The 70,755-nt window shown below is 44.7% G+C and overlaps 3 protein-coding genes and 1 pseudogene across 7 annotated transcripts in view; 2 read left to right on the top strand and 2 right to left on the bottom strand.

The window, feature by feature from the left end:
* Window positions 1-273, top strand: part of LOC118019623 — a 1,602-nt pseudogene extending 1,329 nt beyond the window's left edge.
* Window positions 274-760: 487 nt separating this feature from the next.
* LOC118019621 (serglycin-like) lies at window positions 761-9,594 on the top strand. Its single transcript, XM_035019003.1, has 2 exons — window positions 761-1,238; window positions 9,519-9,594. Exons 1-2 carry the CDS (start codon window positions 874-876, stop codon window positions 9,592-9,594), a joined length of 441 nt encoding a protein of 146 aa, XP_034874894.1. The 5' UTR covers window positions 761-873.
* A 6,904-nt stretch (window positions 9,595-16,498) lies between these two features.
* On the bottom strand, window positions 16,499-43,729 carry SRSF4 (serine and arginine rich splicing factor 4). Its single transcript, XM_035019295.1, has 6 exons — window positions 43,449-43,729; window positions 26,264-26,406; window positions 25,260-25,372; window positions 21,522-21,736; window positions 18,183-18,272; window positions 16,499-17,972 (listed from the first exon to the last, which is right to left on the bottom strand). The coding sequence occupies exons 1-6, from the start codon at window positions 43,553-43,555 to the stop codon at window positions 17,165-17,167; spliced, it is 1,476 nt and encodes a 491-aa protein (XP_034875186.1). The 5' UTR covers window positions 43,556-43,729; the 3' UTR covers window positions 16,499-17,164.
* Window positions 43,730-50,543: 6,814 nt separating this feature from the next.
* MECR (mitochondrial trans-2-enoyl-CoA reductase) overlaps window positions 50,544-70,755 on the bottom strand; it is a 29,417-nt gene continuing 9,205 nt past the window's right edge. For 3 of the 5 annotated variants that reach the window (XM_035019272.1, XM_035019276.1, XM_035019275.1), the window contains 9 exons: window positions 67,364-67,461; window positions 66,776-66,907; window positions 60,008-60,151; window positions 57,278-57,380; window positions 56,096-56,198; window positions 55,038-55,111; window positions 52,460-52,520; window positions 52,233-52,305; window positions 50,544-50,903 (listed from right to left, as the gene is read on the bottom strand). In XM_035019272.1, the coding sequence (XP_034875163.1) occupies window positions 50,743-50,903; window positions 52,233-52,305; window positions 52,460-52,520; window positions 55,038-55,111; window positions 56,096-56,198; window positions 57,278-57,380; window positions 60,008-60,151; window positions 66,776-66,907; window positions 67,364-67,461 (949 nt within the window). In that variant the 3' untranslated portion in view covers window positions 50,544-50,742. The remainder of the gene's footprint in view (window positions 50,904-52,232; window positions 52,306-52,459; window positions 52,521-55,037; window positions 55,112-56,095; window positions 56,199-57,277; window positions 57,381-60,007; window positions 60,152-66,775; window positions 66,908-67,363; window positions 67,462-70,755) is intronic. The other 2 variants (XM_035019273.1, XM_035019274.1) reach the window with 2 other exon arrangements.

Genomic DNA, 70,755 nt, shown 5'->3' with positions numbered 1-70,755 from the left:
GCTGCTCAAATTCCTCAAGATTTTTACCTGGAGCTCTGGAAACAGAGCCAATGGTTAAATGGCCCACCAGGCAGCTGGGATCTCTTATTTATCTAACAGAGGCCCAAGCAAGGTCAGAAGGGAGAGAGGAAGCAACCAAAAAAGATGCTGAGGATTTCAATTTCATTAGCTTCCAGATTGCCAAAGAGCAATAAACATTTCAGGATGCTGATTTTGAAAATTTTCTTGGATCATTAAATGACCAAGGTTACTTCTTGCAAAAAGGCCCAAAGGTTTACCACCTTCAAACTGGTAAATTTTGCTGAAGGACTACCTGGGACCTCCTGGGATTATTAAAGAATATGGAAAACACAGCCCCCAAACTTCTGGAAGACGATATCCCAAAGTAGTAATAGGAAAGGTGTTGATTATATATTATTTTAGTGATTCTTGTTTGAAACATTTCTGGTTCTCTGATGTTTGTTCTTCCAGATTTAAGAACATTTTTTCTAAGCTATCTATGACTTTCAGAAATTTGGTAAAATATTCCTTTGTAAACACATATAAAGCATTTATCTTTCATCCCTACTCCATCCCTCCAAGATTCAGAAACTCTCAGTGAGTATTCTTATGTTGGGGGCCGGGACACAGACAAGGACAGGAGTGGGGAGAGGAAATTGACATGTATTCTGGGCAGGGTTTGAGGTTTTTGAACTTTTTCTACAAGGAACAGAGTGCATGCTGCTACATTTCCTAATCGTGAACTGAAGTGAACTGCGGCTGCTCCTGGCTCTTGCTGTCCTGCTTTTGGATTCTTCAGTTCACGGTTGTCCTGTGCGGAGAGCCAGGTACCAGTGGGTTTGCTGCAGTCCTGACGGTAATTCTGCAAACCGCATGGATGAGAAGGGGCCAACATTCAACCTACTTCTCGGTGAATCCAACAGAATCCTTCCTCCAAGGACTGACCCTGCTTCAATGACAAGATCCCAGAACTTGAATGATGTTTTCCCTCTTTCTGAGGACTATTTTGGATCTGGCTCTGGCTCTGGCTTCGGATCAGGATCTGGAAGTGGCTTCTTAACTGAAACTGAACAGGAATACCAAGCAGTAGATGAAAACAATGTTTTTTATTACAACTTTAGGCCTCTCAAGAGAAATCTGCCATCAGACAACCAGGACTGGGGCCAAGATGGTCTGTCAGAGAGAGAGGGAACACAAGCACAGTGGGGGGGCGGCAGGCAGAGGGAGAAGCAGGCTTCCCGCTGAGCAAGGAGCCCGACATGGGACTTGATCCCAGGACCTTGGGATCATGACCTGAACCAAAGGCAGACACTCAACCAACTGAGCCACCCAGGCGCCCCTATACTGTTTTTTTTTTTTTTTTAAATTCAGTTCAAGAAGCAAGTTGACAGGAATACTTCATATCTAAGTCTTCAGAACTGACTCTGTGAATTACAGATATGCCTCTTTTCTTATGAAAAACCCGGATGAAAGAGTGAATTTATGGAGTGGGTATTTGACAAGACCAGTGTAATGGTATTGCTCTAATGTTACCATCAGATGTGTTTGCAGAACTGGTGGACATTGTTGAGAAGTGTGATTGCTGTTACAATTAGAAACTGAAGACCCAAATTAAAGCAAAATTGTGCTCTCAGTACTTCCTACTGCTTTGCTTCTTCCCCCAATATCTGTGTATTTTAAAATCTTACTGTATTAAAGCAGAACTATAATAATAAGAAAAAGACACAATTGGAAACATCATACAACCAAGCCACTGGAATGTCGTATTTGAGAGACAAGCACAGACTCAGATACGACCAGACAGTTTTTAGGAACTAAGGTTGACTTGGGGCGCCTGAGTGGCTCAGTCGGTTAAGCGGCTGCCTTCAGCTCAGGTCATGATCCTAGGGTCCTGGGATCGAGTCCCATGTCGGGCTCCCTGTTCGGCGGGGTACCTGCTTCTCCTTCTCCCTCTGTCTCCCGGCTTGTGCTCTCACTCTCTCTCTGTCAAATAAATAAATTTAAAAAAAGGAATTAGGGTTGACTTTATGGTACCAATGAGCCCCTTGGGAAAACTGGTGGGTAGATTTTACCATGGTGCCAAAACCAACTGGTCATTTTTGATATTTGCTAGTTGCTGTAGATTCCTGTATAAGTTGGGTTGAAGCTTTTCCATGCATTCCAAGAAGGCGTCAGAAGTTGTCAAAACACTTTAAAATAATTCCTACATTTGGATTGCCGCTAACAATTCAGAGTGACAAGGGAGTGGTGTTTGTGCTTAAAGTCATAGTAAGTGTGCAGTGCCTTGGGCATTCACTGGAAATTACATGCTTCCTGGATAAATGAAACAGCTACTTAAAAGAACTCTGGCAAAAATTTTGCCATGAAACCAACTTGGGAAAGTCGGTTTGCTTTGCTGGTTGCCCTGCTTTGGGTAAGAGTGGCCTCTAGAAGTAGGCATGGTTTCAGCCCCCCGAACCATTATATATATATATGTATATATATAAAATATTCTCTCTCTATATATATTCTATACTCTTTTCATGACTTAGGCATTCCAATGGGGCTCATGTTAGGGAACTGGATACTCTCAGTCTTTGGGAAATACTCTATGTTTGCTTCTGGCAGGTTGATGAACGCCACAGATGTGTCCTTAACACTTGTCTGAATGCTGGAGACGTGGTGTCCCAAAGACCATAAGAGCAGGCACCTGGAGGACCAACTCTGACCTCATGAACAGGACCTCTTATGAGGTGCTGTTGACCAGCCATTCTCCAGTGAAACGGAAGAGAATTCAGTGGTGGATTCAGCACCACATTGAGCTGGTACCACAAGAATCCTCAGGTCCCTAGCACCCTGTCCAGGAGAACATCAAAAGGAATCCTGCTTGGACTGTCGAGCCACTGAAGGACCTGAAACTCTATTTTCGAGAGCTGGTTCCAAGAAATCAAAGAATCATTCTAAATACATAAAGTTTCCATTTGTCAACCCCGATCTAACCCCATTTCAGCAGGAAGGAACTAGAGTGGTCGTTGTCCCAATTCCCTCATGAGTGAGGAATGATCAAAAGGCAGTGGAGATTGAAACCGGTGACCAACAGGACTAAGAAGTGCAGCTGCAACTTTTTACCCAGGCCTTTTCTGTTGGCCTTAAGTACCCCTCACTCTTCTGCTCCAGGAAGGCGAATTTGAGCCTTGCCTCCTGTCTCCTTGTTGGGCTACCTCTTGAATAAACCCTTTTCTTGCTGCACACTCGATGTCCCCGTGATTAGCTTTGCTGTGTATTGGGCAAATGAACTTGAGTTCAGTTACACTAGGGACATGATTGTCCTGTAGCTTGATGATAGGTGGCCTGCAAAGCCTTCTTTTAAAGCATCGGCTTCACGGAGGTATTATTTATGTCATTAAAATTCACCCATGAAGGAGGGAAGAATAAGGTCAGCCAAGGTCTTCTGACTGGTTACAATAAAATAGGACCATACCTGTATTTACTTTTTAGATACAGCACATATCCACATATATCCATTCATATATATATATATATATATATATACATACACACATATACATATATACATACACATACACTTCCCAGCCCTTCTCCTTTTGCACCTGGATGGGGGTCGTCTGACTAAGCTTTGGGCAATATGGCTGGTCCATAAGACCTCTGGCATAATCCTCCCAACTGCCTACCTCCCACCTGCTGGATAGATGCCAAGGCCCAGCACACCCTTGGAAATCACATGTTGAAGATGGCAGAGCCTTGGTCAGCCCCAGTCTCTTCATGATTGTGTGGAGCAGTGACATCCCCCGCCACCATTCCCATCGCTAACTGAACTTCATATGAATGAGAAGTAATCTTAACATTATGTTCAGCTCTGAGATTTCAGGGTTTATCTGTTAGAGTAGCTAGAATTTCCTTAACACATACAAAAGGTGAAACATCTTGAACAGTATCCAGAATTATAAATTCTTAAATTTTATTTTATTATAAAATCTATAAATTATTAAAAATACGTAATGTCATCTTTACCACCATCATCATCATCACCTTCTTAACTCACCTACTCTGTGCTCAGACAGACAAATATTTATTTGAAGGGGGAGGGGCAGAGGGAGAGAGAACCCTCGAGCAGACTCCCTGCTAAGCAGGGAGTCCAACACATGACTCGATCCCAGGACCCTGAGATCATGACCTGAGCTGAAATCAAGAGCTGGCCGCCTAACTGACTGGGCCACCCAGGTACCCCTCCATTTATATATTTTTAATAGTTTTCTTTCCCTTTTTCCTCACTATCATACGTAGGCTTTGGTTAAATTTACCATTTTGTATGGGAGTCAGAAAACTTTCTGTAAGGAGACACACAAAAGTATAAATATTCTGCCTCCCCCCCACACACACCAAAACGAGCCACTCAGTAAATATTTTAGAATTTGAGAGCTACTCAGTGTTTCACAAATGAACACCGCTGGGCACTGAGGGTGGGCAGTGCAGCTTATATTTGTATAACTTCCATGTATCATGAAATGTTTTGTTTTTTCAACCACTTGAAAATGTAGGGTTTATTCTTAGCTCATGGGCCATATGAACATAGGCAGTAGGCTGGAGTTAGACACAGGTTTTCGCTGACCTTACTTTAGTCCATAGGCTGGGGAATATGAAGGGCCAACTAAAAGGCCACATGTGCGTGTGTTCTGGCTGCGGACCTGGTCCTGACGCAGTACTGTTTACTGACGCCTGTGCTCCGTAGGAGGGTTTGCTGTGTTGTGCGGCCGACGGGCTTTGACAAATGCATGCTGTCATATATGCACCAGCGCAGTCTCCTACATGATAGTTTCACTGCCCTAAAAATCCCCGTATGCCCCACGGAGTCCCTCCCTCCCTTTTCCCAAACCCCTGGCAACCACTGATCTTTTCATTGTCTCCACAGTTTTGCCTTTTCCAGAATGTCCTAGAGTTGGGATCTCACCGCATGTGGACTTTCAATCAGCTTCTTTGACTTAGTGATAACATTTGAGGCTGCTCCCTGTCCTGTAGTGGCTTGAGAAGTCATTTCTTTTTTTTTTTTTTTTAAAGATTTTATTTATTTGAGAGAGAATGAGGCAGAGAGCATGAGGGGGGGGAGGATCAGAGGAAGAAGCAGACTCCCTGCTGAGCAGGGAGTCTGACGCGGGACTCGATCCCGGGACTCCAGGACCATGACCCGAGCCGAAGGCAGTTGCTCAACCAACTGAGCCACCCAGGCGCCCCGAGAGCTCACTTCTTATCACTAACATTCTATTATATGGTTGCACCACAATTTATCTGTTCTTTCACCTATGGAAGGATATCTTGATTGCTTCCAGGTTTTTTTTTTTTTTTTTTTTTTTTTAAGTAGGCTCCACACCCAACATGAGGCTTGAACTCACAACCCTGAGATCAAGCGTTGCACACTCTACCGACTGAGCCAGCCAGCCACCCCTGATTGCTTCTAGTTTTGACAGTTATGAACAAAGCTGCTATAAACATTCATGTGCAGGTTTTTCTGGGGACATACGTTTTCAACTCATTTGGGTAAATACCAAGGAGCATGACTGCTGGCTGGTAAGGGTACATTTAGCTTTGTGAGAAACTGCCCGAGTGGCTGTACCATTTTGCATTCCTTCCAGCAATGAGTTCCTGTTGTTCCACACCAGTATTTGGTGTTGTCAGCGTTTTGGATCATGGCCATTCTAATAGGCGTGTAGTGGTATCTCATTACTGTTTTACTTTGCATTCCCCTGGTGACATAAGAGGTGGAGCATCCTTTCATTTGCTTCTTTGCCATCTGTAGGTCTTCTTTGGTGAGGTATCTGTTCAGATCTTTTGCTAATTTTTTAATTGGGTGTTTGCTTTCTTACTGTTTTAAGAGTTGTGTGTTTTGGATACAAGTCCTGGGTCGGATCTGTGTGTATTTTGCAAATATTTAATTCCAGTTTGTCACTTGTCTTTTCACTCTTTCAGCAGTGCCTTTCACAGAGCAGAAGTTTTTAATTTTAATAAAGTCCAGCTTGCCAATTTTTTTCATGGATTGTGCAATTAGTGTCCTATCTAAAAAGTCATTGCCAAGGGGCACCTGGCTGGCTCAGTCAGAAGAGCATGCACCTCTTGATCTTGGGGTGGTGAGTTTGAGCCCCATGTTGGGTATAGAGATTACTTAAATAAGAATAAAACAAAAGTCATTGCCAAATGCAAGGTCACCTAGATTTTCTCCTAGCTTGTAGCAGCTTTGTGTTTTATGTTTAGGTCTGTAATCTATTTTGAGCTAGTTTTTTTTGTGAAAGGTGTAAAGATCTATGTCTAGATTCCATTTTTGTCCATGTAGATGCCCATTTGTTCCAACACCATCTGTTGAAAAGGCTGTCCTTTCTGTATTGAATTGCCTTTGCTCCTTCGCCAAATATCAGTTGACTCTATTTGTGTGGGTCTGTTTCTAGGCTCTCTATTCTTTTCCATTGATCAATTTTATCTGTTTTTTGTTTGTTTGTTTTTGTTTTGTGTTTTTTAGCCAGTACAACTCTGTAGTGATTACGGAAGCTTATAGTCAGACTTGAAATTAGGTTCAGTCCTCTGTCTTTGTTCTTCTCCCTCAATACTGTGTTGGCCTTTCTTGCTTCCCCCACCACCCACTTCCGCCTTCCATATAATCAGTTTGTTGATATCCACAAAATAACTTGCTGGGATTTTGATTGGGTTTGCACTGAATCTGGCTCACTTGAAAAGAGCTGACATTTTTACAATATTGAGTCTTTCTATCCATGAACATGGAATATCTCTCCATTTATTTAGATCTTTGATTTCTTCCACCAGAGATCTTGTACATATTCTATTTATACATAAGTATTCCATTTTGGGGGTGTGTGTGTGCTAATGTAAATGGCATTATTTTTTATTTCAAATTGTTCATTGCAATTGACATTTTTTTTTTAAAAAGATGTATTTATTTATTTGAGACGGGGTGGGGAGAGGCAGAGGGGGAGGGAGAGTCCTAAGTAGATTCTGCTGAGGGTGGAGCCCATCACAGGGCTGGATCTCACAACCCCAAGATCAGGGCCTGAGTGAAACCAAGAGTTGGTTGCTTTAAATGACTTTGCCACCTAGGCACCCCTGCAATTTACTTTTTGTTGTTTTTGTTTTTTTTAACTTTTTTAAAAAAAGATTTTATTTATTTATTTGATGGAGACATGGAGAGAGGGAACACAACCAGGGGGAGTGAGAGAGGCAGAAGCGGGCTTCCCGACGAGCAGGTACCCCGATGCGGGGTTCCATCCCAGGACCCCGGGATCATGACCTGAGCCGAAGGCAGACGCTTAATGACTGAGCCACCGAGGTGCCCCTGTTTATTTGATTTTTTAAAAAAAGATTTTGAGAGAGAGAGTGCATGAGCAGGATGAGGGACAGAGGAAGCGGGAGAAGCAGATTCCCTGGTGATCAGGGAGCCTGATGTGGGGCTCAATCCCAGGACCCTGAGATCATGACCTGAGCCAAAGGCAGACACTTAACCAACTAGCCACTTGGGCACCCCTGCAATTGACTTTTGTATATTAATCTTGTACCCTGAAAACAACTTGCTTTAGTAGCAGGAGTTTTTCTGTCAATTCTTTAGGATTTTCTACAAAGATGATCATATCTTTTGTGGAAAAAAAGAGACAGTTTTATTTCTTCCTTCTCATCTGTATCTTTTATTTCCTTTTCTTGTCTTAATGCATTCCTTAGGACTTTCAGTATGATGTTAACTAGGAGTGATGAGAGGGGGTATCCTTGCCTTATTGCTGATCCTAGGGGGAAAGCATCTAGCTTCTCACCATTATGCATGATGTCAACTGGAGGTCTTTTGTAGATTTATCAAGTTGAGGAGGTTCTCTTCTATTCCTAGTTTGCTGTGAGTTTTTTGTCATGAATATTAGATTTCTTAAGTGCTTTTTCTGCACCTATTGGTATGCTCATGTCATTTTTCTTCTGTAGCCTGTCATGTGATGAATTATTTTAATTGAATTTTGAATTAGTCTTGCATACATGGAATAGCTGGTTGTGGTATATCATTCTTCTAATACAACATTGGATTCTATTTGCTACTATTTTGTTGAGGATTTTTGTGTCTATTTTCATGAATATTGGTCTGTAGTTTTCCTTTCTTGTAATGTTTTTGTCTGGTTTTGGTATTGAGATAATGCTGGCCTCATAAAATGAGTTAGGAAGCATTTCCTCAGCATCTATTTTCTAGAAGAGATTAAGAATTGGTATTATTTCTTTCTTAAATGTTTGATAGAATCCCCCAGTGAACCATCTGGGCCTGGTGCTCTCTGCTTTGGAAGGTTATTAATTATTGATTCAATTTCTTAAATAGATATAGGTCTATTCAGATTATTTCTATGTCAGTTTTGGTAGATTGTGTTTTTCTAGATTATCAGATTTGTGGGGAGAGAGTTCATAATATTCTTTTATTATCCTTTTAATATCCACAGGATTAGTAGTGATGGCCTCTTTCATTTCTGATATTAATAATTTGTGTCTTTTTTAATTGGTTAGCCTGGCTAGAAGTTTGTTAATTTAAAAAAGTCATTCTGGGGTGCCTGGGTGGCTCAGTCAATTAAGCATCTGCCTTTGGCTCAGGTCATGATCCTAGGGTCCTGGGATCGAGCCCCGCGTTGGGCTCCCCACTCAGTAGGGAGCCTGCTTCTCCCTCTCCCACTCCCCCTGCTTGTGCTTGCACTCTCTCTGTCCAATAAATAAAATCTTTAAAAAAAAATCATTCTTTGATTTCACTGATTTTTTTCCCTACTGATTTCCCGTTTTCAAATTCATTGATTTCTGCTCTAATTTTCATTATTTCTTGTCTTCTGCTTACTTTGGATTACTTTGCTCTTTTTCTAGTTTCCTAAGGCAGAAGCTTAGATTACTGATTTTAGATTTTTTTCTTTTTTCCAGTAGGTTCACGCCCAATGTGGGTCTTGAACCTATAACACTGACATCAAGAGTTGTACACTCCACCAACTGAGCCAGCTAGGCACCCCTTTCTTTTCTAATAGGTGCATTTAATGCTATAAATGTTCCTATAAGGACTGCTTTTGGTGCATCTTATAAATTTTAAATTGCATTTTCATTTACTTCAAAATATTTCTCGAGACTTCTTTGACTCATGTTATTTAGAAGCGTGTTGTTTAATCTCCAAGTATTTGGTGGGATTTTCCAGCTATCTTTCTGTTGTTGATTTCTAGTTTAGTTTCATTGTGGTCTGGGAGCATACTTAACATGATTTCCTTCTTTTAAATTTGTTTAAGGTTTGTTTTATGGCCCAGAGTGTGATCTATTTTGGTGAATGTTCCATGTAGGCTTGAGAAGAATGTGTATTCTATTGTTAGATGAAATATTTTATAAATGTCAATTAGATTTAGTTCATTGATGACACTGTTCAGTTCAACTGTGTCCCTACTGATTTGCTGCCTGCTGATCTGTCACCTACTGAGAGGGATGTTGAAGTCTTCAACTGTGATGGTGGATTTGTCTTTTTCTCCTTGCAGTTCTAGGAGTTTTTACCCCATGTATTTTGATACTTTTACATCTTCTCAGAGAAGTGACCTCTTTGTCATTATGTAATGTCCCTCTTTACCTGATAATTTTCCTTGCTCTGAAGTCTGCTTTGTCTGAAATTAATATAGCTACTCAAGCTTTCTTTTGATTTATGTTACTGTGACGTATCTTTCTCTATTCTTACTTTTTTTTTTTTAAGGTTTATTTTAGGGAGAGAGCAAGCACGTGAGCAGGGGGAGGGGCAAAGGGAGAGAAAGAGAAGGAGACTCCCCACCAAGCACAGAGTCCAATGAAGGTTTTGATCTCAGGACCCCAAGACCATGACCTGAGCTGAAATCAAGAATCAGCTGTTTAACTAACTGAGCCACCCAGGTACGCTTATCCTTTTAATGTTTCTCTATATTTAAAATGGGTTTCTTGTGTACAACAATATAGTTGGGTCTTGTTTTTTAATACACTGGAACAGTCCATGTTTTTTATTTAATCACTGATATTTGAAGTGATTATTTTTTCATTGTGGGGAGGTTGTTTTTTTAAAAATCATTTTATTTTTCATCATGATAAGTGTACTCTTTAATCCCTTCCAGTATTTCCCCCATTCTAACCCCTCTGGTAAACATCAGTTCTTTATAGTTAAGACTCTGTTTCTTCATTTATCTTTGTTTTTTTCCTTTGTTTCTTAAATTCCACCTATGAGTGAGATCATATATTTCTCTGATTTATTTTGCTTAGCATTATACTCTCTAGCTCTATCCATGTTGTTGCAAATGGCAAGATTTCACTCTTTTATGGCTGAATAATATTCCTGTGCGCACGCGCACGCATGTGTGTGTATACACACACCACATCTTTATCCATTCATCTATAGATGGATATTTGGGCTGCTGCCATAATTTGGCTATTGTAAATAATGCTGCAATAAACATAGGGGTGCATGTATCCCTTTGAATTAAGTGTTTTTGTATTTTTTAGATAAATATCCAGTAGTGCAATTACTGGATCATAGGGTAGGTCTATTTTTATTTTTTTGAGGAACCTCCATACTGTTTTCCAGAGAGGCCGCATCAGTTTGCATCCCCATCAACAGTGCACAAGGGTTCCTTTTTCTCCATATCCTCGCCAACACTTGTTTCTTGTGTTTTTGATTTTAGCTCTTCTGACAGGTGCAAGATGATATCTCATGTAGTTTTGATTTGCATTTCCCTGATGATGAGCATCTTTTCATGTCTTCTACCCACTTTTAAATTGGATTATTTGGGGTTTGGGGGGTACTGAGTTGGAGCAGTTCTTATATATTTGAATACTAACCCTTTATGTCATCTGCAAATATCTTCTTGAATTCAGTAGGTTGCCTTTTGTTGATCATTTCCTTCGCTGTACAGAAACTTTTTATTTTCTATGTAGTCCCAGTAGTTTATTTTGCTTGCCTCAGGAGACATCTAGAAAATATGGCTGATGTCAGAGAAATTACTGCCTGTGCTCTCTTTTAGAATTTTTATGGTTTCAGGTCTCACATTTAGGTCTTTAATCCATTTTGAGTGTATTTTCGTGTACAGTGAAATAGTGGTTCAGTTTCACTCTTTTACATGTGGCTGTCCAGTTCTCCCAACATCATTTGTTGAAAAGACTGTCTTTTTCCCATTGTAATAATTTCTCTTTTGTTGAAAATTAATTGACCATACAATTGTGGGTTTCTTTCTGGGCTTTCCATTCATTTTCAGTGATCAATGGGTTTCTTTTTAGGCCAGCACCATACTGTTTTACTCACTACTGCTTTGTTATATAACTCGAAATCTGGAATTGTGATACCTCCAGTTTTGTTTTTCATTTTCAAGATTGCTTTGACTATTAAGGTCTTTTGTGGTTCCATACAAATTTTAAGATGGTTTGGTCTAGTTCTGTGAAAAATGCTGTTGGTTATTCTGAAAGGAATTGCATTAAATCTATAGATTGCCTCAGGTATAGTAGGCACCTTAACATTATTTGTTCTTCTGACCCATGTGCATGGAAGGTTTTTCCATTTCTTTGCCATTATCTTCAGTTTCTTTCATCAGTGTTTTATAGTTTTCAGAGTACAAGTCTTTCGCCTCTTTGGTTTATTCCTAGATATTTTGTTTTTGGTGCAACTGTAAATGGGATTGTTTTCTTAATTTCACTTTGTTGCTTATTAGTGTCTAAGAATGTGACAGATTTCTGTACATCTATTTTTTATCCTGTGACTTTACTAAATTCATTTATCAGTTCTTGAAGTTTTTTGGTGGTCTTTAGGGTCTTCTGTATATAGTATCATGTCATCTATAAGTAGTGAGTTTTGCTATTTCCTTACCAATTTGGATGCCTTTTATTTCTTTGTTGTCTAATTGCTGTGGCTAGGACTTCCAATAATACTATGTTGAATAAAAGTAATGAGAGTGGACATTCTTGTCTTGTTCCTTACCTTGGGGAAAAAGCCCTGCTTTTCTACATTTGAGTATGTTGTTGGTCAAGGGGTATTTTTTTGTTTTGGTTGTGGGTTTTTCATATAAGGCCTTTATTACGTAGAGGTGTTTCCTCTAGACCTACTTTGCAGAGGGTTTATTTTATTTTATTTTATTTTTTAAAGATTTTATTTTTTTGACAGAGAGAGACACGAGAGAGGGAACACAAGCAGGGGAGTGGGAGAGGGAGAAGCAGGCTCCCTGCAGAGCAGGGAGCCCGATGTGGGACTCGATCCCAGGACCCTGGGATCATTACCTGAGCCGAAGGCAGTCGCTCAACCGACTGAGCCACCCAGGCGCCCAAGCAGAGGGTTTTTTAAAACCGTGAATGGATGTTGTACTTTGTCAGATGTTTTTTCTGCATCTATCGAAGTCATCGTATGGTTTTTATCCTTTCTCTTACTGATAAACAATCACAAATGATTTGCAAATATCAAACCAGTTGCATCCTGGGAATAAATCCCACTCGATGGTGGTATGATTTTTTTTCTTAATGTATTGTTGGGTTCTGTTCGCTAGTATTTTGTTGAGGACTTTTGCATCAATATTCATGAGATACTGGTCTGTAGTTCCTTTTGGTGTTTATCTGGTTTTGGTATCAGGGTGATACTGGCCTTGAAAAAATGAATTTGGAAGCTTTCTTTCCTCTTGCGGTTTTTGGAATATCCAGGTTGAGAAAAATAGGTATTAACTCTTCTTTAAATGTTTGGTAGGATCCGGGGTGCCTAGGTTGCTCAAGTCAAAGTGTCTGCCTTCAGCTCAGGTCATGATCCCATTGTCCTGGGATCAAGCCCCACATTGGGCTCCCTGCTCAGTGGGGAGCCTGCTTCTCCTTCTGCTGCCCCCCTGCCACGTGTACTTTCTGGCTCCCTTTCTCAAATAAAATCTTAAAAAAAAAAAGGGGGGGGGCGCGCCTGGGTGGCTCAGATGGTTAAGCGTCTGCCTTCAGCTCAGGTCATGATCCCAGGATCCTGGGATCGAGTCCCGCATCGGGCTCTCTGCTCCTTGGGAGCCTGCTTCTCCCTCTGCCTCTCTCTCTCTCATGAATAAATAAAATCTTAAAAAAAAAAAAAAAGTTTGCTAGAATTCGCCTGTGATGAATTATTGATAGTTTATTATCTACCGCATTTATTACTGCTTTCTATTCCTCACCCTTTTTCTCCTCATTTTTGTCTTCCACTCTTTTCTTGGGTGGGGACGGGCAACAGGAGGTAAAGTATGGAAAAGGGAATGTGTGGATTTTGAGCATCCAAAGAGGTGACAGAGGAGTTTGATTTCTTTGGCTGCCTCCTACTTTGGGGAAATTCCCTATTGAGTGCATTTTTTTGTGGACATCAATGCGCATTTCCCACTGTAGAAGCTAAAATGTGCGACCCTCCTTCTCTTCACTCCTTGGCATGTAGAATGTGGGATGACGACCTGGTCTTGGACAAATGGGCACCCCCAGGCAAGACTTTGAGTCTTGATCAAATGATGGAGCAATTACAATGTATTCACAGCAGTGGGTCAGTGGCATTGTCCTGCAGCAATTTAGAAACGGTTCTAGGAAAACAGATTGTCTTGTAGAAACCGTGTGTGACTTGAACAGGGGTTCAAATCCTAGCTGTTGTGACTTTAAGTATCTTCCTGTAATTATATCAAGTCATTAATTTTTCAATTTCTCTTTCTACTGCCTTGTAAAATTTTATCTAGCTTTGTCACTAGTTGTGTTACATTAAGAAAATCACTTCACCTCTCCCAGCTTTTGTTTTTGCCTTTTAAAAAGGGACCAGGTACTGATGTACATAAAAGCACCTAGCTCATAGTAGACACAGGTAAGCAAATGAATCAAGCCTTCCTCTTCAGCTTCCCAAGGTCTTTCTTCCCTTGGGCCATGGGGGGCAGGGAGGTGCAGGCAGTACCCAACTTTACCTTCAAGCGTTATTGCGGTCTTCTGGCCCAGTTATCTGGAAGAAACAGTACAGCCTAGAACAAGCACTGCATTTCACCTTTTCTAAGGGCTGCCAAGAGAGTGCCTTGCAGTGGTTCTCTGGCCCACAGTGGGCACTCAGTACTGATACCATCATGACAAGCCCTCTGATCCCAGTGTCCATAAGCAACAGATATTGCTCCATGAGAAGAGGGGCCGCCTCCATCTTCTCATACACTATTCCCAGCGCCTCAGACCAGTGCTCGGCATACAAAAGGCATACACTCAAACAGGTACCTAACATTATTGGGGATGGGTGAACAGCGTGCCGCAGTCTCTTCACCTGCAACTGAACCTAACAATACTGATCCCAGGGTGGTGTGAGAACAGGATGGAGAATGGATGGGACAGTACTGGTCTCTGGTGCGTGCTTGGAACTCCAACAGATGAGTTTCCATCTTTCTCTTGATCTTTAACTTTTTGATCAGAATCTAACATAAGTGAATTTAAAACTGCTGGGGAAAAATGACTGCCAGTCCCTTCTATGTACAAATGGAATTTCTGTCCTTTATACTCTTTGCATGTGCTAATAAATTCATTTGGTTAGAGCTTACGTGCCTTCAGCATTTCAGTGAGAACTTCCTAATGCTCATGTAGTTAAATGACAAAAGTTAAATTATACAAACATGACGGAACTATGTTTAGAATATGGATGAACAGGAAAAAGCTTGGAAGGGAATTTGGAAAGAGCTGCTGTTAGTAAAATGAAGTTGAATTTTTAAAAATTTTAAACTTGTGAAAGGAAAAAAAAATATGCCCAAAGAAATGTCCCCATCCTTGTAAAATTCGGGAATGTTGGATTCCCATCACCTCCTGGAGACCAACATGAGATCTGAGGCAGTGGGAATTCTACTGGTTGGAGCCATCACCTTGTCACGATGGGGGGGGGGGGGGGGGAGAAGGCTCCAGGGAGTCTAAGCGAGGTTCCAGTCCCTGAAATTCCACGTTTCCAAAACTGAACTCACCTTCGTCTTCGCCATTCCTCAGGCTTCAGGAATACCTTGGATCCCTCTGACGGCTCCTTTCCCCAGGCCACCTACTGAACCCGCTTCTGTTCCCTCCTGTCACTGCCTTTGCTCAGGCCCCACATCCCCTGCAATTCCAGGTGCCTCTTAACACAGGGATTAGGGGCGCTGTCCCCCTTCCGGTCAAAAATCTGCATGTAACCTGACCCCCTCCAAACTTAACTATTAATAGCCTACTGTTGACTGGAAGTCACTGAACACATACCGTGTATGCTCTCTACATAGAGACTATATACTGTGTTCTTACGATACAGCAGCCTAGAGAAAAAAATGTCAAGAAAACCGTAAGGAAAAAAACTTACAGTACTATATCAGAAAACAGGAATCCACGGACCTGCACAGTTCAAACCCGTATTGTTAAGAGGGTCAAGTGTACTACATTCCCCGGACTGCTGCCTTTGGTGCATCCGGTCTGCCGTCAGATCAACCTGGTGGCACCTAGCTCTACAACCCTTAGCCTCCTGTTTAAATATTTCCCATGTTCCCAGTGCTTACAGGACCAATGCCAGATTCCTCCTCCTGGCATTCAAAGCACTGTGACCCAATCCATCTGCTAAACTTGCTTCTCACTCCCTGTTATCACACTCTACGCCCCCTGGGCATCTTCCCCCACGCTTTCCCAACTCCATGGCTCTGTACACAGATTTTTTTTTTTTTTTTTTTTTTTTAAGGAATGCCTTCCACATCCACATCTCTGGAGGTTCAGCCTAAGTACGGTCTCCTCAGGAGGTCCCTGAACCCAGAGGAAGTTACAACTCCCTCCTCTGAATGCCCACTTTTTACCCTAGTGATGTTTATCATTTGCAACCAGACCACGAACCCCAGGAGGGGCAAGAAATACTGATTTTTGTCTTCCCATACGAGGTATGGTCTACAGAAGGTGAGAGAACATTATTTTAAACCAAGGAACAGCCCCCAGCACATTCCTAGGCAGCAGTCCGTGAAGTGACTTTCTCTCCTCCCAAGCTTGCCACAGCATGTGACGAAGGCCCTCCAGCTTCCCCCCTGCTCTTGATGCTTCTCAACCCTCCCTCAGGGGTGGACACCAGACTGGAACCACCGTACCTCTGGTCCTTTCTTTAGAGCCAGGCCAGGAGTGAACAGAGGTAATCCAACATCGTTTTTCTTCCTGGCTTTTGGTTAGTCCAAATCCTAAGGTGATGAGGTTTGCTACTTCGGCTTCATGGCAAGAAATGCAACAGCCCAGAGGAAAAAGTTCTCTGTTCAAGAAGAACTCATCTGGTGATGCTCTGAGTTCCCGAACTGATCCATTTCTCTCTCCTCAGCTTGGCCGGTAAGCTTCTTGAGAGGAAGGACTGTAAATTCCTAAGAAATCTGCCTTTATTCTGTTGGGTGAGAAAAATCCTTTAGGAATAAAGGCTGGCACCCTACCCACTCACCGGTGACATCCAGGAACATGACACTCTGAGCTTTTTATGCTAAGAAAAGGAATACCAAGATAGGTCAGGAGATGCAACTTGGATTCAAACACCGTGAAATTTTGTCAAGCAAAAATAGTCTTTATTCAAATTTAATGGAAACAGGGGTCACTATACTTTGCAAGACGGGGAAAAATAAAATTAAAAAAAATTCTTTTCTTTTCTTTTTTAATATAAAACAATATAATCACAATACCAGAATATGGAACTCTACAGTTTATTTCCTATGGGTTACTGCAGGTATCAATTTTCCTCGACTGTGCTATTCACAACTTTGTTAAGTCCAAAAGTATGAAACCAAAGTGGTAGGAAACTTAAGACTTCGCACTTTCACTAAATGGCAAACATCAAAGGGCATCAATTCGAGGGCAAAAATGGCTGAACTCACCGTACCTACCTATGTCAGCATTCCAGCCTGAAAGCCGTCCAGGTACTGAGCTCCCTGCAGGAAAGGCCAGGCTGAGGGCCGCGGCAGTTTGGATATTCTACTGTGGGCCATGAGTAAAGGGGGTTTTCAAAGAGAAGATTGTTTTCAGTCGAGCAGGAAGGCCTGGAGCCAGGAGGCTTTACGGAGAGGAAGCACTTAGATTGAACAATTGTAGACACACCATTAGGGGAGTTAAAAATGTACAGCAGTGACATATGTTCTACTTGGATCACTTGTGCTACGGCTACCAAACATGTACAAAAGACGTCTCGGGGAGTTCCAGCTGTGCTCGTAGCCAGTTAGGACCGCGAGTGGGACCTGGATCTAGACCGAGACGGCGATCTGGATGCAGACCTGGATCTGGACTTGGACCGAGAGCGGGTTTTTGAAGCGGACTTTGATCTGGAGCGCGACTCTGACGGAGGGTTGGGTTTGGACTTGGAATTGGACCTCGACCTGGACCGGGTCTCCTGATGGGTGCCGGCATCCGCACTCTCCCCTCGGCCCTCCCTCTGGCCGGCCTCGGCCTTGGCGTGCTCCCGCTCCTTGGACGCTGAGCGGGACCGCGACCGGGACTGCGAGCGCTCGGCGTCCTCCTTCTTCTTCTTCTTGCTGCCGCCGCTGGACTTGCTGTCACGCTTGCCGCTGCGCTTTCTGCTCCTCTCGCTCTTGCTGCGGCTGCGGCTGCGGCTGCGGCTGCGGCTGCCCTCCCGGCTCCTCTTCCTTCCCTTCCGCTTGTCCTGACTGCGGCTGCGGCTGCGGCTGCGGCTGCGGCGCGGCCCCTCCTCCTGGCTGCGGCTCTTCTCCTCGCTCCTGCTCCTGCTCCCGCTCGCCCGCTTCTCCTCCGCGCGCCTCTCCTGACTCCGGCTCCGGCTCCGGCTCTGGCTCTTGTGCCGACTGGGGCTCCGGCTCTTGGGCTTCCCGGCGCTGTCGCTGTTCTGGATCTTGTCCCCGGCCTGGTCGTCACTCTTGCTGCGGCGCTTGTCGGCGCTGCGGCTGCGGCTGCGGCTCTTGTCACCCTTGCTGGGGCTCCGGCTCTTCTCCTTCCGGCTGCGCCCGCGGCTCTGGCTGCGGCTGCGGCTCTGGCTGCGGGAACGGGAGCCTGACCTGAGGAGACACAGGTGTCGGGGTGTCGCACGGGGTCGCCCGCCAGGACAGCCGACGCGAGGGAAGGGGGGCAGGGGGGCGGCCCCGGCACAGGACCGCCCTCCGCAGCCTGACTGCGGCCCCGGCCGGCGGGCCTGGGGGAGGGAAGACGGGGACACGCGCGCGGCCCAGAGCCCTGGGCCGCCCCTGCTCACACCCGGGAAGGCCCACCTGGACCGCGATCTGCTCTTCGAGTGGCTGCTCTTGCTGCTGCCGCTCCGGCTCCTGCTCTTACGAGAATGTCTGCTTCGAGAACGAGACCTGGGGGGGAGAGAGCATTCTCTAACGCCTGCGGACAAAAGGCTGGCTGAACGGTAAGGCATTTTTTATCGAAAAATAGGTCTGGCACGGGCTGTGTCCAGGCTCGAGGGTGAAAGAGAACCCTTCCCACTGTTCCAGATCCAAGGGTCCAGTACCCACAAACGTCCCACCTGCATGGCTTCCCTGAAACTCAGCACCTCCAATCCTGAACCGCTTTCCCTGGCACCCACTCTTCTGGCTGGGCTCCTTCCTTCTTTCCGCCGATGCCACTGTTATTTACCTGGTTCCTCATCCCAGAAACCAGAGCCAGCCCGGACTCTCTCCTCTCCCCCTCGTCCTCTTCTATACTAATGATTCTGCCCTGCCCCTGCCCAAGCCACCAGCATCTGTCTGGGCCCCTCAACAGCCTCCTTACTAGCCTAGCCTTCTTCTGGACACTTCTGCCCTTTGCCTACCGACTGACTCACTGTGACCAGACAGCCGTTTAAAAAAAAAAAACACACCCAAACTCTTAAAAAAAAAAAAATCTTTAAAAGGCCAAGACTGTGAACTCTGCTTACTTCCTACCACAGTAACCAGGACTCCTGGGGAAACAACGGATTCCAAGATCAGGGCAGGGAATGCACAAGATGGGCCTAGAACATCTCATCAGGGCAGAAAGAGGGAAACGTTCAAAGACTGCCGAGTACCACCATCTACGAAAGGACTTTTGCCAAATACATTTAACCTGTATCTCCATCACACCTCTCTAAACCTAACTTCCAGTTTAGGGGAAGCAGGGGATAAAGTACAAGTTCACTGATGCCAAGAGGAAACAGAAAATTCAGAATGTGGGATACTACTAAAAAAAAAAAAAAAAAAAAAAAAAAGAAAGAAAAAGAAAAGTCAATGTCGTTGGGGGGTGGGAGGAGGAAGAGGGGACTGCTTCAGACCAAAGAGACCTAACACCACCTCTTACAGTGCAAGACTAGACTGGGTTCGGTCAGGAAAAAAATGAAGACCTCTGTGGAACCACTGGAGAAATCTGAAAATGGCCTGGAGAGAAGAGGACTTTATGGAATCGCTGTTGAGGTTCTTAGGTAAGAAAATGTAAATGTGGTCATCCTCATTCATGGAGACACATGCTGAAGTATTTAGGGGTGAAGCATCAGGTCTTCAACTTCCCTTAAAATGCTACAGCAAAGTAAATGTATAGGGTACATGCACAAATATACACACATACAAAGAAAGAGGAAGACAGAAGATGGCAAAATCCTAACAACTGAAGCCAGAAGGAGGGGACACGGGTGTTCATGAACTATTCTTTCAACTCCGATGTTTGAAAATGATCGCAATAAAAAGCTTGAGAAAATACATAGTGAAGCATATTCATCTGAAAACCAAACAAAACCAAGATACTGAAGACACAGGAGCCAACTTTAAGGGCTCCCAATGACCAAAGACAACAATCTGAGCATAAAAAATTTGCTGCAGTGGATGAAACATTAAATACACATCAACGTCTGAGAATTCATTCAAAATATTACTCTTAAACCACCACCCTCATCCTTACCTTTGGGGAACCCTAGGTCACATTTAAAATTCTAAAATTTGGTAAATAAAGGTGTCAAACTTTTATTTTACACTTCCTATAAAAATTGTATTTGAGAGCAACAAAAGAGTGGAAATCATCATTGATAGAATTACAGCCTTTAAACGCAAAAAGAATGAGGAAGTTAGAAAGTCATCACCTGGCAACAGTGACCGAATGGCTCCAGGGAGGGAGGATCAACAGACGCTAAGACTGCCAGGCGGACTACTGCGGAACTCCAGGAGGCACGGCTCAGGCTCACAGCCCCAGACACGCTGATGCGCTCTCCCCCATCATTCGCAGTGGGACATCCAGACACCACACGAGTGATGCAACAGGAAGTATAAAGTACTACTTATGAAGTACACCTGCTAAAATACTGGCCTTACTCTAAACGCCTCAAGATCTAACTATGAGTTTACAGGAAATACGGGAGGTAGGATAAAGAAACATGATAAATATCACAAGATGCAATCCGAAAAACCTCCACTAGGAGAAAATCTTCAAAGCAGGCAACTGTGAAGATTAAATGCATGGAGAATAAAAAAAGGACAAAGGAGGACATACCAGTGACTAAAAAAAGAATTAAGAGACATGCCATCTAATGGCAATGTGCAGACCTAGTTGGGATCCTAATATGAACAAACCAACTGCAAAAATACATATTTGAGACAACTGGGGAAATCCGAATACAAATTTGCTAGCTGTAATACGGCATCATGATTTTAGATTTTAGATGTACACACTGAAAGAGTTACAGACAGAATGACAGGATGCCCAGACTTGCCTTAAAATGAGGCAGTGGGAGTGGTGGGGAGGCAAGACTGGCAAAATAACAAGTGATACAGCTGGATGGGGGGCAGGCCTAAGGGAATTCAGGGCTCACGAAACTATTTTCTCTAATGCTTTATGTATTTGAAATTTTTTCTTAAGAAAAAAATTAAAAAACAACGCCAAACCTGGAAAGCTTAGAAGTCTCTAGTGACTTCCCACTGCTCTTAAATCCTTACCCTGGCCCGTGGCTCGCAGGATCTGGCCCTTCTCTGCATCATCTCAAGCCGCTCTCGTCCTGCTGCCCTCTGCGAGAAGGAGAAGGGCACTAATCCTCTCTCCGCCCGCCATCTCCAGCTTCTCCTTTAGAGCTCAGCGTCTATGACACGTCCTTAGAGAAGCCCCTGTCAGTTCTCCGAACTAGTGCTGTGTACATGTCCTTTGCCACACACCTATTACAATGGTCATTATTTGCTCAATGCCTGTTTTCTCCACTAGGCTGAGTGTCATGAGGGCACGGACCGTATTTGTCTTGTTCACAAGTGCCTGGCCTAGTGCAGAGCAGTTGCTGAATAAGAAAGTCTCCACTCTTGAGTAGGTGGTGTTTGGGAAAGTAAACCAAGGGACTACTCGCCATGTTTGTCCCCAATAAGGGTATGATCTGGGGTACCAAAGAAAAAATATGAAAACAGGTCACTGGTATCTGCCTCAGAGAAAGAAGTTCGATTTGTACTCATGATGTAAGAGTTCAAGAGTTTTACAAATAAATGTTCAGTTCAAAGTTCGGAGTTACCGAACCAGACAGAACCATGTACTAAGAATTCAAGAGAAGAATGGAAATGGATTACCCATCTATGTACTCATTAACGGACCGACAGCAAGCACTGACATGCAGACATCAGCGGTACCTTGAGTGGCTCCGGCTCCTGGAATAGGACCGGCGTCGTCGAGAACCCGGCTTGTCTTCAACTAATCTGATTTTTCTGCCATTGACTTCAGTTCCATCTAACTTTTCCAAAGCTCTTTTCATATCAGAATAAGACACAAATTCAATCACCCCTTCATTTTTGCGTCCCTTGTGAGCATCTGCATAGGTCACTTCTCCTGCCTGACGCATGTAATCCTTAAAAAAAAAAGAGAGAGAAAAGAAAAAGAGAAAAGAAAAATCACTCAATAGGTTATGATACATTTTGCTAAAATGTCTAATGCAATTATCATAACGGAAGTTTTCCCTTTCCTTTGGGAAGAAAAACTGGTTTTCTTCAGAATGAAGTTCACTCTTTAAAATATTTCCATCTACATACCAACCATTTACTAAAGTTCTTTAAAGCATCAGGTGAGTGGTAGAGACAACAAATATTTATTCCTTTAAATAGTTATGTGTGAATATGAACATTTTTAACTCTCATTTTCTAAATTTTATAGTGGGAAGTTTTTTGTTTATAAGCAGCATTAGATGTTCATATTACCATATGAGTAAATGTAAAAGTTAGGTCTTTTACATTTCATTATAAATCCTTGTTTAAAAACATGTATAAATATTAACAACTATCTAGGGTCGTATAAAAAAATCCATAAAGGGATTACGAGATCAGCACCTCAGTTTTACTTAAAATTGCTGGTAGGGGCGCCTGGCTGGCTCAGGCTGAAGAACATGTGACTCTTGATCTCAGGGTCATGAGTTTGAGCCCCACGCTGGGTGTAGAGATTACTTAAATAAATAAAACTTAAACAAAAAAAAAGAAATTACTGTTATATCATTTCTTCAAAACAAAGACAGAAAAGCAACAAAACAGTACTGTCAAGTTCTGGCTTCAGAGGTTCAATGACAACCCACATCCCTTCACTACTCATTCTCTTTGGGGAGTTAATATAATCAAGTGGGAGAATACAACTAATGTGCTGGATAATACTAAAGTGATGTACAAGGGGCGCCTGGCTGGCTCCGTTGGAAGAGCACTGGCTCTTGACCTTGGTTGGGGTCGTGAGTTTGAGCCCCACGTGGGGTGTAGAGATTAATAATAAAGAAACAAAAACTTAAAAAAATAAAGGGGTGCCTGGGTACCTCAGTCAGTTAAGCATCTGACTCTTGATTTTGGCTCAGGTCATGATGTCAGGGTCATGAGATCAAGCCTCATGTCAGGCTCCACACTCAGTGGGGAGGCTGCTTGAGATTCTCTCTCCCCCCTTCCCTGTGCCCCTCCCCCTGCTCTCTCTAAAATAAATCCTAAAAAAAAAAAAAAGTGATGTACAGATGAGAGATCAGTTTAGTATTTGAAAAGACCATGACATTTAGATAAATTTAAAACTTAAGGCTTTATAGCTAATTTCCCCATATTTCTTTGTATGTAGTATATACTTAATAAACATTTGTGGAATGCATAAACTCAACAGCAGTTTATTTTTGTTACTACTTTCCTCCGAACACATGCCATTCAACACCTTCTTTGCTCATTACATCATAAAATGTTTACATGTCTTAACATACAATCTTCACAATTAGTGTGCCCAGTACTATTTCTGGGGATTTCCCAATTGTTGGGAATTTCAGGTTATATAAAGTCTCTCGCTATTATTCATAATCCAGCAAGGGAACATCTTTGCCGAAAATTCCTTCAACTGAATTATCTGCGGGAGTGGGAGTTCTGGGTAAAAAACAGCGCGTCCATATAATTTATCACCCAAATTTGGACACCTCTGAGACTGAATGAAGATGCTATTAAGTTATGCCAAGACTGGGACTGTCTTGGATAGGTTGAGATGTATGATAACTCTAGTAAAAGGGCTTGAAGAATGTCACTACTTTTGTTTTATACTTACACACTTCCAAATTACAAATTACAGCAGCTAACTATTAAAGGTTTATTGTATGGACAGGCATGATTTAATTAAAGTCCTAACATGAGATAGATACAATTATTTCCCCCATTTTGCAGAACAGGAAAGTAGAATATACAGACTTCAGAATCTGAATTAATATTACCTACTCCACCTGATGGGGTCAAACTACCAATTCTCAATGCCCCTGGAGGTGTAGACTACTATATAAATTTCATCTCAACACCAACATCATTGGGTGTTACATATTTATACATTTTAAAAATAAACAATAGCCTTTAAATTTACTTCTGCATTTCCTCGATTAACAGCTAGCATTTATTGTGCCAGGAACTGTTCCTGGGCTTTTTACACTGAATTGCATTCAATTCTCACAATAACTCTGAGTACAAATGAGTATTAATCCCATTTTTATAGTTGAAAAATATGAGGCACAAGAGGAAAGTAACTAGGTAAAGTAAAATAACTGATAGGTGGCAGAGCTGGGATTCACGGAGAGACGTGGGCTCCAGAACCCTGTTCTTAAGTCTGCTTTGACTTACAAGGAAATCTGCTCTATTACTCTCCTTTCCAGAGAGTGAAACTACCAAAGGTACAGAAGTATAAAATCAACTGAAGACATTGGCTAAACTTCATTTTAACAAAAAGTCTGAAAGCCTTTCCCAGTTTCTACCCAAAACATTTAACCCTTAACTCTCAGAACGCTGGAGCCATTGCTGCAGTGAGCACAGGCCTGCTGGCAGACACTCCAGGAGGGCCTCCTCTACTGCTGACAGCAGCACTGAATGCTGGAAGAATCGCCAGCTCAGGTCCTACTCCTGCCTCTTGTGCTAAGACAAATGTGTGAACCTTTTCTGGATCTCATATTTGTTATTTGAAGACTGTTGGGAGCAAATTTAAAAAGGGGGGAAAAGGATGTAAAATTGCTTTTCATCGATGAGTTAAAACCACATGAATATAAGATCCCTAACTACTTTTTGCTGAACCTAAATATATTCACTCGTTATGCTAGAGAGGACTTGTTTAATGATGGACTGGAGAAGTGAGAGTGGAAAGTGTGACTATCCTTTTCTTCTATCCTTCTACCATCCAGGTTAAGACACTGCTCAAGCCTTTCTTCCCTACTGAGCTTAAAAACAGTTGTCAAAGAATAAGCTGGGATCAGTGCACTGGATGGTCAACACAGCAACTGGACCTTAATCTTTGACCTTAAAACTCTTTCAGGATGAATATTCCATGGAACAACAACAACAACAACAACAATAACAAAACCTTATGAAAGAACATGAGTCAGACAGTCATTTTCAACGATGAGGAGCTACAATGGAAACGGACACAAACGTACATATTACAGCTAATGTCAGCAGGAAACACTGGGGGTTACAACTTTTCCTTTTGTTGGTGAGAAACTACAAGGGCATCTCTCTCTACAACACCCTCTACACAGTGGAAAATTTAACATAGGTTGTCTTTAGAGTGATGGGCCCCAAATGTACAGTAATAGTGAGATTCTGATGTCTTTTGTACTCCTATGGAAGCTTTTAAAATTTTTATTTTTACTTTTCAAGAAGATTTTATTTTTAAGCAATCTCTACACCCAACATGGGGCTTGAACCTACAACCTCGAGATCAAGAGTCACATGTTCTGACTGAGCCCGCCAGGAGCCCCTAGAACCTTTACAGAATTTCCAAGCCTCAAACATGTAATACCATTACCTTCTGTGTTCGCGTGGGCTGGCATAAAATTATCTCTTTCCCAAGCGTAACTCCTCCCCAACCTTATCCCAGAAGGTTAATGAGGCCCAAACCTTTAGGTCTTGCCAGCTGCACCGACTTGACAAATTCTCCACAATAAGTCTGTATTCTGTACGGGTGGGAGGGCCATATTTATCGCGGCCACTTCTTCTATAACCATATCCACCTTTGGAAGGTTCAAACAGATAACATTACTTCAGTGGAGGAAAAGGAAAAAGTGACACAGCACATATTCCCCTTAAGTGTACCACTTACCCCACCCCCACAGCACAGATATTTTAGTTCAATCCCCACCCCTTAATTCTAAACTAGATTTTTAAAAAAAAAGCAATCAACTAAACATGAAATTTAATTTAATTTACAAAATGGTAAGTATATATATTCATTAATATTATATTTAAAATTAACATGCATAAATTAAAACTATTAACAATTTAACAATTTAGAAATAAGTAACCAAATTACTACATCAGTTACTGGTGTTACTCACAGTGATTAAAGTTTTTGTGAATATTTTATACGAAAAAAAGATTTTCAGGCACCTATTTCAGTTTAATCTCATCTGTGTCTAACCCTTGGGATCCTCACCACCCAGGTCTAATGGGGAAAGGTTGCGGTCGTCACATGGCTTCCTGTTTTGGTCAGCCAAGGGCCACAATGGTTCAAAGAGCCACGCATGGAAAGGTAACCCAAGGTCAGCAAATGGAACAGGCAGTCATCTTAGCCTCAAAGGATTCTTTTAATTAAAACATTGAGGTCTTTGTTAAATCTATGTTAAACAATTGCATTACAGAGAAAAAAAAACAACACAAACACACATCATTAAACATATTTATAAAGTATTAAAACAAGAACTTTATGTCATTAATTAAAATTAAACAGTATCAAAGATGTTTATTTGCAATTTTACATTTAAAAAGATACATAATTTATAAAACAAATAGCTTAAATAGCAATACATTTCAGTGTAACATTAATTAATTAATTACTTAAAAAATTAACATTTAACAACAAAGGCATGTATGGCATTGATACAAATGCCCTTTTAAATGCTTACTGCGTCCAGAACCGTAACTGCCATCTCGACGTGGGCCGCGGGCATGCTCAACAATTACTCGCTCACCACAAAGGTCTTTGCCATTTAGTTCATAAACAGCATCATCTGCATCACGCAGATCATCAAACTCCACAAACCCATATCTAGAAGAGAGCAAACAAAATCCTGGTTGGCACCATTTTGACATCCAGCTTCACTACCATTAAAGAGAAAGCAATGAGGGTCATGCTTAGCAAAGGTTAGGTGGGTTTTGCAAACTAAGGATCGCCTTTCTCTTCCCTTTGGCTGAAACCACTTGCTTTGTGCCAACAGGCACCGCAAGAGGATAGGGAGACTTCTCAAGGTAGACTCCTGTCTTTCTAGTAGGAGGCTGGCTAAATACACAGAGATCATTTCTTTTGTTCCCCAAGTAGTTGGTGGCAGCTGCAGAGACCTCCAGAGGGATGCTTGGTATGAAGGATCAAAATATGTGACTCTATAACATTGAGTATTTGCCCTTTTAAGTCACATAAAAACTCTTTTTTTTTTTTTTAGCTTTAGCCCCAAATGAAAGCTTCAAGAACAACTAGACCTACATCCAGGCACTGCATCTTAACTGTTAAGTCATGTTTGGAATAACATACCAAGTAAAAAACTCACAGTACCTCAAATCTCAGTGAAAGGAAAAAAAATTTTTTAAAGTTCCTGTTCTTCTACCTAAATAATCACAAATGAATTAACTGTTCTAGAGTTATCAGTGAGAAAAAAAAAATCAGATCTATTCAGTTCCTCATGATTTTGCAAATTCATTTCCAGGAGGTTTTAGGTAAGCTGGAATTTTCTAAAACCTATATATGACTGTGCAAACTTCTTTATACAGCACTGCTAGGACTTTCCCAACAAAGAGGTTTGCTGGTTTTTCACATATCTGAAAGAAAGCTCCCTCCCCCCTGAATCCTATTCATGCCTGTTAAAGAACACAACAAAACTGAACAGCAAAATGTGTAAGGTATTCATAAGTAAGGTTAAACAAACACCCTATAAACTATGTTATCAATAAACTTTCAGTTTGGTCTAACAACACAGCTGTGAAGTCTAGCTTTGTGACCACTGCCTATATTTAAAAACCAAAACCATCTTAATGATCATACCTAATCACAAAGGAAAGTCACAAGCAATGTCTTTAACAAAGCTGCGTACACAGGCAAACACTGACCAGTGTTCTGCTGCGTCTAAACGGACTGGAACTAAAAACAGGTTACGAGGCTTGCCAGGAGTTCATCCAGCCTGACCGACATTATTCCAGTTTCCTTAGCATGTAATGCTGCATTCAGCAACATGTTAAGTGAGAGAAACTCGGAATTGCGGGATTTTCCCTTTACTGAAGAGTTCCTTTCCAACCAGCCTCTCCAGAGGTGACAGTGAATGGCTGACAACTTTGGAGGGTTCTTTACACACTGAAATGTCTATGAGTGGCATTCAAACTTCAAGTCACCGAATCTCAACTCCATTAAAAAAAATGGAACACAGACACATTCAGTTGTTCAATGGGAAACGTTTTGCAGTAACACAATTCAGAAGTCACCCGGCTCAATTTGGGGGCTATGAAGCCTAAAACATGGTTTGATACTTCCAGAAGGCTGGAATTGCTGTGCAGTAAGCAGAGTGATTCTGAACATGTCATATTTGACAAAGCAAGTAAAGCCTCTCCCAATATTGACTTACTATGTTAAAAAGTGCTTTACAGTCACTGAGAATCTATCATTGATAATATATTGCAGCTGCCTTTTCCTTTCCTAAGTAGAGTGGGATAGCAGGAAAGCTGTACTATCATTTTGAGAGACAAAACTAAATAAAAAAGCAAATTAAAAAAAAATCACATCTTTCTACTTAGGTTTATTTCTTGATCATAAAATACTCCCCTGCCCCAAAAGTACTTCCTTAATTTAGTTGTCAAGACTGGTCACAGGTCTGCTTTGCCCACAGCATCACTGCTCTTGGCCTCCTATGCCTGATGCCAAGAGCGAGCTATGGGAGAAAACATTCACCCCGGGCGTGATGAAATGCCCCGGTGCCCCTCTAAGAGTGGCATGCTGGCTCAGCATCATTCGCTGCCCCGAACTCATCTAATATGATGTCCGAAGGGCAACACTGACTCCCAAAGACTGAACAAATCAGACATACCCAAACGGTTTTCTTCAAAATAATCAGGGTTTACAACTATTCGAGGGTCAGAGAATACAAGACCCTAAGCTCTGCCAATCGTCTGAACTAAAAAGCCCAACTTCTGTTACTAACAGGTGATGTTTGTCAGACCCATGTGGTAATGCATCCTCCCAGACTCAAAGATCCCCCTGTGCATGCTCACTGTGTTCCAAGGCTTTCATGCAGAACCTATTCTGACCTTGGAAGGAAAGTAATGACAATCTGTTAAATGGAGACATATTTAAAAAACAGAAACAAAACAACTAATGCTCAGACTAATCTTTCTCTGCAGCTGAGGGTGAAGCAAGGCATACCTTGCCAATAAAATTCTTCCCTGAGTTGTAGGGACCAATCTGTGTTATTAGAGGAAAATAGTCCTTACAGTCAGTCCTTAGTATTTACTTCTAAAATTTCTAGTAAGTAAATTCTAATACTGACTTCTAAGTGGGTCACTTAGTAGACACATGTCTGGGATATCCAAGTCACTTATTAAAATAGCTACCCTGAGATCAAATTTATTTTACAGAAAAAATCTGGCTACTCTGTGAAAGGCCACAAACTCTATTTAGGAAATTTCATTTTAATTATTATTATTATTTTTTAAAAAACTCTATGCCCATCCTGGAGCTCGAACTCGTGACCCTGAGATCAAGAGTGGTGTGCTCTACTGACCGAGCCAGCCAGGCCCCCCTCTTTGGGAAGTTTTTATGTCAAAGTCCAGTCCAAGGATTAAATCAGGCATCTTGACTGTCACTTCTCTTGGCACGGACATGCTGGGTGGGTTTGGAAGATTAAACCAAATATCCTCTTGCATCACAAACCACACCTGATAGGGACTCCTGTTCTGAGAGCTAAGTAAAGACCAGATCAGTGTGGTTGCTTCCACCACCTTACTGTTTATTCTGATCGGCTTCACTTAAAGAATGACTTTGTTTCATTCACTAAGCAGTGAGTGGGTTCCCCAAATAAGGCAGGAAGACTACATAGTAACAATAAAGTGTTACTTAGCATTTATGAAGTAATCTCCATACACTAGACAATGTTATCTTATATTCACAATACCCAAGAGCCAGGTACTACTATTGCCATTTTACAGATGAGGAAACAGAGACACAGAGCTTTAAGTAACCTGCCTGATAAAACAGCAGAGCTGGCCTTCAGAACCCATGGTAGGACTCCAGAAGGCAAACTCGTAACTATTCAGCCTGGAGCAGCAAGAACTGGCCTGGGTTCTAGTCCTGGTTGTGCTATCAATCAACTCTGACAAGCAGATTTAAATCATTTTATTTTCCTAGGTCTTAGTTTATCCGTGAAATAAAGAAGCTATACTACATATCCTTAAGGTTTCTCCTAATGTCAAAAGTATGATAGGTAATGTTAAAATGGGAGAATTTCAACTAATCTGGTAGCATCAGAGGAATACCACAGTGACAGATGGACAGGGATAAATTTAATTTTTATCATCTCAAGTTCCTTTTAAAACTATTGTATGGGTCCCAATTTTAATTTTAAATTTTAAAACTGTCTCAATTAAATTTAGTGCCTTTAAGAAAATAAAACTCTCCCTGGTAACTAATATCAGAGGATCTTTCTACACTGATTTTAACATCCCTTTGTGTTTTGCAGCAAATGACATGAAACTAATCTCCCAAAGAGTACTCTCCTTCTGAACTTGTTGTCAAAATAAGGAGGGATATAAAATACACACATGCACGCATACACATTGTATGCTACTGACATGTGTATATTGATGCATACAAATCTCTGGCGTAACTGTAAGCCTCACAAACACAACCTAACAGATTTCTTTCCAGCTGCAGACACCCCTCCTCTTCTACTGTGAAAACCCACCATCTTTCAGTAATTCCAGTATGAGACGAAAGAAGATGAAGGAATTCAGGAGAATGAATCTAAGACAAATTTAAAAATCCCTCCATGGCAGGGCTTAGTAAAAATAAAACAAAAACCTTCCCATGTGCTTTTTCCTGCTTTCTTCCCAGATGTCACGTCTTTCACCCCCCACCCATGCCTATGTGGAAGAACAAAAAGCATGGCCTATTAAATGCACACCATTTTTTAATTAAAAGAAAAACTTATTTCTTCACCATTCCTCTGCTATGGCCTTTTCCCTAACTCTTTTCCTCTGGGTCACATTTTATCCTGACAGATTTAGCAAAAAAAACCCCAAACAAACCAAAACAGGGAGTGCCTGTCATTTTCTCCCTAAAAAAGGGGGACTGTGATTCTTAGCAGGTACGGACAGGTTTGTGGACAGCATGAACGAAGCCACACTGAGTTGTGTGCGCTGCTCTACACTTTAGTGCAGGCTCCCAGCACGGCCAGCTCTGGTGGCCCTCGTTCAACAGGTGCCCTACTGCTCAGGCTATCAGTCAGAACTCGGAAATGCTGGAAATGGAATGACATGCTTTTAAAACTACTCTAAGACTTCCATTTTTAGAAATGTTAATCATACATTTTCACCCAAGAATTATCATCTGAACCTGTGTTGTTGCTGAAGGGGCTTTCCCTGATCCTAATAATCTCTCGATGGTCCCAAATACCACTCTGCATGGCCCGCTGAAGAGGATGTGCCGCCTACCCCGCCTCTTTCAGAACGACTTAGGGTCATCTCTGTCTTCCAGACATCTTCACTGATAGGGAGATTGGAGAAAAGTCCCTTCTGAAAAATGAGCAGCAGGACTTGCTCTGGAGGTATGCTGACCAAGCTAACCGGGCAGGGCAGGACTAAGGGGGTGCTCAGCGCTGGCTAACTGAGGGGGAGTGGACATGAGGAGCAAGGGAAAGCAAGCCTCCATGCGTGTGCCTGCCATCACCCACCAACACTGCTTACCGAGGGGCATGCCTTGGTTGTTCTCTCTATAAGAAAAATGTGCCCCTTTTCACAGTAGATCTCTGCTCACCTTTGTCCTACAACTGTGCCACATGCTTTTCTTTGTATGTGGACATGACAGTCCTCAGCCAACCATCAGCAGGATGTGAGTTTTGTTTTCCCAATGTGGTGAGCCATTCCCACATTCACTCATTTTCCTTGTAAGAACCGAACCTCTCCATGGCTGGTCAGGATTAGGGATGTTGCTGTAGCCAAGGAAAAATTTTCATCTGTTGAAGTTAACCCATGGGGTGGCTTGAACCCTCAAACTAGGGTCAATAGCACTGTTCTTTAAGGGCAGAGCCCTTAAATCTACCCTGAAAGAAATGGCATTCAGTGAACAGGAATCAAACAGCTCTTTCAAAGTACTCAGTGTTGGTCCTACGCTTCAGTCAACTTGGTCCTATGAGGTGAAAAAAGTTAGGACATGTTGACAGGATAGTAATAACAGCAGTAATCCTCGCTGTCTGCATAAAATGCTTGGAAAAGTGCAGAAAGACACTTCTGCGACTGTTCTCTACTGCTCAGGTGAGGCCAACTCAGAGAAAAGCCTGCAAGTGAGAACGGCCACTGCTCCAATTCCAGAGGCCTGCAACATTCCAGGGAAGCAGTGGTCAGGCCCTCAAAGCAGAATCAGCCAGCGTCACACTCACCGCTCTGGGCCACTGACCATGGCTGCAGTTTGACTTTTCCGGTCACAGAGGGCTGTTCACGACCCGCGGCTAGGAGCTCCTACCCCATGAAGTAGGTTCCTGCGGCCCTTTCCTATCCTGAGACAGGAAGGAGGCTGCTCTGGGCATTCTGGCCATCAGGGCGGCCTGGAGAAGGCGGATGACTTACCCGTGCTCCCCGAGTGGCAGAGCTGGGGGGCGGCTTCAGGGCTCACCAGTGCCCAGCCTGGGGCTCTGTTCCCGTCGGCAAACTGGCAGCTCCCGCGCACCAAGAGCTCTCTGAGTAGAGCTAGTGTGGACTCCTGGTCTGTAAGCGCTGGCCACAGCTCAGTCTGCACTTGATCTTTCCCCACCTTCAAAGAAGAAAACCTACCTCATGAGGTCTCTCTCCTGGAGCCCCTGAGCACTAGTCTCCTCCCAGCACTCGGCATCACCCCTGACGAGTCCTCTCTGGCTGCCCATTCGGCCTGGCCCTAGTTCTCTCATCTGCCGGGCCCCCCAAGGCCGTCTTCTGCCTGTCTGATGGGCTTCCTTAGTTCCAGGATATGGCTACTCTTAACTTAGGCAACTTGTCTCTTTGGGTACAGCAGGGAAAGCCAGCTCCTAGATTATTCTTTTGCTCAGAGGTCTAGGATGACTCCTAAAGAAATTTGTTTCCATCATTCTCCAAACCCGAGTGCCTTGATTACACAAGGCGAAGCAAAACAATCTTCTTCCATAGACTTGAGAATTCTCTCTTTTATGAAGTCTCACACACTTGCCTGACTAATCATCTGAGCACTTTCTTTAGCTTTGGCACTTCTATTCCATTTTATGTTTTACGTGACAATGTTTCTATGGCCTTTCAAGGCCTTGCTCTTTTTTCTTTGTGCTGATCCTCTCATTTGATTATGTGCTCTTTAATAACAAAGACTAATATTTAGTGTAGTGCCTGGCACACAGTAAATAATTTATCCATAATATTCCATTCATTCCTCATATTGTATGTGAAGAATGTACTATTATTATGATTATTCCCATCTCACAAATGAGAAGACTGAGGCTTGGAGAGACTAAGCTACTGTTCACTGCGAAGGAGCTCATAAGTGGTGTGGCTGGATCTGAATCCAGATCCATCTGACTCCAGACTCAAGTTCTAAACTACCAGGTTACACTGCCTTTGTAAAGGCAGATACTTCTTCTCTCGCACATTCCTGAGTACAACCCTTTCATTTAACAAATGCTGCTGCTTGACTTGATAATCTAACTTCAGATAAGCCAGGTTGTATTCAAGGTTTTGGTTAAGTGGGTTAAAGTCTCCAGAGAGAAAAAGAAACTGATCTTGGGGCAAGGTGAGGCACCTCTAAGCTTGGGGTATGTGACAACCAGGTTACTTTCACTCGTCTTTTGGTTCCCATTAGCCAGTGTCAGCCATCTGGTCCTTCCGAAAACATGTGTGGGTTCAGAACATAACAGACTAGAAGAATAGAGGAAAAATAAGATTATTCTGTGCAATCCCCATTCTGGAGGTCCCACAACAACCCCTGGAATCTGTCTTTGGTTTTAAGGCTCAGCAAAAATTAGACCAGCATAGAGATGACGGAGAGTCAGGCCTAGAGGTGGTAGATGTGAATGGATATTGACAAAATTATGTATTTAAGAATGCATTTAATTAGTTTTGTAAGGAATGGTGACTGGGACCAAAAAATAGAAGCATGAATGGTATGGAAAAAAAATGGACCAGAAATCAAAGAATACTATAAGGTTTACAGACTTCCAACTACACCAGGATTATAGCAGCAACCAGGAAAGTACTTTGCAGATGATAGGCATCTAAGATCTGATTTAATTTTGTTTAATTCTGAACTACTATTAACATGACTACTCCAGCCCACCAGAATTCTTTCCTTCTTCAAATTCCTTTGTAATAATTTTCACAACTCTGAGGTTTACTGTTAGCTCACTGATGAAGACACTAAGACTCAGGGCAGGGAAGGAACTTGCCAAGGCTACCCAACACCTGGAGTCCTTTCTAGCCCAAAGTCAACACTCACTATCATGAGCTACTGCCTCCCATACAGTAACGGAAAGATGTGGTCCAAAGAGCAGACACAGTTTGAGAAATGCAAGCTCTAGAAGCACGGAAAATCAGTTTTATCAAATTATGTGCTGTGGAAGAGAAATGCCCACGTGAATATTAGCATCTTATGACAAATACTAAATGGTGAGAAATACCACTTCTGCACCTGATAGGTACTGATACAAGTTGTGAACACGTATTCTCTAAGTTACTTGTGGAACCAAACCTATCAAAATTACCAAATTTTATAGTTCATCAAAACTTTAGCATCAGTCTAGGAAAACAGAGAAAAGTAACATCATTAAGGGAATGCCAGCCCATCTCTAAAGGAATGCTCACATACTGGGGTGAAGAAAATATAACAGAAACAATCGTACCCTAAGTACTAAGCAATAAAACAAAATTCCTCCAAAATAGCAGGAGGTAGAGAGGAATCTGTATCAAGTTCAAATTTAGTCTTACTTTGTAACCACTCTACAGGTCTATCTGCCAATTCCTTTCAACTATCCAGAACTGTTTCAAAATGAACCTAAGGTTGCTAAGCGATTTCGCTTTCATTAAGCTACCACCATATTTCCACCCTATAAAATGGGACTATCCCAGAAAGCAACATACTTCTGAATAATTTGTGGATCACCATTACAACCATAACCCCCATCACAACAAAATGTGTTTCATTGACATTTTAAACTCAACATGGCTGCTTTCTTCAAAGGGGGTAAGGGGCAATCACACCTGTGTGCCTTTCCATTTTGTGACACTTATCAACACTAAGAGTAAATGAAGAGATCCCACAAGAAAAGGGGTCAACTAGTCCCTGATGACACACTACAGTTCATGAAGACAATCACAGATTTAAAAATATATGTATATATATTAAAAAAAAACAACCCTCCAGAGATAAACGTCATATTACCAATTTAGAAAAAAAAAACAAAAAAAACAAAAAACTCTTGGGATGTAAGATAGGAATACTGTATCTGTTACTCATACCTAAGTGAAATAAAAGTTTACACTCAGCGGACAGCACCACTTGATTCCACACAAAAGCCACAAACAAAACCAGTTTATACTTACCTCTAAAATGGCACTATGAGTGGGTAACAGGTGTTAAAGCCTCTCAGAAGTTATACCTCTGGGACCATCTTGGCTGTTCCCATATCCCTCATAACCATTCCACAGTCCCTGCGTTGCAGTCAGTTTCTTTTCCTTTTCGGTTAAAGATGCCACTTCCTATGCTATTTCTTAGGGGATGCCCTTCCCTTGAAATCAGTCATTTAATTCATTTAGTATTTTAACATTTTCAAATTCTTTTAACATTAACGGATCAACAGCTTCTTGTCATCCACACGAAACAAGTTTCTCAAAGTCAGTGCTTCAGGTCTGCGGTTCCTGACTCCTGTGCCTGAGCCTCCTGCTCACCTCTTCCATTCCCGAAGGCAGGATTCAGACCTCCCTCCTCTCCTCCTTTGGTCTCCCCACTTTCTCTAGGTCTTGGAGGTCTCTGTTTATGAATGCCCCCCATTCTGGCATCCAGGCCTAACGACGTGGCTGGGGGACTTGATAGAAGGATTACAAGCGTCCTTTGGGTGCTTCTTCAGGTATCATTTGCAGTTCTGGGACCTCCAGACTTGCATCTCAACACGCAGGGAAGGTCACGGAGGGCATTTCCTCAAAATAGGGGCATGCAAATCCAGAGCACAGCCTGATCCTTCGCCTTCAGGTTATTCCAAGACCAGACAGCCCTAGCAATAACGCGACAGAGATCACTTAACTGCATCTGCTCGCACAAATCCTACCCCAGTCAGCCAGGACCAAGCTGACACCATCTTACAGCTCTTCCAAGAACAGCCTGAGAGTTTCACTAGAGTTTCTGTGTAGGGCCAGTGTCACAAAAACTACCACCTGTCTCATTGTTGGCAGTAACTTTTTAGCTTGTTGAAGACTCTGTAGAGAGACTAAAGACCGAACAGGCTGTGGGACCTAACTACCTTCTCATCCTTGGAGGCAAGTGCCAGAGCAACAGGACTGAACCATCTGGAAGGAAAGAGCATGAGAGGCTTTGACTGCCACTGCTCCTGCTGTATCTGGTATGGGAATAAGAAAGCGCTTCAGCTTCCAGAGTTGTCAGTAACTCATTCTGTAACCTTCAGCCAGGCACTTAATTGACCCAATGCCTCAGTTTCCCCATCAGTCCAAACTAGAGACAACAACACTTGTTAGTAAAGCGCTCTGGTGTATGCAGTTGAAAAATAAATTACACAAGTGCATGCTGTTAATGTTTTTTAGAGTTCTGAAATTCCAGTGTTAGCTTACAAATTTATAAAGACCACCCCCAATCGTATTCTTTTACATACTAGGAACATCTTTCTTAGAGAAGCTCAAAGTACAATTTTCTAAGTTACTTGGAAGCATCCAGAAAAATATCGGGAACCCGTATCATATTTTATCTAGTCTTCATCCTATGCTTACCATTTAAAAGGGACAAATATTTCACATGGCCCTTTTATTCATATGCTCCTCAATGAGGAAGGGAGGTGCAAGAGATTGAACTGAGGAACAGGGGTTTAAAATGACTTGGCTGAATAATTACAATGTTTATTACAGAACCACAGAGTGGAAGTCTCAAGCCAGGGAATTTATGCTAGCAACATTTGGTCAAAATTGCAGCACGGTGTTGTCTCTTGGCACTGATTTTTCAAGATTACAGAAACTTAAAAATTACCCATCTCAGGAAAAAGAAAAGTAACATTTAAATTTTGGTTATAGGCTGACTTCAAGAGATTGCAGTACAAAAACCAACTTGGTCACATTTGTAATGGTTCTACTACTAATAAAGAATGCTACTAAATCCATAGCCCTATGTCTCATTATTTTTTACTCATTTAAGAAAAAGTCTTGGTTAAGACACATAAGACCACTTGCACCTGTGAAATTAGCAAAGATCTGAAATGACACGTACGCCTGATGCCGGTGAGGCAGCCATGACAGGTGCCACACACCGCAGGTACAAGTGGCTCTGGGACACAGCTTTTCTCAAAGTTACTTGGCATTATATGCACTGAGTGCCTTGAAAACGTTCTTTCCTGCTGTGACACGTGAATTTTACTCCACAGAATCTGTCTTAAGGAATGATAAAAATACAAAGTTTTATGCATGTGATACCCATCACAGCGTTATTTTAACAACCAGAATTCAGAGATGACCTAAGAGAAATGGTTGGGTAAATCATGATTCAGCCGTACAATGAATTTTCTGCAGCCGTTAAAATGATGTATGTAAGATCTTTATGTAACAGAAAAAATACACAAGATAAATTAGGTAGAAAAAGTGGGACATAAAATTGCACATCAAGACCTTATGTTATGGGGCGCCTGGGTGGCTCAGTCGTTAAGCGTCTGCCTTCGGCTCGGGTCATGATCCCAGGGTCCTGGGATCGAGCCCTGCACTGGAATCCCTGCTCTGCGGGAAGCCTGCTTCTCCCTCTCCCACTCCCGATTGTGTTCCCTCTCTCGCTGTGTCTGTCAGATAAATAAATAAAATCTTAAAAAAAAAAAAAAAGACCTTATGTTAGGGGCGCCTGGGTGGTTCAGTTGGTTAAACGTCTGCCTTCGGCTCAGGTCATGATCCCAGGATGGGCTCCTGGCTCAGCAGGGGGTCTGCTTCTCTCTCTCTCCCTTTGCCACCCCCCCTCCCGCCAGTGCTCACGCACTCTCTGTGGTCACTCTCTATCTCAAATAAATAAATAACATCTTTAAAAAAGGACCTTATGTTAAGAGATTTCATATTTATTTTCTAATCAGTCAAAAAGTTCTTTTTAAAAAAAGTTCTTTTATTTATTTATTTATTTATTTATTTATTTATTTATTTGACAGAGAGAAACACAGCGTGAGAGGGAACACAAGCAGGGGGATTGGGAAAGGGAGAAGCAGGCTCCCCGCTGAGCAGAGAGCCCGATGTGGGGCTCGATCCCAGGGTCCTGGGATCATGACCTGAGCCGAAGGCAGACGCTTAACGACTGAGCCACCCAGGGCCCCTTAAAAAAAGTTCTTGAATCTGTTATGCCTGGTAGGCTAAAGAATGAGCCTTAATGGGTGCAAGATAACTTCCTCATATGCAATTTTAAACATTCTCATTAAAAATCATAATATTAAAAAAATTATAATGAAGGCTAGTTCAGAGTTCAGAAAAATACGAACTCTTAAACACAACAGGTGAAAATATAAATACTCTGTCTAGAGAGTAATGGAAACCAATAGGTAGCAAAAGCCTTAAAGATGTGTATATACTTTGACTCCAAAGGTCCACCCAGGAATCTACTCCAAGATTTACATAAAGGATATTTACCTCAGTGCTATGAAAGCATAAATTAGCAAAAAACCAAAGACAACCTAAATGTCTTGCAACATGGTTTTAATTATGTACAATAAATAACACTGATATGTGGGAATACTATGAACCTTTAAGAATCAAGTTGTCAGAGAACACTTAATGACAAAGGTAAAGAATCAAGCTGTTAGGTAGAAACAAACAGGATGTACAGTATGACCCTAAGTCTGCAGAAAGGATGGGGAGGCATAAGAAAAGCATGCGTGTATGAAAAAAAGACAGTCTCAAAATGCAGACAGTGTCATCTTTGATTATTTTTTGTCCATAAATACATATTTATGTAAAATGTAAAAATTTTACAGTAAGAAATAAAGACATGCTATTTTGAAACACTATAGGAATTAAAAATGGGTCTTTAATTTTAACTACGTATAAACAATGTTGTTCAAGTGCTCCTTTAAACAAAACTGTTTTAATCTCTTCTTAAATAATCATAAAATGACTCCAGAACCAAATGCCTTACTTAATAGAAAGATTCAAAGCTTTGGACCGCAAGGGTTCAAATGTGCCATTATTTCTGCGGGCAGAACTGCCTGTGGACAAAAAGGTGGAGTCTTTTTAAAGGGAGAGTGGGTTTGCCTTTTGTCATTCCTGGCACTCATTAATTGTACCATTATCATAAAAATGATAAAGCATTTATCGCTTTCAGTGGTGGGTGAAGATAATCTCCCACAGTTCAATTAACCAGAAACCAATAACCTGGAACATTAAACTAATTATATTTCCATTATTGCCCCTTTAAAATGAAAAGACAAGAAACTAAACAAAACAAGCCCCTATCAAGGACCAGAGAGAATCCCTGTGTAGGGTCTGGGGTTGGCAGGTTTTCATCTCAGTGTCTAAAATCTAACAATGCTCTACAGTGATCGGGGACAAAACCAGTAATTTTGACTCACTGAAAGAGTATTAGCATGTTAAAAAAAATTAAGGTACCTTCTACTTGAAGGGATTTTCAAGGAGGGTGAAAATAAAAACTTCCTGCTAATACTTAAAAAGTTGTGTAAATCCAATCAAACAGACAAGAACACCCCCTGAAAATTCTGGGTATTCACAATTTCACTGTAATATGAAGCACAGGTGTGAAATATATAGCCAAGTTTCTCTGGAGAGTTTTAATTCATGTCTTTAGCCAACTTAAAAATAAACAAAACAAAATAACCTCAATGATTTGGAGTCCAGCTCCTAGGCAAGTATAATAATCTTAGGGTATGATAAATTTATTAACTAAGATATGGAAAAATTAAAATATAAAGACCTATGACTGTAACCACAAGATTTTGTGGCAAGAGAAACTACCGTATTTAAAACCTTCTTCTACTGGGGTGCCTGGGTGGCTCAGTCGTTAAGCGTCTGCCTTCGGCTCAGGTCATGATCCCAGGGTCCTGGGATCGAGCCCCGCATCTGGCTCCCTGCTCCGGGGGAAGCCTGCTTCTCCCTCTCCCACTCCCCCTGCTTGTGTTCCCTCTCTCGCTGTGTCTCTCTCTGTCAAATAAATAAAATCTTTAAAATAAATAAATAAAAATCTTCTATACTTCACATGATTTATTAATAAAAAAGACAGCCCACAGAATTCACAAATAATCAAAGGCAGCAAAAGTTAGCAGAGTTGGAAGGCTACAGACGGGTACTGCTAATGCTGCTGTTTCCTTGACCCCTGGTCCCATAGTGGCTCTTGCTGGGGTTAGTGTGGCAGGTATGAATGCAGGAGACCCTACACCTACCACCTGGAGTGGCCTATAGGGTCCTGGGAGATCTACATCATGTTGTGGTCCCAACTGAACCACTCTTTTAAGAATTCTCTAAAATAAAGGCAGTCTAGATTAGGGTCCCCTGGAATACTAAAATGGCAGGCAATGAACTACTGCATACACACTTTTTGAAATCCCAAGAGGATCCATAAAATCCTCTCCTGGACACTAAATCTCCTTTGGAGAGCTTACCTACTTCCTCATTTGGTCAACTTCCAATTATACCAGAACTTTATGCCTATTTAATTCTGAACATATCTACTGTCTACTGATGTATCTCACTTCTACAAGTGTGAAACTCTTCAGCAATTCATCAAAATCCTATCCATCCAAAATCTGCTTTAGTGTTCTGATTACTAATAATTACAGGCCAGGTATGCTCCCCCTGCTTATGTTCCCTCTCTCGCTCTGTCAAATAAATAAGTAAAATCTTAAAAAAAAAAAAAAAAAAAAAGCTTCTCAAGGAGACCTACTATTCTTAGTGTCCAGGGCCATAAGCTTACATGTTGCTAAATTTCTTTTCTTTTCCTTTTGTACCTCCTCCTTCCTTTCAGACTCTGCACTTCTGCAATCTAGTCCAGTCAATTCTTGCTTGAAATCCATCTACACCATTGGTCTTTTGCTCAGCAGTCACTTTTCTCTGCAGCGATTACTGAATGCTGCCAGGTGTGCCAGTTTAATCGTCTCACCTGCCTTTGAATCCCTGAAATGACTTCCCATTCCTCATTTCAACCTTCAGTTTCAATCACAGATTTCACACATACCATGATTTAGCAGATCTGCTAAGAGAATAGTTCCCCAGACTCAAAGACTCAGGTATGTAGGGTTCTGCAACGATCTTTCCTTTCTCACCATTTCCCAGATTGCTCAATTATTCCTTACAGAGCCTTTCAATTCCTAGCCATGATTTTGGATGCTCACTGTAAAATCTCATAGTTGATGTTTTGGTTCCTGTCGTTCAATTTCCAAATCTCTCATGAGACTTAATCCAAGCTTGATTGCTCATTATTTCTCAAAAGTGTTCCTTATTGGACCACCTCATCACCGGTTATGACATACATTATTCCCAGACACTTTATTTCAAACCCCACTCAATTCACTCTTCAAAGCCCATTTCAAACAAATCTCTTCAAACAAACCAAGTTTTACTTGAGTTTAAAGTGAGAGCAAGCATTTCTTAACTCTAAGTGTACATGTTGTAACTGTCAACACTTAATTCACTCAAGAGCAGAACTATTTTTCTTTCTTTCCAATCCATTTAGCACAGTAGCAGGCATCTTGTTGGTGGGTTATCAACGTATTTGTTCCATTAACCACTTTATCATTAACATCAAAATCATTTCCTGCTATCACTTGAGTAACTTTAGAAAACAGACCTCACCAAATACGCTTCATGTTATCAAACACTAAAGCTGTCTCCTAATGATCAGTCAAAACCATTTGATTTCAGCTACCATTTACAGCTATGAGCCAAACACTTTACAATTATTATCTCTAATGTTCCTTTTCCTTGCAGACGAGAAAATTTAGTCACAGAAGTAACCTGCCCACAGATAATAAGTGGTGAAGCTAAGATTTCATCCAAGCCTGTCTGACTTCAAAAACCACGCTTTCCCCACAAAATGTACTCTGACAACTTAGTTGGCCTCTGAAGAAAATTGGGAGTTTTCACTTCATCTTTCGTATATGTATCACAGCAACAACAAAAATAACCCACTTTGTCGAGTAAATTCCTTAAGAACAGAAAGCTCTGTTGTACCAAATGAGCAATTTCCTAACCCTTTTACTCTAAATCAGTATTCATAAACACCTTTTTTAAAAAAAAGATTTTAGTTTTTTTTAACTAATCTCTACACCCAACTTGGGGCTTGAACTTACAATTACAACCCAGATATCAAGAGTTGCATGCTCCACCGACTGAGCCAGCCAGGCGCCCCATAATAAACACTTTTATAGAGGACATTTTCCTTAGTAAGAAGGTGATTCTTCCTAACAATCACTTTGAAGTAACTTTTAAACCCAATCAACAATGTGAGTACATGGAAGCTACCAATTTGTCTCAAATGTGCAACTTACACTTAGGTATTTTTCCTAACTTCTCCAGTGTTAGTTGCTAGTATTACAATGGAGAGAAACCTGTAGCCGTATCAGACCTGTTGCAAATGTCTTTCATCTTTTTTTTTTTTTTCCAAATAAGCCAAGATTTCCTCCAACACTCAAGGTTTAGTACCCTAAAATGTTCCCCCTACTCCTTTTAATTTTTATATCTATGTCTTTCAAGTCCTACCTAACGTTTCCTGGTTCTCATAGATTTCCCCGTTGAGTATCTTCTGCAAGCCGGACTCATCTCTTTTCCCCGAAATAGCCCCTGCTGGCCCTGCTTTGCTAAAGTACATCAGGAATACAAGTAACAGACCAAACCCGGGGAGGCAGTAAGATAGCAATTTCGAGCTGTGAATCTCCGTCTCATTAACTAATTGCCGCAGATACTAGCCAGGGTGGCTACGATTCTCTAACAAATTCTTCAACGACAAAGCAATTTTTTGGCAAGTTGTAGAACGGAAACCACAGCATGGAAACTCTGTACGAAGTTTGAAAGATAACGAATCAAGACTTTAAATTACCCTTGTAGAGGGAACGGCCAAGGCTTTCAGCGCGGCAAGACGATACTTTACAAACTGTCACTAGACTACTCACTCAGACCCGAGTCTCCCGCCCAAAAAAGTGTGACACATGCAAGTCAAAAAAAGGGCCTCCCTCCGGAGCTCCTGGCCTTGGGAAAGATGCGTGGTGACTGTCTGATCCATTAGACTGGGCAAGAGGTGAAAAGGGAGCAGGAAATCCTGTTTATTTCCAGCAGCCCTGAGAGCGGGAAAGGTCGGTCTCTAGCCGGAGACGAACCAGGCCCCACTGCGGGGGCCCGGGAAGGAAAAACCCAGGCCTCCCTGGCGCCCTGGAGCCGTACCCTCCCGCCCGAAGCCCCAACCCCACTCGGGTTTTCCTTCTCTCCGTCCCACTCAGATCCTCACCATCGCTCCCATTATCCCTCCACCACCCCCACCCGCGCAGGCGCAGTGGGAACCAGGGCCTACCCGCGCCCCCGAGGCGCCGCGACTATGGCGGAGCCGGAGCAGGCCGGTAGCAGCTCTGCGCCGAGCAGGCGTCCCTCTCCCGTCCCCGCGGCTTCCCCACCACCGCTGGGGCCCTGTCCCCACCCGGCCGACCCCTCTTCTGCCCTCCTCACCCGTTCTTCAGATCCACCTCCAGGATCTTCCCGTAGCCCTTAAAGAAGCGCTCCACATCGCGCTCCCGGGCCTGGTAGCTCAGGCGGCCGATGTACACCCGCGGCATCCCGGCAACAGCAGCGGCGGCTTGGCCCGGCCCCAGCCCCCCTTAGGCGGCGGCCGGCGAAGCGAGAGCGCGGCGACGGCGGCGGCGGCAACGGGCGAGCGGCGGGACGGACGCAGCCGAACCCCAGCGACGTACGCGAGCACGCAGCACGCGAGCGCGCGCCTCCCGCCTTCCCCGCCCTCCCCGCAGGCGGAGGGTAACGGGAGGGAGCGCGCGTTCGCTTCCCGCCCGGCCAGGAGTGGGGGCGGGGCTTGCCCCGGGGCGCGCCGGCGTGGGGCGGGGCCAGGTGATCGACAGGCGGTGCTGGCGGCGTGGGGGAAGCCTCCCCCCACCTCCGCACGTCCTCTCGCGAGTTCGCTGTGGCTTGGACGGCGCCGCTTTCGCAGCCGGGTGGCTTCGCTCCTCCCCCCGGAAGTGCCGGCAACTGTCTCCGCCCAGTGAACGTTCCTGCTTTTGTCCTTTGCACCGGGAGTGGTTTCGACTTCTGAGCAGCTTTGGAGTTAAGTCTGGCTTCTATCCGTCTTTGTATCCGTGACCTTGGGCCCATTACGCGCCATCTCTCTAAGCCCCGTTTGTCTTCTCGGTATAAGGGAGCTAGAAATTCCAACCTTCCAGAGTCCACTGGAGAATTATACATGAGAATAGATACGTCACTTAGTACTGTTCCCAGCACATCGCAAGTGCCCATATGATTTTCGCCTTTTACCAATATTATTTTTAAAAATAGGACAAGTTGCTTCAATAGAAGCAGTGTGGAAAGTGGAGAAGGCTGGAGTTTTGGAGCTAGATTAGGCTTGACACTAAATTACTTGGTCAGTTTATTTTCTACTGCAAAATTAGAATAATTTATCCCATTTCAATAGACTAGCTGGGTAACTAAATGGGGTAGTATATATGGAAGAATATAGTGCTTGGAACAGTATCTGGACCGAGGTAGGAACTCAAATATTGGTTCCCCTCTCACTAACTCAATTTACCTAGAACCACAAAGGAGTTTTGTTTGCTGTTTTTATTTTTTAAATTATATATATATTTATTTAAAAAAATATTTGAGAGAAAGAGAGGAAGCACAAGTGGGGGAAGGGATAGAGGGAGGAAACAGACTCCCCGCTGAGCAGGGAGCCCAAGGCAGGGCTCCATCCATGACCCTGAGATCATGATTTGAGCAGAAGGGAGACGCTTAACAGACTGACCCACCCAGGCACCCCTTAAAATTATATTTTGAAAGGATAACTCATTAACTGGTTCAAATGATACAGTGAAAAGTCTTCCCATCTCTGTCCTCTGGCCACCTCGTTACCCTCCCCAGAGGCAGGCAATGTAACCAGTTTCTTAAATGTCCTTTGGGAGGCATTTTACACAAATAAAGCAATAGTAGTGTACTATACGTACAGTTTTGTGCTTACTGTATTTTGAAAGTCATTCCATCAGTACAAAAGGAGCTTCCTCAGGAGTATTTTTATGGCTTATAAAATACCATTATACACAATTTATTTAATCAGTGCCCTAGTGAAGGATATTGAGATAGGTTCAAACTATTTGTTATAACTGCTGCAATGAATAACGTTGTATATACATATATGTAGGATCTATTCCTAGAAGTAGGATAGTTGGCTCAAAGGGGGCAAGTATAGTTTGGATAGATATTGCTCAATTCTCTTCCATAAGTACCTGTTTCTCCATCTCATCATCAACACCATGTGATCAAATTTTATGATCCTTTGTCAGTCTGATAGCTGAAAAATGCTATCTTGGGGTAGTTTAATTTGCATTTATCTTATTTTGAGTGGAGTGAGCCTCATTTCATTTATTTAAGAGACACATACTTTATGTGTCTGCTTATATCCTTTAATCATTTTTTTTTTAAATTTTAAAAAGATTTATTTATTTGAGAGAGAGAGAGAGGACGTGTGAGGCGGGCATGGAGAGGGAGACAGAATTCTCAAGCAGACCCCCTGCTGAGCGCAGAGCCTGGGCTTGATCCCAGGACCCTGAGCCAAAAGTCAGTCGGCCATTCAACACTCTGAGCGCTCCAGGTGCTCCCCTCTTTTAGAGTTATTTATTTGAGAGAGAGAATGCAAGAGCTGATTGGGGGGGGGCGGGGCCGGTGAGGCGCAGAGGGAGAAAATCTCAAGCAGACTCCCTGCTGAGTTCGGAGCCTGATGCAGGACTCAGCTCTATCTCACTACCCCAGATCATGACCTGAGCTGGAACCAAGAATTGGATGTTTAACTGACTGAGCCACCCAGGCTCCCCCTTTGCCCATTTTCTTATTGATTCATAGGAGCTCACTATATATTAGGGAAATCAGTTGTTAGATGAGTTGCAAATATTTTTTCCCAGTTTGACTTTTGACTTTGCCCAGAGTGTTCTCTGCTATGCAAAAACGTAAGATATTTATGGGGTCAAATTTATCCATCCTTTATTTTTCTTTGATTCAAGATTTTGTGTTGTAGTTTTTCTCACTTTGAGGTTTAAAAAGAAAAACACCTCCCATGGTTTATTCTGTTATTTTTAGGACTTATTTTTATATTGCAATCTTTGATCCATTTGGAATTTAGTAGTATGAGGATCATAATATTCTTAAGAATGGTTCTAACCTTGGTTGTCATATAGTCTGATCAACCTGTTACACAGATGGGAATGAAAGCCCTGCATTGGGGAAATGCCTGTCTCTAAATCCTGCTCCTCCTTCAGAGCTTCCTAATTCAGGGAGTGGCACCTTCCATCCAGCAAAGTGCTCAAGTTCAACCTTCAACCGCCACATCTAGTCTGTCCTGTTGATTCTTCCTTCTAAATGTTGCCAAATCCATCCACTTCACTCCCACTTACTAAGCTAGTGCAGGCCTTGTCATATCGTTCATACGTCAGGGCTTTTAACTGTGCTGTTCCCTTTGCAATATGGTTGGCTCCTTATTCAGGCCTCAGACCTTCCTTACCCTCCTTATCTCAAGTATCCCGCCACTGTGATATCACTGTATTTTTTCTTTCACAGCATCTACCACACTCTGTAATTGCCTTGTTTATTTCTTCACTTATTCATGGTCTTTCTCTTCTACTAGAATGTAAGCTCTCTGGTATCAGGGGCCATGTTTTTTGTCTCCTACTGTATCCCTAACACCTATAACAGTGATTTTCACATAGTGGGTGTTCAAAATATTAAGTGAATAAACAAATGATCTCTTACCTGAATTACTTCAATGCCCTCCTGATTCTCCTTTTTCTTGCCTCCCCATGAGACACAGACTCAGGGAAATTTGAACTCTCTTCTGATTGACATGCTAATTATCACTGAACAAAATCAAGGAGTCCAAAGAGGGGCCAATTGTGGGGCCAAAAAAAATCAGGATTGACTGGTAGGGTGACGAGACAGGGTCAGGGGAGCTGGCTTCTTGTGCCAAATCTGCTTGCTGCCTGCTCTGTGACCTTGAGCAACTCACTTCGCCTCTCTTGGTGTCTTCCTCTTCTGTAAAGTTATGATATTAATTAAAATCTCAATGATACAGGGAAGTTGTAAAAATCAAATGGAGATATGGGTAAAAGGGCTTATATACTGCAAAGGGTTAGGGGCATAGGGCAAGCTTACTTTTCTTTCAGGGAGTGTGAACGTCTCCTTACCTTTAGGTCAGCTCTGCTGTCTCCCCAGGATTTTCCTGCCTGCAAATGCAGGCAGATGCTGCCCCAGGCCTGCGTCTCTTCTTTACCATTTCCAGCTGCTCTGGCTGGGCCCAGTGTCCTACCCAGGGCACAGTGCCTACCAACAAGTATGAGGCTGGTAGGTGCAGTCAAGAGCTTCCAGGCATAAGGACAGGCATGCCTGCCACACACAGATGAATGCAAGAACCTTCTTCTGGGTCTCAAGTCTTTCCCTGAGGAGAGCAGGCTTATTTATCTCATCTCCCAAGACACAAAGCAGTCATCAATATTATGGCAGTGGCTGTAGGTAGTTGCACGGTGGATGCTCCCAGAAGACACCAATCAGGGAGCACCAGAGTCATGAAGCCTTGGGGCGTCAGGTGTGCTTGAGCTTTGGTTTAGGAGGTAATGCCTGTTTGTCTTCTTTCAGTCTCCTGGAGCCCAAGGTTCCTCCTCCAACCATTTAAAAAGGATTCTGTTTACTTAGTGGGCCTGAAGAGCTGTCCCCACTCTACAGAGAAATTATTCAGCCTGAAAATGAAAAATAGCCTCCCGTACTTTTAAAGTGTGCAAAGAGATGATCCATTTGAGCTTCGATTCTTTCTATGGTCTTGTCACAGTCTCCTCTCTGTGCTGGCCTCTGCAATGTTGGTAATCCCCATTTGGTCTTTGAAGTTTCAGGGGATTTTCCTTATTTGAAATTCAGAAACCTGGGAATTTCTGATGTTATCTCTTCTTTTAGTGCCTCCCTTCTCCCAACTGTCCCCTAACCTGCTGCCAGAGGAATTTTTTTTTTTTTCCCCCAAAGCACAGTTCTCATCTTCTGGCTCAGAAATCTTTTGTTCCCTACTGCCGATAGGATAAAGTTCAAATTCCTTATTGGGGAATCCTAAACTGCCACAATTCACTTTTTCAGCTTTAGCTTGGATGATTTCAATATAAATTAAATCAGAGAATATGTATCAGTTATAATTAGGTTCAGAGAAAGCCCAAATACTAGGAACCTAAACAACATAGAAGCTTCTTTCTCATGTAAAACAAATCCTGAGGTGGGCAGTTGGGGCATCTGGGTGACCAGGACCCAGGCTTCTTGGATCTTGTCACTGACCCATTCTTAACATGGTCAAAGATGGCTGTGCAAATTCCAGGAATCTGGTCTGTGTCCCAGCCAGGAGGAAGGTGGAAAGGGAAGAAAAAGGTACAGGATGGATGCCAGCTATATTTTAAAGAGGTTCCTAAGAAATTGACACCTACCACCTCTGTATGCATGACAAGGGACAGACCTGTCTGCTGCAAGGAAGGCAGGAAAACTGTTTATTCCAGCCTACCATATGCTGACCTAAAAGTTGTCAGCATTAATTCTCAGAAAGAGAATGGATATTTGGGGGAAATGAGAAGATTCTAACATAAATGTCCTGCTTCTATAACTTAGCTTAATCTGGTCCCTTAGTTTATGGTTGTCTCCCTTCCCTGCCTGAGAAAACTATAATCATCCTTTAAAGCACAGCCCAAATGTCATCTCCAGACCCCTAGAGCTACTGTTCTCAGGACATTTTGCACATCCCTCCATGGGGTCTCTAACCATGGTGTTATGAACCTTCCTCCTTCCAGTCTGCCTCCTCTGAGTCTGTACCAGGGGCTGCTCTCTCCCCATGGCTGCAGGCTCATTACTCCCCCTAAGCCCGACATTGTGGACTCCCCCAAAGAACCTAAACTTAACTGTTCACTCCTGTAGCCTTTGGGCAGCCTCTCTCACCCTCTCAGGCTTTTTTCACTAGCCCATGTTGACCATCTGTACAAGTCAGCTGTCCCACTAACCTCAAGGATAGAGGACAGGGGACAGGAGGGACCTGGGCAGGTTGGGGCTGATCTTGAGCCTAGGTGCAAAAGGTAGCAACTCTTATCCAGAAGACACCTGCAGACTTTCCCCAACCCTGGGCTGAAGCTAAGTCCTTTTCTCCAGAGGACACAGAAGATGCTCCCAAAGGCAAGAGCATTATGCTGGGGGCCTGCATACATGTTTTCGTGCAGCTAAGCCTGAGTGCACTCTGGCTTTCTGAGCCAGTTTTCCCACATCACTCTGCTGCTGAAAATCCCTCTTTGCCTCCCCCGCTCTGAAGGGTAAGTGCTGACTTCTCGAATCTTCTTGCTCTGACCTCTGCTCACAGCTCCCACCTCAGTCCTCACACTCTCCCGTCTCAGGCAGCAGAGCCAGGCTCCCAGCCCTCCAAATTCTCACATATGCTGTTGGTTTTGCTTGGTACATGCTTTCCTGCTTGGCCTTCAAGATTTGCTGTGGATGACACCTCCTCCATGAAGCCTTCCTTCAAACCCTCAGGCAGAACTGCTATGTCCCCATGGCCCTCTGAACACCTGAGTCAGTGGCCTCATTAGTATACTGGGAAGGTCTGTCCCCTGCTCTGGGCTAAGGAACTAGAGGGCCAGGCCCCCCTCCCCCACCACCAGCATCCCTAGCCTTAGGCACATACTAGGTATCCAGTAAATACATTCCAAAGTCTCTAGTTTTTTGCTCTGGGTGAGTAGCTCATTAGGCAAACACCAAAAAGTCACATAATGTCAAACTCTCTTTGTCTGAATAAAACTATTCATTTTCAGAGCCCACTTTCAAGCTTCATGTCAGGAAGGTTCCCCTGACCACAGGCCTAGGACAAGCCCTTGATCAGTGATGGCCTCAGAGCACTTCCACATGTTTAAGCCCATGAATCACCATGGCAGTTGTTTTGGGACTCTTAGCTTAATGCTGGTTTTCCCAACCCAGGCACGATGGACATTCTGGGCTGGGTAATTCTATGCTGAGGAAGGCTGTTCTGTGCACCACAGGATGTTTGAGCAGCATCACTGACCTCTACCCACTAGATGCCAATAGCATCCTCTCACTTATGATGAAAAATGTCTCCAGACACTGTCAAACATCCCCTGGGGGTAAAATGACTTCAGGCTGAGAAGCACTGGTGTAACAACCATCTCCCCAGTTAGAACAGGCATTCCATAGGGTGGTCCAGCCAGCTGAGACCCCATTTCCTTGGCTCCTCAGCCTGGCATTCACTCTCCCATGTAGCTGATCCTCCTCCTGCCCCAGACTGAGCCACATACTACACAGAATGAGTCAAATGTTCCTTTTTTGCTCCCCTGTGGAGAGCCTGAGGGTGGAGACTGCATCCTACTGGCTTTTGTACCTGCCAGTGCCTACCCTTGCTTTGTTTCAGGGTCGTCAGGAAATCATCACTGGGGGACAAGTAGAGGACGGGTAAGGGGTCTTCTTAGTGCTGGGGAATGGCAGGTGCACAATGAGGGTCCTTCTTGCCAGGGATGACTTCTATGGGTTTGTATGTGTTTTTAGGAAGTTCACTTTATTAGATACCCTGGGGCTGGCCCTGGGGAAAGCCTTAGCTGGCTTCACGACCCTCCCAGTCGGAAGTGACAGTGAGGAGAGGGCAGCCTCGGGAAGGCTGAGAGGGCCCTGACAGAGGCACCAGAAACCAGTCCTGCCGATCCATCTCCCCTCCCACCTCGCTCCAGCTCCTCCGCGATTAGCACATGGTGAGAATCTGCTTTGAAGACACGAAGGGCTGCACTGAGGCTTCCAAGGCACGCTGGTAGTCCTGCAGTGGGACCTCGGAGCAGGCGGGGGCTGTGAGCTGGCCCCGGCTGATGAGACCACACAGCGTGACGATCAGCTCCTTGAACTGGGCTGTGGGAAGTTGAGGAAGTCAGACAGAGGTGCAGCGGCAGGGCATGGCAAGACAGACCATGGGCCACCCCCAGTGGCAGGAGCTGACGCTAAACTCTAGGAAAGCCTCGAGAGCCCAGGCTTGACCAGGGATAGGGAGGCTGTGGGGGCGGCCTGGTCCCTGGGGGGGTAGGACAGAGGAGCGTGGGGGAGTGGCCCCAGGACTGAGGGGCAGGCAGAGTGGTGGCTAAGAGGGCTCAGACCCACAGAACCTGACTTGGGTGTAACCGAGAGTCCTGAATGGTGGGAGTGGCAGGAGTACTTTGAGGCAGGGCAGCTAGAAGAGGCACAGGGAGGGGGTGGGTGTGCCTGGCATGCCAGCTGATGTGGAACTGATGAGCTTTGCCCAGGGAAAGAGCTCAGGACTCCCTTAGAACCCCACAAGTTGAGGTCCCCAGCATCCCCTCCCAGGGCCTGTCCCCCTCTATGGTCCAGGAAGATGAGAAGTGGTTTTTCATAGACATCAATTCATGCAACATTCAAATCTAATCATGTCCCCTGTTTAGGACGCTTCGGTGGCTCTTCCCTTGCCTTTAAGATAGAGTCTGAGCTCCTTAAGAAGGGTTGTAAAGCCTTTCATAATCTGGTCACAACCTATCTGTCTAGGTCCCCACTCTCTATGATGGCCTTTTGCACAGGCTACTTTTCCGGCCTGAAACATGCCACGGATGCCACCACTTTCCTCCCCTTCACTTGAATGACTCCATGTGCTTCTTCAGTCTCAGCGTGGGGCGGGGGGGTCACACTCTGGGCAGCCAGTCCTCCAGGAGGGGAAGGATGGTGTACTGGCTCAGGTTCTGGAGTCAAAGAGACGAGTTTCATTGTGGCTGCATCACTCCCTACGTGGGGAGACTGGGCAAGCTACCTAACCACTCTGAACCTCAGTTTCCTCCTCAATCAAAGGCTAACAATATCTAGACAACTATGATATTTAAACTGAGACAGAAGTTAAGTAACTTGTCTAGGTCCCATGGCTAGGCTGGGTAAACCTATCCCCAGTGACGGTGGGAGCAGGATTTGAACCCAGGCAGGCTGGCTCCAGAGTTTGTTCTCTGTACCTGGCAGTCTTCCCCAGGGGCAGCCTTGCTCACTGCTGCCATCCCCAGGACCAGCTCCCTCGAGCCCAGCACCTATTTGCTGACTGCAACTGTGGCTAGAGGCTATTTTCCTTTAAACTGTCATGGCACTGGGGAGCCCATCACCCCTCCAGGCCTCAGGATGGCGGGTCACTTCTGCAGTAGGCACTGCCCTCTCGTGTGACCCTTGGCAATGGGGCCATCATCCACTCACCTGGACTGTGGTCCTTCTTCCACTGGGACAACCAAAAGCCTCGAAGTTTGAGATCCTTAAAAATGAGCTGGCTCTGTGGACACAAGAAGGATGAACTGGGGCTCTGAGGGCAAGCATTTCAGGCGCTGCTTGAGGGACAGACTCTGTCCAGGGACAAGGGCACCTGTGGGTCTGGACAACTATGGTGTCCAGGCCTGTGTCCATGCCTGCTTCCCCCACCAGCTTACCACAGAGGCTATGACGGGCTGCTTGGCCATTCCCCCGTAGGTCACCATGGTTCCCCCAGGCCTGAAGAGTCCAGAGAGAACAGAGTGGGTGCAGGCAGAGACAGACCCCTTCTCAAACCTGCCAGAACACTTCTATTCCAATCCTGGTCCCTGAATCTTGCTCTTAGAAACCTTGGGAAGGTTTCAAAAACTGCAGACTCCGAGGTCTGACCCAGACCTAAGGAATCAGGAAGCAAGGATCTCTATTCAAGCCAACTGACGAAACACCCCTGCCAGATGACATGGATGTTGAGCCAGAGTTGGGAACTCACTGATCTAACCACCCAGTTGGGCTTGGATGAAGTGTTGCAAAGAAGCGTGCTCTGCTGAGGAAAGCCCAAGCCCCGCGAGGTTAGTCCTGGCTACCCTCCACTCTTAGATGTGTGGCCTTAGGCAGTGCAGACATTGGTGCAGACCTCTGCTCTTCACCTGTCCACGCTTACTCGAAGGAGCAGCGAGATGAGGTGGCTATACACATAAGGAATGGTATGGCTGGGGTAGAGGACAGTGGGCGACTGCCCTCTCGCTGCAGGAGGGGCCTGGCCAGGCCCTGCCCTCTGACACCCACCCCCACCCCAGCAGTTAAACAGGAGAGGCTCGAATAGTTTTTTAAAAATGAATAAGCTAGGACTTCCCATGCTCAACTTAACCTGTGCTCCCCTCCCCACTCCCTGGCTCTTTTAGGAGTTTGCTGATCAAGGATGATGGCAGGTGAGTGGGGGGTGCTTTGTGAACTACAGAATGGAAGAAGCTGCGGTGTGAGGCAGGTGATTCTTTGTCTGGGAGGCTGGTGGGTAGTTTGGTCTTAAGCTCCCTTCAGCTGACACCTGTTCCAGAAAGTAGATCCTGGGGGGATCAAGCCCCCACCCCCCTGCCCCGTACTACACTTGTTCTAATCAGAATGGCTAATGTTCACTAGGCGTTTTCTGGGTGCCGGGCACAGATCTGAGCATTTCCAGGTGCACTGGCTTGGTGAAGCCTCCCCATAACCCCAGGGGAGCACTTCTGTCACTCTGGCTTTACAATGAGAAAACTGAAGGCCACCTCTCACCTGTGTAGCGATTTCTGCATCACCTCAGTGTCCTCGGACTAACCTTCTAATCTGTACGAGGAGACTGAGGCCTGGAGCACTTCTCCTGTATTGTCTAACTTCCCACGGGCCCACAGATAGTAAGTAGCACAGCTGGGACTTGGCACCTCCAGGGCCTCCTCCTACAGTGAGTGCTGTGGGGATGGCAGGCTGCCCTGGGGCCCCCTGGACTCAGGCGGAGGGGGTGTGCTCAGGATTCCCAGTAACTTGAATTGGGGTCACTTCTGGTTAAGCCTGGCTCTCCCACTTCCCAGACCTTGGGGTGAGGTAATTACCCTTTCAGGCCTTGGGTAAATGGGGATGGGAACAGTATCCCTGGCCTGCGTGGTCATGGGGGATGAGTCGAGCACTCTGCACAGTCTGGTGCACAGGTAAATGCCCAGTGATGGCTATCACAGCTCTTTGACCACATGACCCATCTTCCCATCTAGCCTGTGAATTCTAGAGAGTTCCCTCAGTGTCTCAGCCATCTCTGTACCCCGTAGCTAGCGAGTGCTAGCAAGTATGTGTCAACTAATGTTGAGGGGATTCCTGCTTTAGTTGGAAAGTATCCTTTCAGGCGCCCCTCAGCTCAAGAAATTCATGTTAACAGAGAAAACAAGGGGAGGACATGCACTGTTAATATTGTCAACAATGTTTATCCCCCTTGGTTGTGGGATGATAGGTAACTTTTGTGCTTAATTTTTCCTTTGTACTTTTTTTTAAAGATTTTATTTTTTAAGTAATCTCCACACCCCACGTGGGGCTTGAACTTACAACCCTGAGGTCAAGAGTTGCATGCTCCACCAACTGAGCCAGTCAGGCGCCCCATCCTTTGTACCTGTACATGCTTTCAAAATGTTTTGTAAGAGCATAATTTTACCTCTAAACTTAGAATCTATTTTTAAAAACTAGTAAGAGGGGTGCCTGGGTGGCTCAGTTGTTAAGGGTCTGCCTTCGGCTCAGGTCATGATCCCAGGGTCCTGGGATCGAGCCCCACGTCTGGCTCCCTGCTGCGCGGGAAGCCTGCTTCTCCCTCTCCCACTCCCCCTGCTTGTGTTCCCTCTCTCGCTGTGTCTCTCTGTCAAATAAATAAAATCTTAAAAATAAATAAATAAATAAAAACTAGTAAGAAATTTAAAAGCTAACAAGCTAGGACCAAGGGACTTCTTAAGATGCCCCCTCGGTTATGAATCCTTAAATATTCTCCTCTCACAGAAAGCTCTCCTTCCGGGGTCCCTTGGAGAAACAAAGCGGACGGTTCTCTGGGTCATCTCTAGAGGAGGAGGTTGGGAAAGGAAGTGCCGGGATAACTAGGACAGGACTGTGGTCCCAGTTTCCTGCTCAGGGTTATGCTGACTCGCACTGGCCACTGGGACTTGGTCACTTGACAGTCCTCCCAGCTACAGGCCTGGAGAGCTCTGGCCAACTGGGCCTGCGGGGCTGAGGGACTTGGGCTGAGGGACTTACGCTAAGTGTCGCAGCAGCTCTGTGGAGCTTTTCCCGCCAACACAGTTGAGAGCGAGCCGCGGCGGGGGCATGTCCTGGAAAATAAGGAACCTGCAGTGAGGGAGCTGCCACTGAACACCGGGGGGTGGGGGGCGGGGCGGAAGCTTGCTACAAACAGTGCCCCCCTGGCCCAAGCGCTGTGTCAGAGGGAGGGGGTGAAGAAAATGGGATGTTCGTGCCTTCAAACTCGGCCCAAGGAGGACCTTTGCTTTATCAACTTAATCCTGTTATCTGTTTTGGAATTTTGTTCAAAACTTGTCTCTGGGAAAGAACAGATGGTGGGCGTCTATGTTCCTTTTTGAAGGACTTCAGGTCCCGAGTACACCTCTTCTCTGCACTTACAACTCAGCTCACGTTGGAGGTGTTGATCTCCTGCTTCAGAAACGTTCTTAAGAGGCATGTGTTCTCAAAAGAGTGTGTGTGTTTGGTCACTCCAGGGTTCAGAGGAAGGAGGCTGAGATGTGGTCTGGTCACCTACTGGGTGTGCTGGGGGTGGAGGTTCTGGAAGGTTAAGAGGCTGTGAGTTCATAGAGCCCTGACTCCACCATTTGTAACTGTCTGCCCTTGGTGAAATCCTTGATCTGTTTTGAGTCTTGGTTTTCTCACCTGGAAAAGAGATAGCACCTACTTTGTAGAACTTTTGTGGGGATTAATCAGATACAATATAAGGAGGGTGCTTCAGAAATACTTTCTCTTCTCTCCCTGTGCCTCAGGTTCCCTAGGTCCTCTCCCAGCTCGGAGAGTCACATTGGCTGTGAGGGCTGCGGTGACGCACTACAAATATTCAAACCTACACATCATCCAGGGTTTTTTGAACTTTGTCTCTCTTGCCTCCCTCACAGCACCTGGGCCCTTAATGCATGCTGTCCCCTAGCTGAGGGAATGGGCTTTATTCTTCCACAAAGAGACAAAAAGAGGATTTGGAGAGGAGCTGGGCCAGTCCCAGCCTTTCTAGCAGGTCAGCTTTCTCCAGGGAGATGAGCATGGAATGAAGACACACTGCCCCTCATCCTAGGTACCTTAAAGAAGTTTTTCATCTCATGCTTTCTTAGCTCCTCTTCTGTGAGAACATGCTCAGCCCCTAGACTCTTCAGTCTGTCAGTCAGCTTCTGGAGGTCAGGTCTGGAAACCAAACACAATCCATGGCCCTTGGTCACACCTACTGGCTTTCTCTACTATAGGCTCATAAGACCCCTCCGCCACAGCTGTGAGAACACGAGTATCTCTTTGTGGGAAGCTGGGGTTGAGTGTAAGCCAGGCCTTATGTAGGGGCTGGCTACCTGATTTCATCACATTCCCAACACCTCCAGGCCTTGGTTCCCTCAGTCGTATTATGGGGTGATTTCTACAGTCCTTGCCAGTTCAAAGGTGCGAGAAACCATCTGGCCCAGGGAGAAGACATTTCACGTCCTGACTTTGTCTACCAAAACAACAAGCTTCATTTCCTACCCCCCACGCTTTTCAAGGGGCTCTTCAGGGTGTTGTGCAAACACACTCCAGCCCATGAATGGCTCTGGGCCTCTTTGGCCAAGGCAAACAGTAATTTTTGTTAACACAACTGAAGGGACAGGGAAGGGAAGTAAACGTCAGTTCTCCTCCAAAGACTGGACTTCCATGACAGATGTAGCCACATTCACTGACAGTGAGGCTTAAGGCACCTGGATGGTATGGTGGAAAGAGCACGAGCCCGGGAGCTAAGTCTGTTACTGACTTGCTGTGTCTTCCTTTCTCTGAAACTTGTTTCCTCACTGTAAAACAGAGATGCCAAGCCTACCCCATCTCCTTCACATCCCTAGTTAGAGCCGTTCAAAGTGCCACACAGACGCTAGGGGAGAAAGGGCCCTGGGTTCGACGTTCACAGTAGGAATAACACAGCTTCAGGCATTCCCAAATATGAACTGGGGCTTTGAGATCATGGGTTATCACAAGAGTCTCAAAAACTCTCAAAAAGTCTTCAGCAAGGGCGGGCCCACCGCCTTCCTGCTCTCCCTTTATATTTGGGATGTCGCTCATCCTACAGCCAGAGGCCGCCTGGGCCTCCTTTCGGGCAGCTGACAACGGTCAGTGGTGTGCGTCCGCCGCGGAGGAGGACTGCTTATGCACGGGCGCCCTCTGGTGGAGATGGGGGCGCCTGCAGGGATGCCGGGGGGTTGGGGGGAAGGCCCAGGTCGCGAGCACTGGGATCACGTCTCCCCACACACCTGTCTCGGACCACATTGACGGTCCTCAGGCCCAGGGCCGCGGCGATCTGGATGACTGCTTGCCCCACTCCACTGTTGGATGCATTCTGGATGACACAGTCTCCTGTGAGGCCAGGAAGAAATCCAAGTTAAGCCCTAGAGACCTGTAACAGGTCAAGCGCTCCCTGCCTGGGATCCTATTATAGGGCAAGAGAGGGGAGTCCTCAGGCTCAAAATGACCCAGGACCTGGCTGCTGAGCCTTCTCAGACCTGTAACTTACTCTTCTCCCAATGCCCCCCAAAATTCCACAACACCCATGGTGCCTCCCAGGACTTGGCAACTCAGAGTCCACACTGTACGTAATTTAGACCCCACTGTGTAAATGATTTTATATCGTTCATTATTCTCCTGATTTTTATGTCCTCAAATCTCTGCTTAGGTTATTTCCATGGTTTGCAATGTTTCCCTCTTTCTCTCCTCCTTCGTTTTGAAATCCCACATACCCTTTGAAGCGCAGCTCAGGCATGGCTTCCTTCCCATCTTTCCTGTGCGTGTTTCCCCAGTGCTCTGCAGGTGGTGTGCCCAATCTTACACTTGGTTGTGGATAGGTCCATTTCTAGCAAGAGCCTGAAGCCTGGAGCTTCCTGAGGGCACGGCCATGCTTTATTTCCCCTTTGTGCTGCTTAGTACAAGCACACTGCCTTGAAACGGGTTTACAGCTGTGCTGGAGAAACCCGCAGCCCCAGAAACCGGGTCCTACAAGTAGTCTGTGGTCAAAGCCCAGGCCTGGCTTTGGAAGCTGCCAACGGGGGAGGCAGCGTGGCATGCTGGGGAAAACATGGACTCTGCAATGAGATGGACCTGGTGTGAGTCCCAGCTTTCTCACTGACTGTAACAGACCATAACATGGGACAGGTCATGACCTCAGTTTTCTCCCCATGAGACAGGAGTCCTGGGAGTACCAATCAGGATGCTCCTCATTATTCAGATGCCATTGTGTCCAGGAAGGTGCTCTGTTATCCAGAAATGTGATCTGAAATGCAGGGATCTGGGGCTACAGACAGGGGAGTTCCTGGAAGAAGAATGCCCATTCTCTGTAGCCAGGAGTCAGCACATAGATTGTCACCCATTAGTGGGTTATGAAATCAACCTAGTGGGTTGCAAGCAGCATTTTTTAAAATTAAAATTCCAGAAAATAGAATTAAAAAGAACATAGTGTACCACATATAGTTAGGGTAAATACTGCTCCATGAAACTTTGGTTTCCATTACATATATACTCACATGTATATGTACTGGATTACAATGTAAACCATAATTCTCACTATGACTCAATATGACAATTTAGAATAACACTGATCTAGCCCAGGCCACACCTTCCCGGAGGCAGGCAAGTGGAGATGCACCATGGGCACCTGAGGTGGGGTGGTGTCAGAATGCCCTGATGTCCAGCTGCGGCCCAAAGCAGAGGTGGCCTGAGGGGATGAGATGCAGGTAACTACAACGCCTCCTGCACCAAGACTTGGGCAAAGGTCCCTGGTCACCTGCTGGCTTTTTCCACCAAAGGCTCCCAGGACCGCTCTGGCACAGCTGTGAGGAACTGCATTTCTCTTTGCGGGAAGCTGGGACTGGTTTTTAGCCTCGAGCAGTAGTGGCTACCTAAGCTTATCGTGCTCCAACATCTCTGCTTCAGTTTCAACATCCGCATGGCAGGGCTAGACTAGGCGATTTCTCTAGCCCCTGGACATGCATAGTGTGCACGGTGACCCTCCTAACAATGGGGATGAACCCAGCCTCCTGTCAATGGAAGGTTAATTGTGAGGTGGGTTCCATGAGGGTCTTGAGAGGCCCCCTCCCAGAAAGACTGAGCCCTGCTCGCCCACAGTAGTAACCAGCCTTCCCTGGCTTTTCTTCCTTCCGTCTCGCTCTCCCCATCCCCTCACTCCTGCTTCCTGGGATCACCTCCCCTGCGAACTGTCCACCCTCAGTCCTTATCTCAGGCTCTGCTTTCCGGGAACCCCGAATAGAACACCTGGCTTTGTCATTTCCTTGCTGAGTGATCTCATGTAAGCAATTTCTTTCTCTGGACCTCAGTGTCCTCATTTCTGAACAGGAAGAATAATAAAGTAGTGCAGGGTTACTGCACTGTGCCAGGCACTGTGCTGAGCGTCACACTGCAGTGTCTCCATTAACCCTCACATCCCTTACTCTCCACCTTATGGGTGATGCATCTGATGATCTGAGAGATCAGTTCACAGTGAGAGGTGAAGCTGGGTTCACCTGCCTGAGGCCTCAGCTCTCCACCAATGATACCAACCTCACTGCACTGCTCTGAAGGTTTAATGCATGTACAGGCACTTATGTGAACTGGAAAGTGTCATATGAATGCTGAGTGGAATTACTAAGTTCAGCATTTTACTGAAAACACAGGCACTCTGTCTATCTTGTCTGGCTTTGTATCCCAGAGCTTAGCACAGCTCCATGTTTCTGCTGAACGACAGAATTCCATCCCAAGCTCTAGGGAATGCGATCCTTCAGCGGTTATCCAGAGTGTTCTCCTCATGAGGTTTCAGCATGTTTTCTAGGAACCAAGCTAACAAAGCAAAAGCAACCACCACACACTCACCCAGGTTCAGGGCCTGTCTTCCTCTCAGCCCCTTACTGGTAAGTTCCCATGGTCTCGGGGTCAGGACTTGGGTCCCAACCCAGTGAGGAGATCCCGGCTTGCTCCCAGCACCTGTGGGCTCCTACCTGGCTGCAGCTGCTCAAAGTCCATCAACATCCTGTAGGCCGTGCAGGGATTGACACTCAGGGTGGCAGCACTCTGAAGAGGGAGGTCACTCGGAATGCTGATCAGTGCTTCCTCACTGAACACAGCCTCGGTCTGCCAGGTTCCTGAGTCAGGGGATGAGTCCAGGCTAGTGAGACAGGATCCCTCTCCGCACCTGGCCCCACATCACCCTCCTCAGTAAATGGGCGCCTAAGACGTCAGCCTTCAAGTACCACTTAGAGAAAAAAGAAGATCTTGAAGTCCTTTTGAATCTCTGTGAATCTTCATGATAGTTATATAAGGTAGATTTTGTTATTCCCACATTAGTTACCATTAGACGTAGCTCATGTCACCCAGCAGGTGGCTAAGGATCTGAAACTACTGGGCTCTGAGTAACATCATGACATGGGCAAGGGAAGCTGCGAAAGCCCCCATTTTCCTGCTCAGTCCTCCTTTTCCTCATCGAGGGCAGGTTGACTTAGGTAGTATTATGGAAAAAAGCATGAAAGTAGAAGTCAAAGGCCTAGGTTTGGGACCTGGTTTTGCTGGTCTGCTAGTTGAGCAGATTCCTAAGTCACTGAGTTTTGGTTACCCTAATATATAAATGACGCTGGCAAGAAGAGCCTGACCGGCCTCCTCCAAAAGCTGCTGCACAAATCAAATGAAAGAAGGGAAATGACAAACTCCTGTAAACAGGAGAGAAATGATCATTAACCTCCAGCCCACATTCCAGTTGCAGACAAAAGAATTGTAAAACATCAGTGTTGAGAAGGCCCTCAGGGCATTGAGTTTAACCTCCTCATTCAACAGGGCGGGAAACCAAGAAAGTGACTTGCCCTAAGTCTCCTGGCCAATCTGGGCTACCCCTTCCATCTGCAGATACCGTGCACCTACTGGGAGCCAGGTGCTTGAACAGCACAGATGCGTTCCAGCCTTTCATGGAGTTTTATTCCAGTGGAGAACACACAAAAACCAGACAAGCAGATACAGTAACTACAAATTATAGAGGCAGAAAGTAACACTGAGGAGAATTATTTGAGATGGGGGTCAGGGACAGCTTTTCTGGGGAGGTGCAGGCCAAGATTTAAAGGATACAGATACCAGCCACTCAAAGAGTACATCCAGAACATTCTAGCGAGAGGAAAAAGCATATGCAGAGGCTCTGAGGCAGGACAGACAGAAGAAGGACCTGGGAGGATAGACACTGCAGGGCAGAGAGTGATGGAAAGACAGGCTTGGGCCATGGCTGAAGTGGCTTGGGCTAGAGGAATGTCACCCAGATTTTCACAATTCTGACCTGGAGTAACCATGAGTTATGGTGTCACTCAGTACATTCGCATATATAAATATGTACACATACATATAACAGAAACCAAAGTTTCATGGAACAATATTTACCCTACTATGTGTGATGCGTGATTCTATTCTGATTTTAGTAAAAAAAAAAAAAAATGCTGTTTGCAACCCCCTAGATCGATTTTGCTAATGGGTTACAACCTGCCATCTGACAGGTGCTCACCCATGCAGGCGGGATCCTGTATAAAGCAGAGGTGAGGAGGACACAGATTCAAGCCTTGGCTCCACCACATACGCACTAGGTCAATAGAGAAACTATCTAGAGCCTTGCTGGCTCAGTGTCTGGTGGCTGTGGGTCTCAGGGGTCTTGGCCTATGCCTCCAAAGCTCCAGAGTGTGCTGGGATTCAAACTGTACCCTGGCACCACATGGTCAGGTATGGAGAGGAGGCGACAGCCTACGCAACTAGTAATTGTGCTGTAGGAGGGGAGAGACAATGTGGGCTTCAGGGACCAGGTAGTAGAGACAGGAGGTAGGAACACACTTTATTAAGGGCTATGTCAGTTCCAGATCTGTGGCTGAGAAGACAAGACATTGAAAAACTGAAGAGTTCCTTTGGAATCTAGGAGGTACCTGGGCATTCTCTGGGCTCCACCCAGCCTGGTTTTCAAATCTTCATTGCCATCTTCATAATCATGGCCCCCATTCACCTTAGCCAACATGTACCATATCTACTCTGCGCCAGACACTTACTGTAGGGCCTTCTATGCATGAAATCAGGGGTGTTTTCTAATTCCCCTTGATGGCACCACAATGGAAATCCAGCCTTTGACATGAATTTCTGGGGCTTGGCAGTCCCTAATCCTCTTCTCAAGAGAACCTGGGTGGGATGGGGGTAGCGCCCAAGGTCAGCCCCAAGGGCTTTCAGGGTTTTAAAGCAGAAACCCTTAGACCCTAGAGTGGGGGACCTGTTTTAAAATCCCGGCTCTGCCATTCATGATTTGTGTGGCTTAGAATTATCACTGCACCTTTTTTGACACTCATGTCATAGTGTGAAGATTAAACACAATGACATTTGTACAGATGATCACTGTGCCTAGTACACAGTAGATGTGGAATGTCCCTTGGTTTCCTTTACTGATCCTAAGTCCTAGTTCTCAGGACTAGTTCTCAGGACTCCTGTTCCTCACTCCTGTGCAACTGGCCCTTAACCATCTCTACCACCCAATGCAGGGGTCGGCAAACTCTGCCATGGGCCAAACCTGGTTCACCACCTGTTTTTGTAAACCAAGTTTTATCGAAACATAGTCATGCCCACTTCTTATGTATTGTCCATGGCTGTTTGGGATGGCAGAGCTGAGTAGAGGCAGTGTGGCCTGCAAACCCAAAAATATTTACAATTGGCCCTTTAAAATAAAGTTTGCTGACCCTGATCTCATGCGTATGGGAATTGAACTCGTCAAAATTCTTGTGTGTCTTCCCTCAGTTGAGCTGTACGAGTGAGTTGGGATATGCCAGGCACTGACTGTTAGCTGCACTGCAGAGATCAGGACACTGAGGCTCAAAGCAGCCGTGGCTTCAGCAGGATCACCCACGGGGATGGAACGAGATTCCCAGGCTGATGCTCTTGCTCCCGCCCCGTGCTGCCTCGGGAGGGTTTTGAGCGTTTCTGGTGAGAAAGTCAGTCCGCACATTCTCTGGCCTGGTCTCCCTGGGGACTGGCTGCGTGTGGGGAAATGCTGGCTATGGGCACAGCTCAGCACCATGAAGGATGATCAAGGTCTGGCCAGTTGAGGACTGCTCTGTTTAATGACTGCCACTCTTACTAACCTGCAGCCTTCACCAGAAGAAAGACCACGTCTGTTCGCTGCCGTGTGCCAGAGCTCCACACACGGCAGGGGCTCACAAAATGCTTGCCGACTAAATGGAGTTGATGACAGTCCCAGACATTATAAAATCCTCATGTTCTTTGACTGGCATGCACCTGGTGGGAAAGACGGACCTTTTGTCCAGGGAGAAATCCCCGTTCTGGCTGACACCCACCTCCTCCACCTGTGTGATTACCTGCACCCCTGGCAGATGCCCCTCATTCTTCTCTCCAAATCTAGTGACCGACTTCTGTTCCTTTAGCTCCTAACTCCATCCTGTCTTCTCAGGCCCTATGGCACTGCCTTGTTCAGACCCTTCTCATGTGCAGCCTGAACTGTTTAGCCACCTCCTTACTGGCTTCCTGCCTCCAACCTCTGCCTTTCCAGAGCATTCTCTGCACTGCCCAAGTCTGGTCCACTCATGCTTCTGAACTCTTCCTCGGGCTCTCTCTGACCCTAGATGTGTGCCCTCCATGACTGGGTCCCCGCCTACCTCTACAGCCTCATCTGGTGTCTCCCTCAGGCCAGCCGGGACCCAGCCACACCCCTGCAGTTCTGACCGTGCCATGCCTTTTCCCACAGCCGCACCTTTGCACACACTGCACTCCCTGCCTGGAAGCCCTTCCTCACCTAGCCCACGGGGTGCTGAGTTCAAGCACCACTTCTTTGGGAAGCCTCTTCTCATGCTTCCCAAGACAGGGGACTCTTGCCTTTGTGTCCACCCTCTCTTTACAGCGCTTACTAGATTGTATTGTGCTAAGTGTTCTTTTTCTGTTCCTGGGTTCTCCATCCCCAGCCAAGAACACTTTGAGGGCAGAGACTGTGTCTGACAGGGGCTGGCGCAAAGCACCAGTCCCTCTTGATACAGTGAATCCTGCAGCTCTCTGCTCAGATGGCTGGACTTTTTCACTGCCAGGTGGGGCTGCAGGAGAGAGTGGAGCCATTCTTGGCAACTTTTCTTTTCTTTTGGAGGGGGGAGGGCAGAGGGAGAGAGAGAGAGAGAGAGAATCCCAAGCAGGCTTCATTCCCAGCGCAAAGCCCAACACAGGGCTTGATCTCACCACCCCAAGATCATGACCTGAGCTGAAATCAAGAGTTGGATGCTTAACCGACTGAGCCACCCAGGCGTCCTTCTTGGCAGCTTTTCTGATCTCAGAGACTTCTGTTACTGTTTTTTCCTGCCTGGTACCTTTCTTTTACTGTTCCTTCCTAAGCTCTGAGGCTGTCAACCACAAAGCCCCATCCTCTGAACCACAGGGTGGGCAAGAGACTCAGCTGGGGCAATTGGAGTGGCCCAACCCCACACCCCTGGTGGTTTTAGGCCATAAGCATCTTTGCCACAAGCATTTTTGTCATATAATTCATTAGCCATAAGGCAATTTTGCCATAAAAAGTTAAAAAAATAACTGGTTGGCAGTTTGGTTTGACAGTTTGTTGGTTTCATCTACTGGTTGACAGTTTGGTTTCATTTCTCCATTGACACATCCCTTCCGTTTTATACTGTATAAACCTTAGCCCTCATAATGGTCTATACAGTAGCACAGAGTTTTGAGCCCACATTTCCCAGAGAACTTAGGAATGTCTATCAACAGAAATGTGACAATATGCCAAAACCAGACAACAATGCAAAGGGCTTTCACAACATAATACAAAGGCATTACAAATGTGCATCCTAGTATCTGGAAACTGATACTTCTCTTAAGCGAGGAAGAAATTTTAGCAAAAAAAAAAAAGCATGATACCAATTCAGGAGACGAATCAACAAGCAAAAGCATCGTATGATACTAGGAATAAAAGACTTTGAAGACAAGCGCTTAGGTACCTTTTGTGGATCACGAAATAAAATCAGTATTTGTGCAGTATTGCTATGGATCTACACAACACATTTTGAATGTATTCCAACATTTTGTATTTTGCAATAAAGTCTTTTTAATTTTGTTACTCATTTTTCATGTTTCATGATGTCCTTTTTAATGAACGTCCTGCTTTTATTTTTCACAATTTTATCTTTTACAGCAAAGTTGCCTTATGGCCAATTAGTTATGCCACGAAAATGCTTGCAGTAAAGATGCTTGTGGTGACAGTGCTGGAAATGACGGGGCTCATGGATGAGCAAAGACCCAGGCAGGGTCAGTCAGAGTCCTGCTAGCAGATGGATACGGCTGTGCTGGGCAGACTGTGTTCATTTGTTTGTTCTTAGGACGACGCAAACCTCAGGATGCTGGTGGCCATCTATGAAAGGTCAGTTTGAATCTCACCTCCACCACTTACTGGCTGGGTGACCTTGGGCAAGTTGCTTAATATTTTACATTTGTCTCGTATCTACCTCCTGTTGTGGGAATAATTGAGTTAATATATACAAAGTGCTTAGAACAGTGCCTGGTGCAAAGGGAGTAGACAATAAATATTTGTTGATGTTATTACATCACTATGTGGGAAGATTCCATCTGAGAACTAGTGAGAACAAGAGAATGAGCTCTGATATCACTGGGTTCCTGGATCCAGCAGTGCCTGAAGCCTTGCATCTCTTGTACTTCCCAGTTCCAATTAACCCCAACCAATTAACTTCTTCTTTTTTAACTTCTTTTTTTATAAACCAAGTTTGAATCAACTCTCTGTGATACCCGAAAGAATCTTAATACTGTAGTATAGCGGGAAAAACAGTGGCAACAAGATTTTTGGTGGGCTTTCAGTTTGCTGTTTTGAGTTTGAGCTTCAGTCCCTTAGACGTCCAAAGGGGTAGATACTATCTTCCCTGCTTCCCTCTTGTGGCTGCTGTCAGGATCCTTTGTATGATATTTGTGCCTCAAAAACTGAAGCCCTAAGGAACAAAACTCATCAATGACTCCTTACTAGATATCAAAGAGAACCCTAACTCCTTAGCTTGGCTTTTGCAGGGCTCCCCCATGTGGCCCCACTACCTTTGTAATCTTGTTCATCATTTAAGCAATCCTCTGCCATGTGCAAATCCTCTGCTGCGGCTACACTGGATTTCTCACCATTTCCCACACTCACCTGTGTCTTTGCTCATTTCGTTTCCTCCAAATGTAATGATTTCTGGCTCACTGCCATCTAACATAATCCATCCATCCAAGGTCCATTCCAAAGAAGCCTCCTCCACAAAGCCCTCATCCTTCCTTAAGACTGTCGCTCTCTCTCTCACATTTGCATTCACACAGAGAGGACCCAGAAGTGCCCTCTGCTTCCCGTGAACTTCTAACACACCCTTTATTGAGGTTACTAGTTTGGAGATTTCTTCAATTAGATTTTAACCTTCTGGAGGGCAGGGGCTGTCTTATTTGGGTTTCCCACTGTATCTTATAGCAGGGATTTAGGGATGTAGGGATTCACAGCTCTGATCAACATAGGCCCAAAGAGATGAGAGAGGAGGTCCACCACCTCCAGAGCGGAAGAAACACAACTTCTGCTCTCCTGTTCCGCTCCCACTGCTACTGGTGGTGGGTGTATGAACTCAATAATAAACCCTGCATTGCTTAGTCACACTGAGCCAATGAGCAAACATTTCCAGTGCGAGTGAAATACAATCTGGAACAAAGACAGGCTGCAGACACCTGGATAAACTCACCCAAACCGGCACTGGCTGGAATCACCCAGTCTCCTGGCTTCACCCCAGTCACACTGCCGCCCACTGCCACCACCTGTCCAACGCCTTCGTTCCCTCCAACAGCAGGCAGCTTGGGAAGGAGGCCATAATTTCCTAAGGGAGAAGAGCACAGAGGGTCACCCTGTGAAGTCTGGGCAGTGAAAGAGCATGAACTTTGGAGTCGGATCTAAGCGCGATCTGGCCTCTGCCTCTGATCTGCTGTGTAACTAACCAGACTCTCTGAGCCTTAGCTTCTTCATCCATAAAGGGGATGATATTTTTTAGCGTTCATGGTTATTATGGGGATTAGATAATGTATGAAATGAGCCCACCATATCGCAGGCACTCACAGTGGTTGGTTTACTCCCCACTGCAATCTTTCTAACTCTTGAAAAGCCTCACATTCCAGAGAAGGGAGGCCAGAGAGGACCGGTAGTCTGCAGATGGCTCATCTGGAGAGCAGCTGCTGCTAATCACAGGAATTTCACACCCACACCTGAGGAAGGATGAAAACGAGGTGGCGGCTAAGCAAAAAAGCCAATTAACGTAAGCCACAGAAACCAAGGTTACCTTGGATCATATTTATGTCAGATGGATTGATAGGGGCCGCCAGCATCTTCACATGGACGTCTGATCCGCCCACAGCAGCTAGCTCCAGGTTCTTCAGTCTAAGCACAAAGCGAGAGAGAGATGTTAATGTCACCCAGGCTAGACAGGGCATCTTTTGCTCAAATCATCTCCCCAAAGTAGGTTAGGCAGCAACATTTTTGAGCTGCCATTGTGTGCCCAGAAATTAGGGTTGTTAGAAGAGAGAAAGGTGCTATAGGGAATTAGCACAGGCTATGGGTTAACACTCTCATTAACTACATGTGGAAAATCTCTAGTACCCTCGAAATCCCCTTGCCCACTCTAAGACAGAAGCTAGTAAACCTTCTGCTGGCCTGGATTTGCCTTGTTTTTTCCAAAACTTGCTTATCACAATCACTTGGTGTGCTTACTAATGCAGATTCTCAGGCCCCAGCTCAGACCTACTGAACCAGAATCTCAAGATAAGGGGCAGCTCAAGCAGTTCTCATAGACCACCATAACTGGGACACCCTGGGCTAGCTTATTTGTTCTCCGCTTTTTAATTTTATTTACGTATCTGTTAGTTGTAGAGCGGGTGAAGGAAATGGAAAGATGTGCTACATAGTTCAGAAAGAATTCCATGTGACTGTGATTCACCCCCTGGGGGGATGTCCCTTCTGGGTGAGAATCCTGGTCTGTCAGAAGCGATGCTGGATGGACCACTGAGTCTTAGGTGTGAAGCCCCACCACATGATGGCTTGTGTCGCCATGGGCAAGTTTATTCCCAACTCTAGGTCTGTTTCTCCCTTTGTAAAAAGGCGGGCGGTGGTGGTTGTTTGGACTTGCTCACTGCCAAGAGCTTCTTCCATTTCAGGTGGGACTTCTATGTGGTAAGGCTCTGGTCACAATGGGCCCTACACGATGGGACTAATGCCTATATGCACCAGAACTTTGGTTAATGGGTTAAACCCGCTAAAGGGCTTTTGAGGGAGCCCCGGTGATAAGAGGTGTGTGTGTGTGTGTGTTTAATAAAAGGAGACCTTCCAAAAAGTACTGACTGGTATCCTAGACCAGCGGTCCTCATGACTTTTAATTACCAGAGACTCCTTTTCTTTCTTTCTCCACACCAAGACTTCATGTTTGCAGCATTTCCCTCTGCCCAAATGTACTTGTTAAGTAATAACCCTCTTCATTTTCAGTTACCAAAGGCACATATAAGTGCCACACAGAGGTTCTTAGCATTAGGCCACAGTGTCAGTGAACTAAACTGATGTAATTCTATCCACTTCTGGCAGAAATCTGACCTTTTAATTATACCTGAGGCTCCGTTTGGGGTAAAAATATGATTTTCAAGAAATGTCTTGTACTAATAGTGGTAACAATGGTGGCAGGTATTTATGAGGTATTTGTCATACATCAGGTCCTGGGCTAAGGGCTTTAAATATATGCTCTGATCTAAGCTGTAACTCTCTTGTGAGGAAAGTGCTGATAATCCCATTCTGTCAAGTAGGAAATGGGGGCTCATCGAGATGATGAAACTTGCACAGGATAAGAGAACTGGTCGTGGCAGGGCTTCCCTGCTTTCAAAGTCGGCACTCTGATTTACCGTGCTCTGCATGAGCATCCTGAAGTTAGTCTGGGAATCCCCCCGACAGCCTCCAAGGACCCCTGGGGATCTCAGGGCCCCAGTCTGGGAATCCCTGTACTGGATCATGACCAAAGTGAGGGAGGCCCTGCCTCACTGCGACTGAGAAACAGCTGCAAAAAACTGAAAAAGAAACACTGTACAGAAAATAGTTAACTCAGAAGGAGTTATGACCAAGCCAGAAAGAATAAAGAAAGGGCCTTTCTTGTTTAGGGAACTATTAAGGAATGTATGTATTTATACACAGCTGGAGGAGGGGAGTCCTTGTAATAACAATAATCATAATAACTACTGTTTGAGTGCTTACCACTGAGGCACTCTGAAGTGCTTTCCATGCCAGCTTTCTGCCATTATTCTGATTTTATGGCTGAGGAACAAAGGCACAAAAGAGGTAAATAACTTGTTGAAGGCCACGAGAAGTACTAAGTGGCTGATCTGATTTGAACCTGGTGGTCTGAGGCCAGAGAAGCCAGCTGGTAAGGGGCTAAGTGGACCAAGCAGAGAGTGGTAAGCTGAGCACCAGTCTGGAGTGGTGTGCAGGTGTGATCCTTGCTGGACCTTCCTGGGGAGCTGGAGAGGGGTTCCCAATTTCCCCAGCAGGTGGGGCAGGGAGCCATCAGCCTGACCATGATGTCTCTCTCTGAACACATGTGTAAGTCTGCAAGAAAAATCCTGCCCAGAGCAAATGAACTGTAGACTAGTTGCCCCTTCATATTATCTGTACTGCTTTTCTCTGACATTGTGACAAATAATCATACAAGCCGACACAGTCCACGCGCTCAAGCTACTTAAAGATATGCTCTTCCCTCAGCCTGGAGTTTCTTTTCCACAGCTTCTCCATGAAGCAAGAAATTCAATTCACCCTTTAAAATATCTTCTGACCCTCTTGGTCCTGAAAAAAATCACTTGCTCCATCTGCAGTGCTCTCGTTACTCAGAAGGGGTGACTATACCATTTAAGACCAACTTACGTTGAGTTTTTCAGTTTAGTTTATGAAGTCTTTTCATGAATTTCTTTCAATTGGTCACAACAGGTCTAAGTTCACATTCCTTTTCTAAAACTGCAGGTGAGATGTACGTCAGAACGTCAGAGTTCAGAACCACGTATTATCTATAACCCCCTGTGGGGTTATATATAGTATATAGATAATAGTATAGATAATAATGCAGACACATTATTTCTGCAGCAAAATGTATGAATATTCACACTAAGTGGGATGAATAATGACCACATAAAAACTTCACTGTAGATCAGGTTTTCCCTCCAAACGAATTGTGAAACAAAAGAAGTCAAAACAGAACTGTCAGTTTGTAGAACTTTCTGGACTTTGGAGTTGCAGATTCCAATTTGGATTTGGATCCAGGTCTTTCAGACTCAGTTCAGGGCTCTTTCTACCTAACCTCCAGTTTTATAGCCAGAATGTGCATGTGTACTGTCTCCTCACTTGGCTACGAGCTCCTGGAAGGCAGAGAACCCTTAGTCTGAACTCAGTGTTTAGCACAGTGCCTGGGACCAAAGCAGTGCTTAAGAATGCTTCCTAATGAAATTACCCAACTCTCCTCCCTACTGAGAAAATGTGGCTTAAAAGTGCCAGCCATTTTTAGGGAATCAGGGGAGAGGCTCGAGCCATAGGGATTTAGCTATTGAGGCTTATACTCGGCTCTTCCTGGTTCTGGGCTGTTTAGGAAAAGAACTTTAAAGGACGGGTACAAATAAAAATGGAGATTGTCTTTAAGAGAGTTTGGTCTAA

The sequence above is a fragment of the Mirounga leonina genome, unplaced genomic scaffold (genome assembly GCF_011800145.1).
Source record: "Mirounga leonina isolate KUSES-001 unplaced genomic scaffold, KU_Mleo_1.0 Mir_173, whole genome shotgun sequence".
NCBI classification, from domain to species: Eukaryota; Metazoa; Chordata; class Mammalia; order Carnivora; family Phocidae; genus Mirounga; species Mirounga leonina.
This window is presented reverse-complemented; position numbering and strand designations above follow the sequence as displayed.

What these genes read in the sequence shown, in the direction of transcription:
- LOC118019621 (XM_035019003.1), top strand. Translation starts at nt 874, where the DNA reads ATGGATGAGAAGGGGCCAACATTCAACCTACTTCTCGGTGAATCCAAC. An exon ending in CAGAGGGAGAAGCAGGCTTC is followed by an intron (nt 1,239 to 9,518) that starts CCGCTGAGCAAG and finishes TTCTCCTTGCAG; the next exon opens with TTCTAGGAGTTTTTACCCCA.
- SRSF4 (XM_035019295.1), bottom strand. Translation starts at nt 43,555, where the DNA reads ATGCCGCGGGTGTACATCGGCCGCCTGAGCTACCAGGCCCGGGAGCGC. An exon ending in GAGGTGGATCTGAAGAACGG is followed by an intron (nt 26,407 to 43,448) that starts GTGAGGAGGGCA and finishes GCTCTCTTCTAG; the next exon opens with ATATGGGTTTGTGGAGTTTG. An exon ending in AAGAGCAGATCGCGGTCCAG is followed by an intron (nt 17,973 to 18,182) that starts GTGGGCCTTCCC and finishes GTGTCTCCTCAG; the next exon opens with GTCAGGCTCCCGTTCCCGCA.